The 72,089-nt window shown below is 44.1% G+C and overlaps 3 long non-coding RNA genes across 4 annotated transcripts in view; 1 reads left to right on the top strand and 2 right to left on the bottom strand.

The window, feature by feature from the left end:
- LOC130361272 (uncharacterized) overlaps positions 1–1,843 on the bottom strand; it is a 15,379-nt gene extending 13,536 nt beyond the window's left edge. The window contains exons 1-2 of one of the 2 annotated variants that reach the window (XR_008890933.1): positions 1,806–1,843; positions 183–428 (exon numbers count right to left, since the gene is read on the bottom strand). This is a non-coding gene — a long non-coding RNA (uncharacterized LOC130361272). Of the gene's footprint in view, positions 1–182; positions 429–1,791 lie in introns of both variants that reach the window. The other variant, XR_008890932.1, reaches the window with a different exon arrangement.
- Positions 1,844–11,644: 9,801 nt separating this feature from the next.
- LOC130361274 (uncharacterized) lies at positions 11,645–59,934 on the top strand. The gene is made up of 3 exons (XR_008890935.1): positions 11,645–12,047; positions 39,838–39,923; positions 59,311–59,934. It is a non-coding gene; the product is annotated as an uncharacterized LOC130361274 (long non-coding RNA).
- Positions 52,076–56,132, bottom strand: LOC130361273 (uncharacterized). The gene is made up of 3 exons (XR_008890934.1): positions 55,950–56,132; positions 54,725–54,832; positions 52,076–52,363 (listed from the first exon to the last, which is right to left on the bottom strand). It is a non-coding gene; the product is annotated as an uncharacterized LOC130361273 (long non-coding RNA).
- Positions 59,935–72,089: the final 12,155 nt, after the last annotated feature.

Genomic DNA, 72,089 nt, shown 5'->3' with positions numbered 1-72,089 from the left:
TCGTTTTTCATCCATAGCGTATATTCTGGGACCATTCAAGTAATCCATTCATCTACTGCTGTTCGAAACACAGGCGGCTATAAGGGGAAGCCGCCCAAAATGACTGTAACAGGGAGGATTCTAGGAACATGGAGATGCCCATTCACCTTCAATAGTCATCCAAACTACTGTGAGGAACATACCTGGCCAGGCTCCAGCGCTATGTACGATTCCGGTTCCTGCGCTGCGCCCTCTTCTGTTGTGTAGCATCCCTGGTTGTCAGGGAACAAGTACCATGCAGCATGGCAGCACCCATCCCTGTGATGGGCAGCAGAGACTGACCAATCAGATGGGGCACCGATGTCCCAGAGGCCTCCTGAACACTTCCATGGTGGGCATAGTCACTCAGTCAGACTGTACTAGCAGAGCGCCGATTTCACTGTTCAATGCTATAAAATAATATAGTATTAAATGGTGTATGCAATCCAATGATGTTTTATAATAGTCCCCTAAAGAGACTTAAAAAGTATGAAATAAATAATATATATATATATATATATATATATATATATACATATATATATATATATATATATATATATATATATATATATATATAGTGGTCCCTCAACATACGATGCTAATCCATTCCAAATGGACCATTGTTTGTTGAAACCATCGTATGTTGAGGGATCTGTGCAATGTAAAGTATAGGACAGTGGTCTACAACCTGTGGACCTCCATATTTTGCAAAACTACAACACCCAGCATGCCCGGACAGCCGTTGGCTGTCCGGGCATGCTGAGAGTTGTAGTTTTGCAACATCTGGAGGTCCGCAGGTTGAAGACCACCGGTATTGGAGGTTATACTCACCTGTCCCCACCGCTCTGGACCCGTCACTGCTCGTCACCGCTGCCCTGGATGTCACCTTTTATCACTGTCGCCACGTCCCCGGGGTGTCCCCGACACTTCGGCAAGGCCTCTGCTTCCCCGGCATCCTCGCTCTCTGTCGCCGCCATCACGTCGCTACGCACGCCGTTCCTATTGGATGATGGGACGGCGTGCGCAGAGACGTGATGACGACGATGGAGAGCGCCGACGATGCAGGGGATCCCGAAGAAGACGCTCCGGAGCCCCAAGGACAGGTAAGTGATCATCAGCGGACCACACGGGGCACCGTAAACGGCTATCCGGCGGCAGCTGAAGCAATCAGCGCTGCCGGATAGCCGTTTATGCGATGGCCGCGACATACAAAAGCATCGTATGTTGATGCTGCCTTCAACATGCGATGGCCACTGAGAGGCCACCGTATGTTGGAATGATTGTATGTCGGGGCCATCGTAGGTCGGGGGGTCACTGTATATATATATATATATATATATATATATATATATATTTTAATATCTAAAAGCCCCTCCCCTAATAATGTTATTTTTTTTTTAAATAGTAAAATAAAACAAAACCTATATAAATTCAGTATCATTGTAATTGTATTGACCCAAAGAAGAAAGACAAGTAATTTTTGTAGTAAAGTGCACTGTGCAAAAACAAAAGCCCCAAAAGTTGCAACATTTTATCCATTCCCCTCCACAAATATTTAGTTTCGAGTTTCGCTGTAGATTTTGTGGTAAAATGAGTCATTACAAAGCACAATAGGTCCCACATAAAACAAGCCCTTATATGGCCCTATAGAGGAAAAAAATGAAAACATAAAATATTGCTGTGTCATCAAGGGGTTAAAATGCAGGTATATCTTAAATTGGCTTTTCAGAGAACAGAAATATTAAAAATGTATTTTATATATACACTTACTGTCATAAACATACCTGTCCTTGCTCCCGTGCCGCTCCGGTTTCATGCAGAGCACCGCCGGGAGTGTCCTGTGGTCTCTATGACAACCAGCTCTGCTCAGTGCAGTGTTAAGTGGTTAAGTGTCATATTATTGACAGCTCTGCTAACCAGTTGGGAGATGGAGGTGCTGGGATAATCATCTCAGTGCTAGAGCTCACACCTTCTGAGGGAGGGTTATTTAGGCAAGCAGTTGTACTGCTGCCACGCCAGCGATTGGTCTTACTTAACCTTCACTAGCATTTTGCATACTACTCCACAAATCCTGACTGTTTGCCTATTCCCTGACCTTGCTTTTGCCTTCTGATTTTGACTTGTCGTATGTTCCCGGTTTGACCCTTGCCTGTTTATCATTTTGCCTTTGTCTTCTGACTTTGTACTGCATTACCCTCCTGCTTTTCCCTGACTCTGGTTGTTCTGTCTGATTTTATACTATGCTCTCCTCTAGGTTTTGAATTTCTGGCTTGTTTTATGTTTAACCCCTTGTCTGATGATTTTGTACTATGTCTATGTTATCACTGGCAAATATTAAAGAGAATACAGCTGGTCGGCACTGCATACATCCAATATGGAAACTGCAAACAGAGTCCTCCTTATAGAAGCTAGTGGTGCTCTATTCCTATGAAAATTAGGACACGTGGTAGACTTTGGATGAATAGAAAAAGGAATGGCACTCACCACACGCTTCAATTTCCTTCCTTTATTCCAAAAAAGTGCAGGTTATAAAAACCGCATTCTTCACCTGGCAAGGTGCAGATGCCAGCTTGTGTGCTCACAGGTTACAATTGTTTCGCTCAACTGAGCTTCAACAGGACCTGCTTGCCTGACTATCCTGGCATTCTGCACTAAGTCCCGTGTCGGGATCATCCATCCAGTTGTGGGCCATCGTATAGGGCGGATCGTCCAAGTAGGTAGGGACAGTGACTGGGGTGAGCATTAGTGTGCACTTTTCCCTCCTGTGGGATGTGACACTTACCTTACTATTTAACATTTTCACCAGTACTGTGTTCTGCTCAGTTTTGGTGCCTTGAACATGCTTCCCCTCCACAGGGAATACACATCACATAACCACCATGTAGATATGTCCTCTACAGTGAAATCAATGCAGTGGATGGCAATTAACCAACACAGTCAAGTGTACAGGAGAAACATGTCCCCACACTGAAAGTTACTTAAAGGGGTAGTACTCTGGTGGAAAACATATATATATATATATATATATATATATATATATATATATGTATATATATATATATATATATATATATATATATATATATATATTAGTTTTTAAATGAACTGGTGCCAGAAAGTTAAGCAGATTTGTAAATTACTTGTATTAAAAAATCTTGACCCTTCCAGTACTTTTAAGCAGCTGTATGCTGCAGAGGAAATTCTTTTCTTTTTGAATTTCTTTTTTGTCATGTTTACAGTGCTCTCTGCTGACACCTGATGCCCTTATCAGGAACTGTCCAGAGCAGGAGAAAATCCTCATAGCAAACCTATGCTGCTCTGGACAGTTCCTGATACGGGCATCAGGTGTCAGCAGAGAGCACTGTGGTCAAGACAAAAAAAGAAATTCAAAAAGAAAAGAATTTCCTCTGTAGCATACAGCTGCTTAAAAGTACTGGAAGCGTAAAGATTTTTTTTATAGAAATAATTTACTAATCTGTTTAACTTTCTGGCACCAGTTGATTTAAAAAAAAAATATGTTTTTCACCGGAGTTCCCCTTTAAATAGTGGTGCATAACCAAGCATACCACTAGTCCGGAAATTTAGAGAAAACTGTGAGCTAGATATTTTGACATTTTTTATCCAAGTGAGTATTAATACAGTATTAAAGTTATATTCACACTATCACCACAAGGGTCCATTTGACTTTTGTTTTATTTCCAATAATAGATAATGAGCCCATGAATTGGGAAATTGGAAAAAGTTCCATTGTGTAGAATGGATGACTTGTCCCCACGTCTTTGACATTTATAAGTAAAGAAATACCCACAAGTCCACTAGACCTCTCCAACTATAGTAGGGGCTGAGCTTATTTTTGTATTGCCTCGGAAAAGTCGAAGATTTCGATTTATTTCTAGCATTGTAAATTCATGTTCCACTTTTTAATTTGCCCGAAGTGACCTTATCCATGTGGCGGTGAAGAAAGAAAAAAAATCATCAAGGGGACACAAACTTTTTGATACATATGAAGCCATTTCAGCAGGATTCTATTCACTTAGAGGCAGCTCAGCGGAATCTATGAAATATGAATAAGAACCTCATGTTTTTATGTAGCTACGGCCATTTGTCATTATTTTTGAATATTTTTTTCAAAGACGGGTACAGAAAAAATAATGAAAGGTAAGACTATAAAAGATCATTTTTAGATAATTCACAGCTATTTCAGGTGTATGCTGCATGTGTCATTCCATGGAGAGGTCCATGACCTGCTCAGAGCTGGTTTCTGTTTTTTATAGTGGTGCAATATAATAGGATTGTTATCATTGTTTTATTATAGAAGGCTTCCTTCATTATACAGATCAAAATATTTTTTTCAATGCAGAGTCCATAAAAAGAAGCACAAGGAAGCACGTCTCTGAGTGCTGTTTTATTTAGGTATGAGATATCAATAGAAAAAAGTACTCCAGCACTCACCGCATGGGTACCGAATGTCCAACTCCTCTTAAAGGGGTACTCCGCCCCTAGACATCTTATCCCCTATCCAAAGGATAGGGGATAAGATGTCAGATCGCAGGGGTCCCGCTGCTGGGGACCTCAGGATCGCTGCTGCAGCACCCCGCTATCATTACTGCACAGGGCGAATTCGCTCTGCACTTAATGACGGGCAATACAGGGGCGGAGCATCGTTACATCACGGCTCCGCCCCTCATGTCGTCACGCCCCCTGCCATAGACTTGCATTAAGGGGATGGGCTGTCATGAGGGGCGGAGCCATGATGTCACGCTGCTCTGGCCCCTGTATCGCCCGTCATTACACACAGAGCAAACTCGCTCTGTGCAGTAATGATGGCGGGGGGCCGCAGCGGCGATCCCCGGGGTCTCCAGCAGCGGGACTGCGGCGATCTGACATCCTTTGGATAGGGGATAAGATGCGAGGGGCGGAGTACCCCTTTAACGGTTCTCCGTCAGCTTGGGAGACATGTGTGGCATGGGGCACTCAGAGGCGACTGCCGGCGGTTTCACGCACAATGATGATGCACTTCTTCCGGCCTCTTTGAGGCCGGAAGAAGCGCATCATCATTGTGTGCGAAACTGCCGGCAGTCGCCTCTGAACACCCCACGCCACACATGTCTGCCGAGCTGACGGCGAACCGTTAAGAGGAGTTGGACATTCGGTACCCATGCGGTGAGTGCAGGAGTACTTTTTTCTATTGATATTGCATGTGGATAAATCGTTTATCCCAGCACCGCTGAGGGACCCACTTCTTTACCTGCAGACCCACAGATGGTATCCTTAGTCCGTCGTAAATGGTAGCTGTACATACACTGTATTGGTGCCACTCTGAATCTCTTGTGAATTTATTAACGCTATTTTATTTAGTAAAATGGCCGACACCATTGTATTCAGCAGGGTTTGGTTGGGCGTCGCTGGCTACTGTCATGTGATGGATCCAAAAACCTGTTATTTTGGTTGTTCTGCTTATATAATGTTACAGAACTTTGACAGACTAACCTACAAAACTATGGGTGTTGTTGAAGGGCATAAGAACTAATGGTGCAACCTCATAGCAAAACTCCCAATGGGGCCCCACTTCATCATAACCCCCTTTGTTAACATGATAAGCTTATGAGTATTTTGTACAGATAGAATGCACATACCGATGTCACAGTACAGTTATAATACTCATGTTTTACAGTTCAAAGATAATCCAAAAAGTATTATCTTTGTAACATTATAGGGATAAAGCACACAGTAATGTCACAATAGTCATATGTTGTTAAAGCGTACCCGTCAGATCCAACAAAAACATTTTATTAAATATATCACTCAGTACCTAATCCTGACCATGTACATCAAATTTTTATGTGTCTAGGACCTTTATTTATTTTTTATTACACTTTTAATTTAGCTCACTAGTCTGAATTCATCTCAAAGGGAGGGGGCGTGGCCTCACTGTGCAGGTCTACGCCCCCTCCCTCAGTATGCTGTCTGCTCACATCTCCCCTAGCATTAGCAAAACTACAACCCCCAGCTTGTCCTCACTGACAGTAGCGGGACACAAGCTGACAGTGGAAGCATTTTTAACCAGGTGTGAGCCCTGTGTTCACAGCTGTCAATCAAGGAAGTGTGTCCATGACATAGGTGATGATGCATGGACACAGCAGGACTAGTATGTGTCCAAGAAGGCAGGGGGGGGGGCAGTTGTTTGACTGGCTTTTGCAGTATGAAATACTAAAAATGTTCTAATGAAAGCAATTGCGAAACCTGTTGGTTATACATGTTTTACAACATATCAATAGTTTTGGTATCTGACAGTGCCCATTTAAGTTTGTAAGGCTGCATTTCTGGGAGTGGCTTAGGCCTACATAATGCACCCAGGATCCTGCTTCTGGGCTTATGATTTTTGCATGCCTTTAATTCAGAAGAGTAGCAGGTCGTCCAGTGATAGGTAAGTGCTGGTCTCATGGCATATGTTTCTGCAGACACTGAGCTCTTTGTGGTTGCCCGGCGGTAGGTCAAAGTAGCTGAGGTGAGCAGCTAAGCTGTGTGCCGTGGTTACAGCTTGGCGGGATCAACTACCGGAGGAGAATTCTGGTCGGCAGTGGTGTGGTCTGCACTTAGACGTTGCTGGTTTCGGTGCAGGCTTCAGCTCCTTGGCTCTGTGGTCTCGATCAAGCAGGCGTGTGGCTGGTGACGTTCAGACAGTAAGAGCTACAGGCAGATTTCTGATAAGTACCTCTATAGTAGGTCAAGGTTGGTTACACAGGTAGGTATGTGATGGTTTTCTGCCATGAACACAAATATAGTGCACACAATGAAGTTACAACACTGGTGTAATGCACATAGTGATAAAAATAATCATTTTACAGTACAAGGATAATGCACAAAGTAATGTAACACTATTGGGTTGATGCATCACAGTAGTGCGGGGATCCGATCATTCAGAACGCCGCACGGAGGTCCCCTCTCCTTCCTCCGTCCGGCTCCCGGCGTCTCCTGCTCTGGTCTGTGATCGAGCAGACCAGAGCAGAAGATAACCGAAAACACTGATCTGTTCTATGTCCTATACATAGAACAGATCAGTATTAGCAATCATGGTATTGCTATGAATAGTCCCCTATGGGGACTATTCAAGTGTAAAAAAAAATGTAAAAAAATGTAAAAGTAAAAAAAAAAGTGAAAAGTCCCCTCCCCCAATAAAAAAGTAAAACGTCCGTTTTTTTCCAATTTTACCCCCAAAAAGCATAAAAAAAATTTTTATACTTATATTTGGTATCGCCGCGTGTGTAAATGTCCGAACTATTAAAATAAAATGTTAATGATCCCGTATGGTGAACGGCGTGAACGAAAAAAAAAAAAAGTCCAAAATTCCTACTTTTTTAATACATTTTATTAAAAAACAAATTATAAAAAATGTATTAAAAGTTTTTTATATGCAAATGTGGTATCAAAAAAAAGTACAGATCATGGCGCAAAAAATGAGCCCCCATACCGCCGCTTATACGGAAAAATAAAAAAGTTAGAGGTCATCAAAATAAAGGGATTATAAATGTACTAATTTGGTTAAAAAGTTTGTGATTTTTTTTAAGCGCAACAATAATATAAAAGTATGAAATAATGGGTATCATTTTAATCGTATTGACCCTCAGAATAAAGAACACACGTCATTTTTACCATAAATTGTACGGCGTGAAAAGGAAACCTTCCAAAATTAGCAAAATTGCGTTTTAATTTCCCCACAAAAATAGTGTTTTTTGGTTGCGCCATACATTTTATGATATAATGAATGATGTCATTACAAAGGACAACTGGTCGCGCAAAAAACAAGCCCTCATACTAGTCTGTGGATGAAAATATAAAAGAGTTATGATTTTTAGAAGGCGAGGAGGAAAAAATGAAAACGTAAAAATTAAATTGTCTGAGTCCTTAAGGCCAAAATGGGCTGAGTCCTTAAGGGGTTAAGAAGGGGGAGAGAAAGGGTTCTGATAAATGGAGAAAGTGGCATTTTCTCCGATAAGATATATTACCAAGCCCCTTACAGTCACTTGTTTGATTTATGCAGAGTCGAAAGAGTTTGATCATATTCACAACAATTTAGCTATCAATAATATACTATAAAATATGTTTTACAGTAAATACATCACTCTATGTTTTGACTACTCTTTTAGATTGTAAGCTCCTGTGACCAGACTCCTTATACAATGTGTTCTATGTTTCTTAGTGTGAATTATTTATGCACCCTCGCTTGTCAGCTTCTTATTACTGCACATTGGTGTCACGATGCCGGCTGGCAGGTAGTGGATCCTCTGTGTCAGAGAGGGATAGCGAGGACCGCGCTAGTGGACCGGTTCTAAGTCACTACTGGTTTTCACCAGAGCCCGCCGCAAAGCGGGATGGTCTTGCTGCGGCGGTAGTGACCAGGTCGTATCCACTAGCAACGGCTCACCTCTCTGACTGCTGATGACAGGCGCGGTACAAGGGAGTAGACAGAAGCAAGGTCGGACGTAGCAGAAGGTCGGGGGCAGGCGGCAAGGTTCGTAGTCAGGGTGGATAGCAGAAGTACTGGTACACAGGCTTTAGACACACAAAACGCTTTCACTAGGCACAAGGGCAACAAGATCCGGCAAGGGAGTGCAAGGGAGGAGACTAGATATAGCCAGGGAACAGGTGGGAGCCAATTAAGCTAATTGGGCCAGGCACCAATCATTGGTGCACTGGCCCTTTAAGTCTCAGGGAGCTGGCGCGCGCGCGCCCTAGAGAGCGGAGCCGCGCGCGCCAGCACACGACAGCAGGGGACGGGAACGGGTAAGTGACCTGGGATGCGATTCGCGAGCGGGCGCGTCCCGCTGTGCGAATCGCATCCCCAACGGCCATGACAGAGCAGCGCTCCCGGTCAGCGGGACTGACCGGGGAGCTGCAGGGAGAAAGACGCCGTGAGCGCTCCGGGGAGGAGCGGGGACCCGGAGCGCTAGGCGTAACAGTACCCCCCCCCTTAGGTCTCCCCTTTTTTTTGTCCGGTGACTGCCTCCCCTGGGATGAGGACACCGGGAAGGAATGGATGGTTTCCTCAATGGCAGGCAGTACAGCAGGAGTAGGAATGGGGAGGGAGGGCAGAGGGTGAAGCTTGGCACGGGGCAGGGAGACACAAGGACGGGAGCCAAGAAGGGACACAGAGGCTTGCCTGATGGGACTGGGAGGGGGGGAGAGGCATTTCCTGTGGCAGGCAGAGTCCTTAATGACCTTAGGGGGACCGGATACAGGAGGAACCACAGGGTCACGGCAGGGAGTACTGGGAGCCGGTTTAAGGCAGTCCTTGGAACAAGAGGGACCCCAACTCTTGATCTCCCCAGTGGACCAGTCCAGGGTTGGGGAATGGTGTTGAAGCCAGGGTAGTCCAAGGAGAATTTCGGAAGTGCAATTGGGAAGGACCAAAAATACAATTTTCTCGTGATGAGGTCCGATGCACATTAGGAGGGGCTCCGTGCGGTAACGCACGGTGCAATCCAACCTGGCTCCGTTGACCGCGGAAATATGGAGTGGCTTGACAAGACGGGTCACCGGAATGCGGAACTTATTCACCAAGGATTCCCGAACAAAATTCCCAGAGGCACCAGAGTCCAGGCAGGCCACGGCTGAGAGGGAAGAGCTGGCTGAAGTAGAAATCCGGACAGGCACCGTGAGACGTGGAGAAGCCGACTTAGCATCAAGAGACGCCACACCCACGAGAGCTGGGTGCGAGCGTGCGTTACCCAGACGTGGAGGACGGACAGGGCAATCCACCAAAAAGTGTTCGGTACTGGCACAGTACAGACAAAGATTCTCTTCCTTACGGCGATTCCTCTCTTCCAGGGTCAGGCGAGACCGATCCACTTGCATGGCTTCCTCGGTGGGAGGCCTAGGCGCAGATTGCAATGGAGACTGTGGGAGAGGAGTCCAGAGATCGAAGTCTTTTTCCTGGCGGAGCTCTTGATGCCTCTCAGAAAAACGCATGTCAATGCGAGTGGCTAGATGAATGAGTTCATGCAGGTTAGCGGGAGTTTCTCGTGCGGCCAGAACATCTTTAATGTTGCTGGATAGGCCTTTTTTAAAGGTCGCGCAGAGGGCCTCATTATTCCAGGATAGTTCAGAAGCAAGGGTACGGAATTGTATGGCGTACTCGCCAACGGAAGAATTACCCTGGACGAGGTTCAGCAGGGCAGTCTCAGCAGAAGAGGCTCGGGCAGGTTCCTCGAAGACACTTCGAATTTCCGAGAAGAAGGAGTGTACAGAGGCGGTGACGGGGTCATTGCGGTCCCAGAGCGGTGTGGCCCATGACAGGGCTTTTCCAGAGAGAAGGCTGACTACGAAAGCCACCTTAGACCTTTCAGTGGGAAACTGGTCCGACATCATCTCCAAGTGCAGGGAACATTGCGAAAGAAAGCCACGGCAAAACTTAGAGTCCCCATTAAATTTGTCCGGCAAGGACAGGCGGAGGCTAGGAGTGGCCACTCGCTGCGGAGGAGGTGCAGGAGCTGGCGGAGGAGATGATTGCTGATGAAGTTGCGACTGAAGTTGGTGCACAATGGTGGACACTTCCGACAGCTGGTGGGTTAGATGGGCGATCTGTCGGGCTTGCTGGGCGACCACCGTGGTGATATCAGAGGCAACTGGCAGGGGAACCTCAGCGGGATCCATGGCCGGATCTACTGTCACGATGCCGGCTGGCAGGTAGTGGATCCTCTGTGTCAGAGAGGGATAGCGAGGACCGCGCTAGTGGACCGGTTCTAAGTCACTACTGGTTTTCACCAGAGCCCGCCGCAAAGCGGGATGGTCTTGCTGCGGCGGTAGTGACCAGGTCGTATCCACTAGCAACGGCTCACCTCTCTGACTGCTGATGACAGGCGCGGTACAAGGGAGTAGACAGAAGCAAGGTCGGACGTAGCAGAAGGTCGGGGGCAGGCGGCAAGGTTCGTAGTCAGGGTGGATAGCAGAAGTACTGGTACACAGGCTTTAGACACACAAAACGCTTTCACTAGGCACAAGGGCAACAAGATCCGGCAAGGGAGTGCAAGGGAGGAGACTAGATATAGCCAGGGAACAGGTGGGAGCCAATTAAGCTAATTGGGCCAGGCACCAATCATTGGTGCACTGGCCCTTTAAGTCTCAGGGAGCTGGCGCGCGCGCGCCCTAGAGAGCGGAGCCGCGCGCGCCAGCACACGACAGCAGGGGACGGGAACGGGTAAGTGACCTGGGATGCGATTCGCGAGCGGGCGCGTCCCGCTGTGCGAATCGCATCCCCAACGGCCATGACAGAGCAGCGCTCCCGGTCAGCGGGACTGACCGGGGAGCTGCAGGGAGAAAGACGCCGTGAGCGCTCCGGGGAGGAGCGGGGACCCGGAGCGCTAGGCGTAACAATTGGTGCCATACAACAATAACACAATAGGAACATAGACATCTAAAGCAGTTTTAGCTCCTAAAATGTTCTGTCACTGTCTGGAATAGGTCACATAGATTAAGATTCACTAAGCATTGTATGTGGATTTTATATTATTATTATTATTATTTTTATTTTTTTTTATGGAAAAAACAAAGCCTAGGTGTTTTGTACTTTCTTGCATCATAGAAAAGATCCATTTTCTTTCCTGACAGTCATCCTGTGCTCGGGAACATGCCAGCTCAGACATCCTAAATCAAATCCTCATCAAATATTGATGAGTGCAAGAAAAGGTGGCACGCCCGTAATACAATCACAGAATAGGATAAGACGTTTGCTCGTTGAATTGAGGATAAAAGAAACTCTAAGAATTCGTGAAAAGCAGCTGTCGAAGAATAAAACCCGATCAAATGGAAATGAGAATCCGACACTTTTCCATCCTCCGTGTTTCCGCCTCGTTCTTTTGTCCGGGAGTTGAGCTCTAAAATCTGCATGGAGGCAGCGCTTGCAAATAAGAAATTCATCTCACAGTCAAGTCGAATCCCCATGAGGACTATTGCGCTGTGTACATTTATGAGACAGCCGGCATGGAGATGCAGAGAGCTGAGATGGTGTCGGGGATGAAGCAGACACGGTAACACCCTCTGATGATAATTCAGACCAGCACCAGGATATTGCCTGGAATTGAATACATGCCCAAACCTTTCCATTCGAGGGCATCTCGTTCCGTTACCGTCACTACCTGCTCACATCAATTTACCGCGTTGCCCGATTCGTTTTCTTTATACCTGGTACTATATTGAATTGCTTTCCTTCCAGAGTAGCATTGCAGCAGGAACACACATACATAATGCTCCAAGTGCCACGCTAAGCGCATTAAGCGATCACCAATCACATTGATTCCTCTATTAATGGATTTTACAGCGGGGAATACACAACGCTCTCAAAAATAGTCAAATTGCTTTGTGGTTAGAAGACCTGTATTTGTTGGTCCCACATTGACATAACGTTACCAGTTATGTACATGGGTAGTGGATGGAACGAATGTAATGGGCGGCCGGCTGTGGTTTACAAGGGCATTTAGTGAATTACTTGGTGATATATTTCCATAAATAGTTAAATTACATAGGAAAGGCCGGGTAAGGGTAATGCTGAATCACATTAGTATCATCCTATACTGTATTTAGTAATGCACGTAAATGTTGCAGACTAATATTTGGAATAGAAAACTGAATAGAAATGATTGGCACTCACCTATAAAAGCGCAAACTTTATTGATTCATTTAAAAATTCGCTGGCTCGTGGCTGGATAGGGAACAGAAAACCGCAACAGCCGAAGCTGCGCGCAGCTTCGGCTGTTGCGGTTTTCTGTTCCCTATCCAGCCGCGAGCCAGGGAGTTTTTTTTTTAATTAATCAATAAGGTTTGCGGGTTAAGGGTACATTCAGACGAGTTGATTTTCGCAGCGGATTTCGCTGCAGATCCGCCGCTGAAGGATCTCTATAGGCTGTCTTTACATGTGCCTGCACTGAGCGGCAATACGCCGCTACGGGCAGACACACTTCAATGTGCGAGTTGCCAGGCGCATGCGCAGTATACTCGCACATCGCGGCAGCTCTTGGCCTAGCTCATTGAGCAGGGAGAGCAGCCGCGATGTGTGCGAGTACACCGCGCATGCAGGGCGACTCGCACATCATTTCAGTGTGTCTGCGCGTAGCGACGTATTGCCGATCCGAGCAGGCACATGTAAAGCCAGCATATAGAGTTCCTTCAGCGTCAGATCCGCAGTGAAATCCGCTGCGAAAATCCATTCGTCTGAACGTACCCTTAGAGGTGAGTGCCATTAAAGGGTACCTCTCATCAAAAAAACTTTTGATATATTATAGATTAATGTATGCAGAATAACTTTACAATTGCATGTTATTAAAAAAAATATGCTTCTTTCTATTTAATTTTCCACTTTGAAGAAATGACCACTAGGGGTCTCCCTACCAGTCCTGGCAGCAAGCATTTCAGACTCATGCTGGAGTCCTAAACACTACGAGCTGCCAGTCTGCTTTGTTCACAAAGGAGAACACTCAGAGCTGCCAGCCTGCTTTGTTCACAGCCTGTTTGGCTGTGAACAAAGCAGACTGGCAGCTCTGAGTGTTTAGGACTCCAGCATGAGTCAGAAATGCTTGCTGACAGGACTGATCGGGAAAAATACCATAGAAAGAAGCACATTTTTCATTAACATGCTATTGGAAAGTTATTCAACATTCATTAATCTAAAATATAGCAAAAGTTTATTTGATGAGAGGTACCCATTTAAAGGGGTACTCCGGTGGAAAGCTTTTTTTTTTTTTTTTAATCAACTGGTGCCAGAAAGTTAAACAGATTTGTAAATTACTTCTATTAAAAAAATCTTAATCCTTCCAGTACTTTTTAGGGGCTGTGTACTACAGAGGAAATTCTTTTCTTTTTGGATTTCTCTTCTGTCAAGACCACAGTGCTCTCTGCTGACCTCTGCTGACCATTTTAGGAGCAGCATATGTTTGCTATGGGGATTTTCTCCTGCTTTGGACAGTTTTTAAAATGGACAGCAGAGAGCACTGTGGTCGTGACAGAAGAGAAATCCAAAAAGAAAAGCATTTCCTCTGTAGTATACAGCCGCTAATAAGTACTGGAAGCATTAAGATTTTTTAATAGAAGTAATTTACAAATCTGAAGAAAAGGAAGAAAAAGGGTGCAAGTGCAGCTCACAATTAATGTGTAGACACTACCTGAGGTCAACAGGGCATGCAACTATACCACAGCTGCAAAAAATAACGAAATATGTATAGAAAAATATTGCCCGGACCTTCCAAGGTAGTGTGATTTGATTAAATAGACAATAGATAACTGGGTCGTACTCCAATAATAATTCAATGGTTATTTATTTAAAATGTATAGTGCATTACTCCTCACAGGGCCCTTGTGAGAAAAAACACATATAATAGATGTACAAAATTAGATGTACAAGATTAAACGATCTTAAAATGTAAAAATATTATAAAAATATATCACTGGCATATAAAATAGCTCTATGTAGACGAATTCATATAACGTCTTTAGGGTATTGTGAAGATATAGTATAAATGTCCTTTTGTGTGGCAATTATAAATCAAAGTGGATACTCTGTTACCGGTCCTGGATGATGTGGCTCTGTCAGCTCCCGTGCCCAGATAACAGTCAGCGGTCTTAGATAGTACTGTGGCTTTAACTCTCAAGGTCCAGGTGTTATGCGGTAGTGGTCGTCCCAGGCTGGTGGCACTGGCAGGCGCCGATGGTGAATTCGCCGGGAGGCCGTGCGCTAGCAAGCGCCGATGGAAAATTTGTCAGGAGACCAAGCGCTGGCAGGCGCTGATGGTATCGATCTCCTCACCGCTGGACTTGGAAGCCAGAGACTACACGCTGGGTAGATGGAGCTTGCCTCGTGTAGATGGCGTGTGACGTCAGCTTGAGCCGGAGCTGACCAGGTAAAATCAGGACCGGACACTAGTCTAGATCGACTAATGCGTAGGAGATCCACAATGTGATGAATTTGCTCCGTGAGCTATAGCTTAAGTTCATGAAGAGCATAAATGCCAGTGAGCAAGATTAATGTACAGGACTAGACGCGTTTCAGGGTTCTCAAATACGACCCTTTCCTCAGTAGTCACTACTGAGGAAAGGGTCGTATTTGAGAACCCTGAAACGCGTCTAGTCCTGTACATTAATCTTGCTCACTGGCATTTATGCTCTTCATGAACTTAAGCTATAGCTCACGGAGCAAATTCATCACATTGTGGATCTCCTACGCATTAGTCGATCTAGACTAGTGTCCGGTCCTGATTTTACCTGGTCAGCTCCGGCTCAAGCTGACGTCACACGCCATCTACACGAGGCAAGCTCCATCTACCCAGCGTGTAGTCTCCGGCTTCCAAGTCCAGCGGTGAGGAGATCGATACCATCAGCGCCTGCCAGCGCTTGGTCTCCTGACAAATCTTCCATCGGCGCTTGCTAGCGCACGGCCTCCCGGCGAATTCACCATCAGCGCCTGCCAGTGCCACCAGCCTGGGACGACCACTACCGCATAACACCTGGACCTTGAGAGTTAAAGCCACAGTACTATCTAAGACCGCTGACTGTTATCTGGGCACGGGAGCTGACAGAGCCACATCATCCAGGACCGGTAACAGAGTATCCACTTTGATTTATAATTGCCACACAAAAGGACATTTATACTATATCTTCACAATACCCTAAAGACGTTATATGAATTCGTCTACATAGAGCTATTTTATATGCCAGTGATATATTTTTATAATATTTTTACATTTTAAGATCGTTTAATCTTGTACATCTAATTTTGTACATCTATTATATGTGTTTTTTCTCACAAGGGCCCTGTGAGGAGTAATGCACTATACATTTTAAATAAATAACCATTGAATTATTATTGGAGTACGACCCAGTTATCTATTGTCTATTTAATCAAATCACACTACCTTGGAAGGTCCGGGCAATAATTTACAAATCTGTTTAACTTTCTGGCGCCAGTTGATTTAAAAAAAAAATAATAATAAATAAAAGTTTTCCACCGGAGTACCCCTTTAATTTCTATTCAGTTTTCTATTTGTGAAATACTTTTTTCTTGTTTAATGTGCACCCCTATACTTCTGGCCCTACCCCCACAAACGTAGTAATTTTTACTATTTCCAATTTTGAGCATTTATATTGTGTACTGAATACGGGTGTTGCCACCCCGCTTTTTCCTCACATTTGTGTGATATTCTTGTATTGTGAAAACTCTATTACTATGTTTTAATAGCAGAACTGAATTTGTCATTAGACAAATTGTATTAGAATTGTAGACAAACCCTACGTATGATGACGTTAAATAACAAATATAGAATTACGATAGAATAGAATATTACACTGCTATATTAAAAATTATCATGTATAAGAAAAAGCTACTGTTGTTGATGTTTTGGCATAAAATTAGTGTTTTCTTTGTTTGAGACTCTTCCAAGATATTGTGTGATAATGTTAGCTGGGTTATAATGCATTGCTCTGTTTTATGAATAAGACCTAAAAAACATAAGGCCCCCTTCACATATGTGCGACGTCCGTCTGCATTTCCCAATGTAGAAAAAGCACTGGAAACTGATTGTAGGACTGGTCCTATTTATTTGTCTATTTATCCGGCGTCTTAAAGGAGATCTCCGTTGAAAAACAACTTGTCACCTGTCCACAATCGCTGGGGCCCATCATGATCACCGGGACGGAACCCCGGCACTCAGCGAGACGCACAGCTGGAATGTGCTCCATTCATTCCTATGGGTGCACTGAAAAGACCTGAGCACATCATCGGCGCTCCCGTGGAAATAAACGGAGCATGTGCCGTCTACTGGTAGAAGACACGCGCTCCTCACTGAGAGCGCCAGGGTGTCGTCCTGGCTCCCTGCGATCAGCTACTTATCCACTATTCTCTGGATAGGGGATAAGTTAATTTTCTCCAGAGTACTCCTTTAAGTCGAAATCCGGACAGTGGAACATGTCGTATGGGCGGTCAGACTGTGTCCCCCTGTTCGACATGCTCAATTAATGAACGCCATATCCTAAACAACTGGTGCAAACTGATGCACTTTTGTCATGAGTTGTGGCATCGGTTTCAGTGAGTTTAGGCTGAGCCGGACACTGGACATATGTCAACCCAGCCTTGAACAGTGGGTTTGCATAGATTTCTGGAAACATTTTTTAATTGTTCTCTGCATTCAAGCAAATTTTGCATAAACGAATATTAGAAGTGAATATAAAAAACATTTTCATGCTTGTGTAGCCATCGCCTACATGATTGGCGGAGAACTACTTTTTTTTCTTGAGGCATGATATTGGTGTAGAACACCATGAAATACACTTTAAAAGCTGGACACTATAGTGCTCCTGCACACTCAGCTGCCAAGCTTACTGTTACAAACGTATCCACCATCCCCCCACATCACTGAGGACCAGCTCTGTTCGGCGAAGAGCTAAGTGTCATATTACTGTGAATCTGGGCCTATCAGCAGCAATGCTGGCACTCACACCTTCTGAGGGTGGATATTCAACCTGGGCATCTGCTGCAGTCAGTGATTGTGGTTTATCTCTTCACCAGCGGTCATGTTCCTATTACCTTGTGCCTGTTATCTTGATATAACTTATCCTGACCTGAGCTCTGCCTGTTCCCTAGCTACTCTCTTGCCTGCTGATTTTGCACTACGCTTCGTTCCTGAATTGACTCATAATTGCTCTGACTCTCATTATGGTTTTGATTTTGTACTGTGCTCCCCTCTAGGCTTTACTCTCTGACTTGTCTGTGATTAACCCCTTGTCTGCACATTTGGTACCTTTTTGGTAATGACAGTGGTTTGGGGTGAGCTCAGATCTGTACTGCTCCTTACCTAAAGTGAAACTTACAGCATTGTATGCCTCGCTATAATAAATAAAATGAGTAGGTGATGATGCATATGCACTTTGGCTCACCTTGCTGGCTTTCATACACATACACTGGGCTCAATCTAGAGTGCCTGGCCCAGCAAATTGAGTAAGTAAATGGCAATACACACTGAATCGCACCTCACAAATTACAGGGATGCAGCAAGCTAGTGCTCTAAAGCACCACAATTTTGCGTCACTGCACACATGTTGATACCTTTTATATCAGATAATAAAAAAAACTCTTTTTACTCTTGCAAGGGTCCTTTCCTCCCCTCCACATCCTAATCGCTTCATTCAGTCTACTAAAATCCATCTTCAGAAATAAAATCAATTCACTGAGGGATAAGGTTACATGCAGGCTATAGAAGGGGTTAGCTGCTGTTGGGGAGTTGGGAAGCCACCATACACACATTGTGGTTTGCTGGTTTCAACAAAATTGTCAGGTTCAACCAACAATAATCTAATGTGTATGGCCTGAGGAAGGTGTTTTTGTAGACTTCCCCCATGTACTCTGGATTCCTTTCACACCCTAGATGCATACTGATGACTTTACTGACCAACCATGACATTAGCCTTACGGTCTATATTTACATGGCAGACTTTCCGCTTGTGGAATTCCGTCTCAAATTCAGAAGTGTGAATGGGAGTGCGGAATCCCATAGAAGTCTATTTGATTTATTTGAGGCATAATTCCGCAAGCAGAAATTCTGCCGTGTGAATAGACCCTTATGGTATGTTTGTGTTTCAGATAGAGGAGTTAAAGTGGTACTCCCCAGGAAAAAATTTTTTTTAAATCATCTGGTGCCAGAAAGATAAACAGATTTGTAAATATCTTCTATTTAAAAATGTGAATCCTTCCAGTACTTATCAGCTGCTATATCCTGCACAGGAAGTTATTTTCTTTTTGAATTTCATTTCTTTCTGACCACAGTGCTCTCTGCTGACACCTCTGTCCATGTCAGGATCTGTCCAGAGCAGGAGAGGTTTGCTATGGGGATTTGCTCCTACTCTGGACAGTTCCTGGTAAGACAGAAAGAAAGTTCAAAAAGAAAAGAACTTCCTCTGGAGCATACAGCAGCTGTTAAGTACTGGAAGGATTAAGATTTTTAAATAGAAGTAATTTACAAATCTGTTTAACTTTCTGGCACCAGTTGATTTTTTTTTTTTCCTCCAATTGAGTACCCCTTTTAAGTTATAAGACAGGTACTGAAGTAAACATTGGCAATCTCTATACTGCGCTACAGAATATGTTGTCAATATATAAGCATTTATCATTAGTATTTTTAAATATTACAATTTTTTTAAACAACACTATAAAACCAAATTTAGTTATATGCCTATAATAAATATAAAAAAACAAAAAAACTAATGAGACATATAATGTTCTTCAACTGAAATGTATCTGTATTAAATCCTATAATATTCTAGATTTCGGAATTCATAGATACATTAATAGCATAATCTCCTTCTTTACTATGTGTATGTACAATCCAAATAACTGTAGAGTTATAATATGTAAAGAAGGATCACACTGGTGCTGAGATATGAATTGTGCTGATATTGTGTTTATCGCTTCCCGTTCTGATGTTTCTTACGCCTTTTTGAGTTCTATCTCCGAGGCTTCCCACCTGGTGCTTCACCCCATACTGTTCTCCCTGCTTTTACCGCTGTAGCCTAAGATATATAAATGACATCTTCTGAATTACAAGTTATCAGCCACTTAACTTTCTGTTCATCCGGATTAGATGCTGAGGTAAATAGTTCTGAGGAATCCAATATAGGTTCTACATTTACTAAGACCTTTTTGCTGAAGCCAATCGTTACTAACAATTCAGAAGATTAGACGCTTCAGGGATGTTTTACCTGGGTCTTATTTGGTATAAACAAGGTGGCAAAAAAGCTGCAAATTTGGTCCAATTTTTTTTTACTTTGTATGAAAGTTCTCACCCGCCTACCCCAAGGACTATACTGACTCACGAGAGCTAAAGAAAAATTGGGTTAAAGGAGATAAATATTCAGAATATGATATAATATTTAAATGAATATATAATTAAACATTTTGTCTGGTGGGGGGCTTAGGGATCAGCCTTTATTGGACCTTTTTCTATAAAGATGCTCAGGCTGCCTACCCTAAAAAAAAAACTATACTTACCTCCCGGTTTCCACATCCCTCCATCATCGCTCGGGGTCACGGGGGTCTGTTAAGCAGACTGATCTAGCCGGGATGTACAATTTAAAGAGGTACTCCGGTGCTTAGACATCTTATCCCCTATCCAAAGGATAGGGGATAAGATGCCTGATCGCGGGAGTCCCGCCGCTGGCGACCCCCGTGATCTTGCACACGGCACCCCGTTTGTAATCAGTCCCCAGAGCGTGTTCACTCCGGATCTGGTTACCGGCGACCATGGGGCCGACGGCGTGTGATGTCACGCCTCCGCCCCCGTGTGACATCACGCCTCGCCCCTCAATGCAAGCCTATGAGAGGGGGTGTGACAGCTATCACGCCCCCTCCCTTAGGCTTGCATTAAAGGTCGGAGCGTGATGTCCCACGGGGGCGGAGGGGTGACGTCACACGCCGCCCCGCCCTGTAGTCGCCGGTAATCTGACCCGGAGCGAACACGCTCCGGGGACTGATTACAAACGGGGTGCCAAGTGCAAGATCCCGGGGGTCCCCAGCAGCGGGACTCCCGCGAACAGGCATCTTATCCCCTATCCTTTGGATAGGGGATAAGATGTCTAAGCACCAGAGTACCCCTTTATTTCCTTAGAAGCCATGATCGGCATAGATCGCGTCCAGGGACGGCTCTACCTATAGGTAAAATAGGCAGCCGCCTAGAGCGCACTCTGGCTGTGGCAGTAAAGTTAGCCAGCAACTGAAGAACCCCCCCATCCAGCGAAACTGCGACCACGCCGCCCCCTCCCACCCCAGTAGTAAGGAGATTACATGAGGAGGAGGTTTGTTACAGTGTTTCAATCCAGTAGTAAGGTGAGTACATGAGGAGGAGGTGTGTTACAGTGTGTCACCCCAGTAGTAAGACGATTGCATGAGTAGGGGGTTTGTTACAGTGTGTCACCCCAGTAGTAAGGTGATTACATGAGGAAGAGGTTTGTTACAGTGTGTCACCCTAGTAGTAAGGTGATTACATGAGGAGGGGGTTTGTTACAGTGTGTCACCCCAGTAGTAAGGTGATTACATGAGGAGGAGGTGTGTTACATTGTGTCACCCTAGTAGTAAGGTGATTACATGAGTAGGGGGTTTGTTACAGTGTGTCACCCCAGTAGTAAGAAGATTACATGAGGAAGAGGTTTGTTACAGTGTGTCACCCTAGTAGTAAGGTGATTACATGAGGAAGAGGTTTGTTACAGTGTGTCACCCTAGTAGTAAGGTGATTACATGAGGAGGAGGTGTGTTACATTGTGTCACCCCAGTAGTAAGGTGATTATATGAGGAGGAGGTTTGTTACAGTGTGTCACCCCAGTAGTAAGGGGATTACATGAGGAGGAGGTTTGTTACAGTGTGTCACCCCAGTAGTAAGAAGATTACATGAGTAGGGGGTTGTTACAGTGTATCACCCCAATAGTAAGGTGGGGCGTGTCAAAGGGCGGAGCCAATGGGTGAGGTCAAGGGGTGGCAAAAATAGCTTTCACCTAGGGTGGCAAAAATAGCTTTCACCAGGCCTGATCGTGTCATCTAAAGGGCTTATAACGTCACTAGAGGTAAGTCTCCGGCTACTGAAATTCAGAATTGTGAATGGGAGCACGGAATCCCATAGAAGTCTATGGGCTTTAATTTGAGGCAGAATTCCACAAGCCGAAATTCCACCATGTGAGTAGACCCGAAGACATAATAAGTGCAGGAGCTGAGAGCAGCGTCTACTTTGCATATATTTGTCTCCTCCAGGCATTGCATTACTCTAGAATAGACTCAGCAGAGAGATTGACTGGCGGTAACATCCATGCTTCATCCCCTTCCAATCAATGCATGATGACTTTAGTTGTGATCATCATCCCTCATTTACCCAGAGGAGCCGAGGTCGTGATTGGTGACATTTGGGTGTAGAGAAGAGACAGCTGTAATTATACCCAGAGGTCTCTATGACTCCATGACATCTATGACTCCATGACATCCACCACATTCCACCAAACAAGTCGGCTGGGAGAAGCTATCCATCTCGCCTCATTGACAAAATATCAATTCACGAATATTGCAAATATAGTGGTAAATATTCGCAATTACGAATATTCACATTTTTTTTCCCAGTACACATCACAGTGATCTCATCCCTCCCTGCTTCCAGCTTGTGGTGTCACCAAGGCTCCAATACTAGTTACTGTGTCAGACTGACAAGCGCCCGAAAATTCGTATATGGGAATATTCACTCATATTGATCCCTCCCTTCTTTTAGCTCTTTTATCACACGATATTGCGCATGCAAATTTTATGGTGAATGTGCATGAGAATATTATGACGCATGCGCCATAAATTTTGCGAATTTTGCAAATATATGACGAATATTCGTCCATTTATTCGCAAAATATTGCGAATTCAAATATGTCCTATGCCGCTTAACACTACGTACTGAATGAGGGACAGCTGAAGGATCAATATTGTTAAAGGGTACTCCAAAGGATAGGGGATAAGATGTCTGATCACAGGGGTCCCGATGCTGGGAACCCCAGTGATCTCGGCTGTGGCACCCGAGACATTCGGTGCACGGAGCGAACTTCGCTTCGTGTCAAATGACTGGCGATGCTGGGCGGAGGCTCGAAACATCACGGCCATGCCCCCTCAATGCAAGTCTATGGGAGGGGGTGTGACGGATGTCACGCCCCCTCCCATAGACTTTGATTGAGGGTGTGTGGCCATGAGTATTTAGACCGATTACTGGCCATATTAACTCTATTTAATCACTTCTTAAACTATTTCCTAATGCTGCCTACATTTCGAAGAACCCAATGGCTTTGCATAGAGAGATGCTGTGTCTCATCATTGCATTTCATCTAATTAGGCTGCTGGTGCTGGAGGTCACCCAGGTGAACTGATTAAACTTATAATTTAGTTGGGATCAGTTCACATTATGTGCAGTTTTGAAACATTTTCTTATTCAATATGCATTTTTTAAAGAAATATTGCCATGAGGCCAAAGGGATTTGACCTATAATCACGATTAGGTACGTTCACACGGGCGGATTACCTGCAGAATTTCCGCAGCGTATTTTCTGTTGGAAATCCGCAGCACATTTTGCTACCATTGACCATTGACCAATGGGTCAGTAGTAAATCCGCAATAGAGGCAGACTTGCAGGTTTTCCTTCGGTCCCATAGAAGTCAATGGTAGCAAAATCTGCGGCAAATTTTCCACAGCAAATACGCTGCAGAAATTCCGCAGGTAATCCGCCCATGTGAACGAGCCCTAATGCTGGAATTCCACTCGTTTTTTTTGGGGGGAAACAGCAAGAAAAACGCCAATTCTGCCGCATTGCATTTTTTTGGCCAAAAAAAGCTGCAGCCAGATATTAGCTGTAAATCAATGAGAAATCGCTAAATTCTTTTTCCACTTTCCATTTTTCAGTTTGGTTCACTCTTTTTTTCACTCTTTTTCAGCTCCTTGGCGGTTTTGCAAAATCGCAGCATGTTGAGCCTATGGCGTTTTTTCCCCCTGAAATTGTGGTGTTTTTCTCCCATAGAAATCTATGGGATTAAAAAATCGCCAAGAAAAACGCCAGGTGGATTTTAACTTTGGCATTTTTGCAGGCTGTTTTTATTCTCTTTTGGACTTTAGCGATCCAAAAAAGTTGTCAGGGGTAGCACTCCGGCCATTCATTCTGGCTGCGAGCGCTCCCCCCTGCCTAATTTCCCTGGCTCCGGGACTTGCAGTGCGGGTTGCACCTGCACACGTGTCCCAACCGTTACTAGGGGCAATGCTCCGGCCGTGCTATCCGGCCATGAGCGCACCCCTTCTGCCTGTACTGTTGGCTCCGGGACTCACTATGCGAGCCACGGGCATTCCCTTACCTTCCTCCGTCCCCACTCCTGTCTTGCCTCGTCAGCGCGTGCATCCCCTGTCATTAGGGCGCGCGCACCGGTGTTGTTAAATTTAAAGGGCCAGTACGCCCTTAATTGGTGTCTTGCTGGGCGGACCCTATATTAGTCCGGCACCTCCCCAGTGTGGTGCTGGATCTTCGTGCCTTGTTCCAAAGAGAAAGCGTTACTGTTTTGTGTTCCATATAGTGTTCCTGACCTCTCACTTGTGACCTGACCTTGCTCCTTTGCCGCCTCCTCCTGACCCTGTGCCTGTGACCTGACTATGCTTCTTTGCCACCTGCCTCCTGACTTATTGCCTGTGACCTGACTATGCTAGCTAGCTGCCTGCCTTCTGACCCATGCTTCGTCATCACCTGGGCAACCTGTGTGAACAGATCATGCCAGGGGTAGCGACCTGGGTGCCACCTGCCACAGCAAGTCCATCCCGCTTAGCAGGCTCTGGTAAAAACCAGCGTCACCTTAGACTCCGCTCCCTGGTACGGTTTAGTCATAGTCCACACAGGACAGTGGATCCACTACAACTACTCAGCCCTTACGTTAAGATCTTTACAAAAGTGATGGAGATACCTTTTTTAATAATATTTCGTAGGGTACCATTAAAAAAACAATTATTAAAAAGGATACAGTAGTGATGGAAAAAATTGTATTTAAAGTAATTTATATTGTATATAACAAAATTTTTATAAATTTTTAAACAGGGATGAATTTATGTGTGCGTGCAAGACACTATAAATGTAGCCGACAATAATAAAAATGTAGTGTGTGTGTGTGTTTTTCACTTTTTTTTCTTTTTTAAAAAAATTTTTAATACCTGTACAAATTGACAAATCGCTCGGGTCCCTTGCGATCCTTCTGTATAATGTATATATATGCAGCCGGTCGCTCTTCTATGGTCCCTGCACTGACGTATATATACACCTATTCATATTTACCTCAGAGAGCTGTGATTGGCCAGATGATTCCAGCCAATCATAACTCTCTGTGGGAAATATGAATAGGTGGATATATATGTCAGTGCAGGGGACCATAGAAGAGCGGCCGGCCACATCTATACATTATATAGGAGGATCACAGATGGTGTAAGGAGTGACATCCACTGTGATCTTTCCTTAACTGCATGTACTACTACAGCTCCCAACATGGAGCACACTCTGCTCCATGCTGAGAGCTGTAGTACCTGCATTAATAGACTTATCGCAACAGGTGTCAGAAGTGACACTCGCTGCGATCTGTCTATTAATGCTGGTGCTACAGCTCCCAGCATGGAGCAGAGTGTGCTCCATGTTGGGAGTAGTAGTACCTGCAGTTAAGAACACATCACAGCGGGTGTCACTCCTGACACCCGATGCGATCATCCTATCTATTGCAGAGATGTGGAGCGGCTCTATACAGCGCACGCATCTCTGCACTATACTCCGGACAGTGATATGAATAGAACATCACTCATTCATATTTCCCTCTGAGAGCTGTGATTGGCTGCAACCATCCGGCCAATCCCCACTCTGGGCGGAAAATATGAACGAGTGATGTTCTATTCACATCACTGGCCAGAGTACAGAGCAGAGATGTGAGCGCTGTATGGAGACACCCGGGGCGATATGTCTATTAGTACAGGTACTACTACTCCCAGCATGGAACAGTCTGTTCCATGCTGGGAGTAGTAGTACTACCTAAAAAATTTACAAAAATAGAGAAAAAAGTGAAAAACACACACACTTCACTTTAAAAAAAATTTGTTATTAAAAAAAATTGTTAAATATTTATTTTCACATCCCTACTGCATCCTTTTTTTTTTTGGTACCCAACACATTTTGAAAAAAAAATGCCAAAGGGGCCAATAATGCAATTTCCCCTCAAATGCAAAAATGCCAGAAAAAAACGTCAAATGCAAGAAATTGCACTGGCGTTTTTCCTGGTGTTTTTTCTGTGAAAAAAAATGCAAGAAAAAACAAGTGGAATCCTAGCCTTAAGGTGTTTTATGAAGAGCTGAAGTCTTTGGGCTGTGTTCACATGTTGAATTGTATTGCATTTTTCATACATTGGCTATGCTTTTGCAGCTATTTTCCAAAATACTGTTAAAATTATGCTTTTTTTTACTGTGATTTGCACAATTATAAATATCACAATTTTTGCCACAATTTTGTCAAAAAAGAGAAAAAAAATTGTGAACACATCCTCAGGGTATCTGTTTAACTACAATATATTGTGATCCTATAGAAATAGCAACAGCAGTATACAGGAGGGGAGGTGTATAACTACTATATATCCTAATTGCATATTTGGTGTCCCGGTACCGTATTGCATACCGTACCTAGAGTAGAGGTCCCCAAAGTCAGAGTAACTACGTTCAGGTAGGGTCTTTCAGGTGGGACAGCCCCTAGTCGCCTCTCCTCAATTCTAATTCTCTATGTTAATATATGTGTATATTTAATAATAATATATATCTCATATAATGTATAGTACTTACCTTGTTTAGCGTTGCAGGACCTTTGGTCATGTGACCATGTTAATATCCTCTATGGTATGTTGGAGGACCTTTGGAGGTCCTTGGGTCACGTGTTACCCACAATCCTTTATAATGGTGATTGACATCAGTATGGACCAATTAGCACTAGTCCAGTCCCTGCCCATGTAAGGGAGCTGTAGCCAATTATCGCTCTCTTGGGTTGCTGCTCTTGTGGATGCAGGACTAGCAGGACGGATCTGCGCAACTTGCAAAGACACGCTAGGCCTGAAAAACCTACCGGCCTCAGCTGAACTAAAACCGTGAGTTCTAAACTACGCCCGCTAAAGCTAGCGTGACTACTGGACCGAAACTAAATCCCCTAAATCCAGTGGAACAGCGCATAATACCTTAAAGACTCTAAATTGCTAAAGTCCCACCCAACCTTTGTCAATCTCCAAAGAAGCAGTTGTATGCATAGAGACTGTTCCATATATGAAGCTTGCAGAAAATCTTCAGTAAAAGTTATACCTGTTTCAGAAAACTCTCCGGTTGTGGACATTCTATTATTATCTACCTCCCTATCGCTCTTGGGAAGGGTGGTGGTAGGACAAGCATTACTGAGGAGCCATCAGTGCACGAATAGCAAGGGTTAATAAGCACCCTTTAATAACCGCACAGCTACACTCCCCATACCCTACACCCCCCAGGCTATCACACATAGATATAGCAGTAGCAGTATACAGATGGAACTGGGGAGGAGTGTATAACTACCATATATCCTGATTCCATTGAGGTAGCAGCAGTATACAGATAGAGCTGGGAGGGGAGTTTTATAACTACTATATATATCCTAATCGCATAGAAATAGCAGCAGCATTATACAGATACTGCTGGGAGGGCAAGTGTATAACTGCTATATATTCTGATCCCATAGAGATAGCAGCATTATAGAGATAGATCTGGAGGGGAAATGTATAACTACTATATATCCTGATCACATAGAGATAAGAGCAGTATACAGATAGAGCTGGGGGAGGTGAATAACTACTATATATCCTGATCTCAGAGATAACAGCAGCATTATACAGATAGAGCTGGCTGGGTAGGTGTCTAGGATCTACCAGGAGAGATCTGATAATGATGATGTAATTCTGGTGATTACATGACCAAGTTACACACAAGTAATGAATCACATGGATGCAGCGGTGCTGGAATGAAACAGATGGCACTGTAGATCTAGTGATGGTGAGTGTGCATGACATGGGCAGAAAAAAGAGGAAAAAAAAAAAACTACAGTGTTTCTTAAAGACCAAAAGGGGCTCAGTCCTTAAGGGGTTAAGCTGGCATTGAGCCGGAAACATGACAGCTGTCCGCTATGTAATCTCTTCCTTCGTATACAGCGTTACTAAGTCAGGAGTCGCTGATCTTGTAGCTATTTGGGCTTTTCTTTGATGGAATACATTTAAGAACAGCCATGGTTGGTCAATGAATCCGTTCAATCCTCTTTACAGCACAAAGCCAAGATACGGACATTGGCACAACTCTATTTCTACCTATACTGACGTCTTTTTAAAATGTTCCAAAAAAAAGCGCCAAGATAATCTGCCACGTTTCCCATAATTACTATCCGCACATGTAGCCACCTAGCATAAAATATCATTTGCACAAATAATATCCAGTCGCTGTATTATTTTACTGTCACGCTGAGGCATGTTGCCAATACCATGATGAATGTTGCTTTTCTTTATTATTTTGGTGGGCATTACTTAACACTTACGCTGCAGACCCCGGCGCTGCGTTCCATCATTTTTCATATTAGTCGAACAGGTTGCAGCAGCAAAGAGATGGATGACTGCTCTCCTACCCGACATAAAGATCTAAAAATCAGCCATGCTTAGCTCCTGCCACCTGACAGCTTGAGGAATAACCACTCTCACAGGCTGTAATGTCTGAGCTTGTAAAGAAATGTTCTGATATAAAAAAAAAATAGACCTCAAGGCATCTTAAGATTGGTTTTCTACCTTCTTTACATGTTCGATTTGGACCAACGGAGCCTCATAGGTCTCTTTGAAGGTCCACACTTATTTATAGAACGGCTGGCGCACAGATTTCGTAGAGACAATAACCGTCCCCTGGCAAAATATATCTCTATTTCTCTAAATGGGTCTATTGATGGAAACTGATGCAGAATTTCATCGTCCCCCCTATCTGAGAGTGACAGATGACTTATCTTCATTTCTGTGTAGTATAGTGAATTTAATTAGGGTTGGGACTAATGTCAGACATAAGAGATCATAGCCTGAGGCGCGGAGGAGCTTGGAGGAAAAGATCAGTCGATGCGGCAAAGAACCGATATCACTCCCGTTACAGAAAAGGTGCGATTTCCTTGCTTTCCCATAGCTTCTCTTTCATGACTAGTCTCTGAGCTCGAACACACATGGCAGTCGTCATAGGGAACTAATATTGCAATATTCAAAGTGACTGTCAACTTTCATTGGAGTTGTCAATATGTCTATGGGGAGGCTGGGGACCGAGACTCTATGGGGCGGCGGGGGACCGAGGCACATTTAATTCTGTGCTATTGTCTTGATTTCATCTTTCCTCTTGCAGAAATAACTTTTGGTCAGTGACCATCGACTGAGACTTGGTAGGTGAGTCCCACCAAGAGCTGAGTGCCCACTAGAAAACGTGGCCACCATTGTGTTTGTTGCCTCATTTAGATGGAAGCAGCGCCTGTGCCAATGGTGGATCAAGAGCTGCCGGCTGGGCCAACAGCAGGTCCGTCTTCAAAAGGATCCACTAGCCACATGCAGTAAGCTCCTCAACCAAAAGTTACAGATGTAGGCATCTTGAGTGTGTTAAAGGGGTAATCCACTGGCCAGCATTGAACTAAATGTTTCGAATGCTGTTTTCATGCTGCGGGGGTCAGCCACGCCCCCTCAATGAAAGTCTATGGGTGGGGGCGTGACGGCTGTCAATATGTCTGTGAGGAGGCTGGGGACCGAGACTCTATGAGACTTGGTAGGTGAGTCCCACCAAGAGCCGAGGGCCACTAGAAAACTAGTTTTCGCGCTGCGGGTGTCAGCCATGCCCCCTCAATGCAAGTCTATGGGGGGGTGCGGCGGATGTCTCGCCCCCTCCCATAGACTTGCATTGAGGGGGTGTGGCTGACCCCCACAGCGTGAAATCAGCGTTCGAAACATTTAGTTCCATGCTGGCCAGTGGAGTACCCCTTTAACCAGACATAGCAATATCTTGAGTCGGGATATCCTAATGCACCAGGGATAAAGATAAGACTGAACATAAGTTTCTGTGCGATTGTCTTGATTTCATCTTTGCTATTGCAGAAATAATTTTTGGTGAGTGGCATCTACTGAGACATGGTAGTGAAGTCCCATCAAGAGCTGAGAACCCACCAGAAAACTTGACCACCATTATGTGTGATCTCCACGGCGGGGTTCACACCACGTTTTTGCAATACAGTTCCCTTATACGTTTTCAATTTGAAAACCGTACGGAACCGTATTGACAACCATATGCACTGACTCTCCATTGAAAACCGTTTGCCAAAAGTTGCATCCAGTTGTGTCCGATTTGAATCTTAAACGGTTTTGTCAGTTTTTTTCCCGTACCCAAAATCGGAGCCTACCACGGTTTTTGGTACGGCTGATAAACCGTTTTGAACCGTATAAGTTTTTTTTTTTTTTTTAACATGGAAGTCAATGGGAACTGTACAGAACTGTACATATGTCCTGTTCCATCCGGTTTTCACCATACGGTTTTTGACTTGGAATTTCAATCAAACAATTGAAACTTTATTCATAATGGAGTGAAAAGTTAAAAACTTGTACTTTTTTTTCTTCAAAAACGGATGCAACCGAACATCATTTTTCAAACTGTATATGGATTAAATGTACACACGTTTTGATACAGTTTAGTCAGGTTTTGAGGAATCTGTTTTTTTTTTAAATCAAAAACCTGATATGGGAACTGTATTGCAAAAACGTGGTGTGAACCTAGCCTTATTTAGATGGAGGCAGCGCCTGTGCCAACAGTTACTTTCTCTTCAGAAATGTAACCATAGTCATCTTAAAGGGGTTATCCACCATAAGGTGATTTTAGTATGTACCTGGCAGACAGTAATGGACATGCTTAAGAAGGATCTGGGCTTGTCTTGGGGCTAAATGGCTATGTTGTGAGATTACCATAACACTGTGGCTAGCTTTTTGTGAACTGGTATTTCCTGTTAGAGTTTTCTTCTTTGCCTACAAATCCCAGAATTCCATAGTCAAATAAAATAAATCCTGGATTACTCCTTTAAGTGTGTGAAGCTGATATGGCTATGTCTTGTGTTTGAGGAGAGCCTTGTCTACTAGGTCAATCAGATCCAAGTGCCCTTATTTAGGACAGACAGTGAACCTTTCACCTCTTCAAACCCAAGGACTGTCTAAGACAGGAACCCCTTTCCAGCTAGAGACTGTTGTTAAATTATTAAGAGACTTTCCTTTGTTTGTTCCATAGATTTTTTACACAGTTTTACTGAATTTTGGCTGTTTCTGCTGCGATTTTCCAAAGCCGCTGTAAAAATGACACAGCAATTTGGGGGGAAAAGTAGCATATTTTTGGCCATGATTGCAGCAAAAACACTGGAAATACAGCGAGAAACACAAAGGGCTAGATTTATCCAAACCTGTCCAGAGGGAAAGTTGCTGAGTTGCCCATAGCATAGTTGCCTATGAAAAATGAAAGAAGCGATCTGATTGGTTGCTATGGGCAATTTAGCAATTTTTCCTATGGACAGGTTTTGATAAATCTCCCCCAAAGTTTGGACACAGCCTCAGGAAAGTTATAACTACTTAATATCCTGATCCTATAGAGATAGTAGCAGCAGTATACAGATAGAGCTGGAGGGGAGGTGTCTAACTACTGTATCTCATGATTCCATAGAGAGCAGCAGCAGTATACAGATAGAGTTGTGAGGGGAGTTTTATAACTACTATATAAATATATCCTGATCCCATAGAGATAGCAGCAGCAGTATACAGAGAGAGCTGGAGGGAAGATGTATACCTACTATATATCCTGATCCCAAAGAGATAGCAGCAGCAGTATACAAACAAAGCTGGAGGAGAGGTGTATAACTACTATATATCCTGATCCCATAGAGATAGCAGCAGCAGTGTACAGATAGAGCTGGAGGGCCGCCACGCCCCCTCTGATAGACTTGCATTGAGGGGGCATGTCCTGATGTTATGAGGGGGTGTGGCTGACCCCCGCAGCGCGCACACAGCATTTGGAACTAAATGTTCCCAATGCTGGCCAGTGATGATGTCATGATGTCATTTTGCAGTTCACAGGGAGTTACTGATCCAGGACTGACATCTTCTCACAAAAATTGTAACTTTGTGAGTCAGATTGGTGATCACATGATTCAGTTACAGTAAGGAAATATAGATGCAGCTTTGCTGGAATCAATCAAATGGTACTGTGTGATGGTTAGTGTGTATGATATGGGGAAAAAACTATTTGTAGTGCTTCTAAATGAAGACAATCGGATCGCAACGTGCATTTAACATAGGTTTTATTAGGTACTGTTAGTAGCAGTATCTCCACTTATTACCTGTGGATATTTTCATGAGTGATGTTCAGTGTTTGTCAATGAGCGATTGGTGTTCCGACCCTAAAACAGAAATTTTAGTAAACAATCAGTCTGAAGTGATACTAATGAATGCGCTGTTTCCCCTCCGCTTGTTGGAGATGATTTTGTCATTCTTTCCGTTGCACTTGCGTATGCTCTTCATGTACAGTCTCTAACCTTGAGGGTTTCGTAACAGGTGAAAAATGTTGCATAAAATCATGGGCTTTTTCACACTCGAATAAATGTCCCTGAAACCTCAGCACAACATATTAAATTTAGAAACGGCTACAGGACATAAATCCGATGTTATTTTTCTATTTGTGGTCCTATCTTCCAGATTGATGAATAATTTATGATGTGATATATTTTCCCCATTTTCGAGGAATAAAACATTTTCGCCTGTATAGGGAAATAATAATGACCATTTCACCAAAATTGTTTTTAGCGTATGCTCATAATAACTAATGTAAAAAAAAAATGTAATGTAAAAAATAAATAAAAATAAGTCTCTGTTTTCAACTATAGTTATAGCCTTTGGTTTTCCAAGCATGCTGGGAGTTGTAGATGTCAGGGACCGACCAGGGGGACAGGGAGAGTGAGCCCTAAACTGACCCTAAAACATCTCTCCCTGCCTACTTGCCCATCCATCCTAAACAATGGATCGACAACTGGGAGACGGCCCCTTCCTGCGCTAAAGTGCAGTGGCGTAAAAACAAATAAACATAGTCAGTCACAGGCCAGAACAGAATACAAATACTTACAAGGCATTAACTCACAAACAGAGCAGAATATAGCGAATCAACAAACAGTTCATTAAACCAGATATAAGATAAACGGCAGACATGATAAAAATAAACAAGACTAGGCATGATAGGAGTATACAGCAGAATCCAGGAGATGAAGGGGATAGCAGAACAACTGAGAGCCAAGACACTAAACTCAACAGGCAAGTTACTAAGAACTATCACAAGCAGGTACAAGTATAAAGGACAAAGATCAGATCAACCAAACAGGATATAAATACAGGAAACTGTTCACACTGGGACACAATAATAAAGCCAAATAGGCTACGGCCAGTAGCAGACACACTCCACCGTGTGGACAAAATGCTGACCCAGTATGAAACGGAAATATAACACATGAAACACTTGACTAGAACCGGATGAGTCTGAATAGACTCTTGAGCAGGAATATAACACACAGGGCACAGGGTAGAAACAAGACTCGGACATAATGTGAACACCGACAAAGCTGAACAGACAAACCTAATACTACAACCGACTAATGTAACACAGACTAAAATACAAGGAGCATGCTATACAACCATGGCTAAAAACCCAGATAAAATGGCAAGATAAATACAAGGTGCATGCTCAAGCAGACTTGGAAGTGTATTGCACAAACAAACATGGTAGTATTGCACTCAATAACCAGCAACTGGAATACAGACTGAGCTGGAGTTATATAGCCACACCCGCCAAGCACATGTGTGAAAGTTTAACTCTTCAACGCCTGGAAGAAAAGCACAGAAAACAAATAATGCATGAAAAACAAAGTCTGAAAAGGGCCTAAAACCGTAAAATGCAAAATCAAATAAATGGACATTACAGTAGATTTGTGAAAGAGGAGGGACCCTGGTTGGAATACACTGTCCTAGGGTTTACAAGTGCAGCTTATGCTAGAGGAGCTATGTTAAAATTCCACCAGATTGTACCGTGTTGACTGTTACCGCTTGTTACAGTGACCATAGTTCTTATAGTCTCTATGCTCTCTATATTTGTGATGTGTCTATTAATCTATTAATTCTGTAGACTCCATGTTGATGGAATAAATTTAAGTTAATTCTCCTACAATGAGTACGGGTGCTTCTGCTTAAAGCTGAAATCTGCAACAATAAGCACCTTTGCCAAACTCCGCATACAACTAAATAAATATCAACCTTAAAACACCATAATGAACACATTATGAAGATGTGATATTTACTGAAGGAATAAACAGCTGACATGTAAATACCTTTCCTTTGCAATATAAATATAAACCACAAAGTAAGTGACAATAAAAAAAAAATGATATTGAGCGGTTGACCATAACCCCTTAACCCAATGTTTTTTCTATTAAATGTATACTTTATTGATTCAATACAAGAAATGAGCATGGTCATGTTATGATCACCAGGAGAATATATATAAGATCAATCAGTAAAATGAAGTTCAGAATAAATACAATTTCTCAAGGTTGTAGGTCCTCGGTGCACGACCTCTGACTTCTCATTTAAAATAAATGAATGATAATAAATATGCAGTATATTGTATATACAATGGCAGCACAATATAAGCAGTGCACAAGGCAATATTTCATTTAACAAACCAGGATTTCTCAAATGCTTTCAGTGGGACTGGGCAATTTTATTGGAACCAGGTGACTATGTATACAACCACCATTCAGGAGGGAAGGATTGGACATATTGGCGTTAGGCAATGGTTTACTCTCTCCCAATTCAGAATATATGCCGAGCCTCCATGTGTATGTGGGGGATTCCAGAGGTATATCTGTTGGCCAAATTAGCATCAGGGCTGTCTATAATTAGGACTGGACCCTGGGCAGACCGTGTAAGTGATTACAGTGGTTCACAGGTGGCATTTTCTCTGACCAGGGTCGTTCACTTTTCCTTTTCTTTTCCATCCAACCCAGGCCATCTTGAAGCCCTCTCCTGATATGGACTTGTCTCCACAAAATCTAACATTTTTGGCTCCTTTCTCCAGCACAAATACTCAACTTTATACAAATAGTGCCTACTTTGTGCCCCCATATAATATTAGGCCCATCTGTGCCCCATACAGCAGTTGGGCCTCCTCTGTGTCCCCCTATAGTAATTAGGCCCCTATACTGCTGCCATACAGAATTAACCTTCATTCTGCCCTCATATAGTATTAGGACCCCATACTGCCTTCATATAGTATCATGGCTCAATACTGTATTAGGCACATTTTTGTGTCCCCATATACTTTTAAGCTCCTCATACTGTATTAGGGTCCTTCTGTGACCCCATATTATTAGACCCCCCCCCCAAGCCTTTATTAGGCCTCTGCTGTGTAGTATTAAGCCCCAATGGCTCTATGAAATAAAAATAAAAAATCACTCACCTCTAGCACCCATGCAACTCCCGGCACTCTGCTCCCCAATCTACCTGCATCGGAAGCCCTGGCTAAAGTGTCAGGATGGAGCCCCAGGAACGGCTTATGATCAAATGTGTGTCTTGCACACACACAATTGAAAACCACCATTGTCTGGGGACCTATGTCCCAAATCCCCTGATGAGTCCCCCTTTTCATTGCGGAGATAGTGAAAATGTGTTTGTTAAGCCCATGGGAGCAGTTGCTTAGGCCCCCAGGAATGATTGGGCCCAGGGAAGCTGCCCCATTTGCCCTGCATTAAAGACGGCCCCGATGAGCATTCAGCTGCCAGACATCTTGTGTATGTGTACGGCTAGCTTGAGGCACCACCTTGAATGAGGGGGCTGAGAACACTTCCTTTAATATAAGGCAATGCTCTTTGGTTTATCAGAGGCTCTTAGAGCAATAAGCTTGGCATAAGTCACCACTTTTAATTTGGCTCCCAATTCGGATTTGGAACCACCTTGATTGTCCTGCAGGGACTCCTGCCAAAAACCTCATGTGGCTGGGTCGAGTTCAGAGCGGAAGCTGTGACGCATGCAGTTTATAGCATCTAACCCATCCAAAATATTTTGTAAAATTCAGACTTAGGGCGCGTTCACATTTGTTTCCCACCGGAGTTCCCCTTTAAGAGCTGATGCCCAGCCTGAAACACGTCAGCGTTTTTTCCCTTTTTGACAGTGACATGTTGCTTTTGTTTTGCTTTTAACCTGGATTTACATTAAAGTTTGAAGTTTTAATCTCATCTCTTGCTGAGAGCTGGATTTTCACCTATCTTCTGTTGATACAAGTTGTAATACCACACACAACCAGAAGACAGATGTGGAGCTGTTTTTGAAAGAAATTAGCAGTTTTTTTTCTATTCCTGGATAACCCCTTTAATCCAATTGGTAAAGAATGGATTCACTGACCACTTCTCCCCCTTCTTCAGATCTGTACATTGCTGCACTGACACCTGGCACAGTCCAATCCACAGGACCCTGGAGTTGGCTATAGGATTTGCATTTTTTTCTTACCATCTGTGGTCTGAATACATTTTTGAGTCTAAATTGTTTTTGCACTTTGTCGGAATTTAAATTCTTTTTTCGGACTGGTCTAGAATCTGTTATAGAATTTCAATTTATTTTGGGAATTTCTTAAATGTGTATTAATCTCTTTGACTTGATCTTCTATAAGTCTACATAGCATTAATAGTGTTGAGCAGCATAGGCCATATTCAAATTTGCGATATTTTGCGAATATATGGCCGGATATTCGTCATATATTCGCTAAATTTGCATATTCATAATATTCGCGTTATATTTTCGCATATGCGAAAATTTGCATGTGCGAAAATTTGCATATGCAAAATTTTGCATAAGCGCAAATTCGCATATGCAAATTTTCCCATATGCGAAAATTCGTACGCCAGTCTCACACAGTAGTATTAGAGCCTTCTTTAGAGCACACAAGCTGGAAGCAGAGAGGGGTGATCACTGTGATGTGTACTGTGAAAAATAAATAAATAAATAAAACATTCAGAATTACGAATATATAGTGCTATATTCGCGAATATTCGCAAATATGCGATATTCGCGAATAAAATTTGCATTGCTAATATTCGCGAACAACACTACATAGCAAAGCTTACAAATGTGCTGCAGAGAACTGGAAATATCACACATTTATATTGTTGCTTGTGTCCCAAAGGCCAGTATAAAAACAGCAACAATAAAAAAAGGCAAAAAAAAGTAAATTTTCTGATGTTTTAAGGAAATAATGGAATGATGCACAACCCTAAAAACAAGGTGGGATATTTTAGCTGTACCCTAGCCTTAAGATGTAATTTGAAGTAATCCATATGACATTTCATGGAATGAAGAAATAAATATATTGAAGGTAGGGTACACAAACTTGGAATAACAACACTATGCACTTAAAGCAAGGTAATTCTTCAGTAATGGTCATTCTAAGATTACTATAATGGGGTAAATGGAAGATTATGTGGAGTATACTGAGCAGCTGTGAAGGCTTTTAAACCATGTGAGGTCTTGTATAGTTATTAAGCAACCTCCAGGATATATACTTACCGGGATCCTACAAAATAAAAAAATGTTAGGTATTTAGCTACCAAATACATTACTACTAGTGACAAATAAGCAGCGTAAATGAGTGTCCTCAGCTTGGATATTAATGGCACTAATGCCTGACAGATGCTGGTCCCACCTCTGGAGACCTACACTGCTCACAATAATACAGGGAACACTAAGATAACACATCCTAGATCTGAATGAATGAACTAATCGTAGGAAATACTTTCGTCTTTACATAGTTGAATGTGTTGACAACAAAATCACCAAAATTTTTTCAATGGAAATTAAACCCATGGAGGTCTGGATATGGAGTCACACTCAAAATCACAGTGTAAAACCAAACTGCAGGCTGATCCAACTTTATGTAATGTCCTTAAAACAAGTCACAATGAGGCTCAGTAGTGTGTGTGGCCTCCACGTGCCCGTATGACCTCCATACAATGCCTGGGCATGATCCTGATGAGGTGGAGGATGATCTCCTGAGGGATGTCCTCCCAGACCTGGACTAAAGCATCCACCAACTCCCGGACAGTCTGTGGTGCAACGTGGCATTGGTGGATGGAGCGATACATGATGTCCCAGATGTGCTCAATCGGATTCAGGTCTGGGGAACGGGCGGCCAGTCCATAGCATCAATGCCTTCCTCTTGCAGGAACTGCTGACACACTCCAGCCACATGAGGTCTAGCATTGTCTTGTGTGATAGCCTGGGGGGAGTAGGGTATGGGGAGTGTAGCTGTGCGGTTACTAAAGGGTGCTTGTTAACCCTTGCTATACGTGATGCCAGGGTGGGGGCTCCTCTGTAATGCTTGACCTACCGCCACCCTTCCCAAGAGCAATAGGGAGTTATTAAATAATTGAATGTCCACAACCGGAGATTTGCAGAAACTTGTCGGAACTTTACTGAAGATTTTATGCAAGCTTTACAACCGGAACAGTCTCAATACATGCAAAGTCTCTTAGAGATTGACAGTGGTCGGGACCTTAAGCGATTTAGAGTCTGTAGACTGATATGCGCTGTTCCACTGGATTTAGGGGTTTTAGTTGCAGTCCAGTAGTCACGCTAGCTTTAGCGGGGATTAGTTTAGAACTCACAGTTTAGTTTTGTGCTGAGGCCGGCAGGCTTCTGGCCTAGATTGTCATTGAAAGTTGCGCAGATCCGTCCTGCTAGTCCGGCATCCACGAGAGCAGGAACTCAAGAGAGCGATGATTGGCTACAGCTCCCTTATATGGGCAGGGGCTGGACTAGAGCTGATTGGTCCATTACTTCTGTCAATCATCTTTACATAGAGTTATTGGTAACCATGTGACCCAAGGACCTCCAAAGGTCCTCCAACATACCATAGAGGAATTAACATAGTCACATGACCGAAGGTCCTGCGACGCTAACAAGGTAAGTACACTAATATGCCTTATATTAGATATTTACATTATTAAATATACACTTATAAACATTATAGAATTAGAATAGAAGGAGGCGACTAGGGGCTGTCCCACCTGGGGGACTCTACCTGAACGTAGGAACTCTGACTTTGGAGACCACAACACAAGGTACGGTATGCAATACGGTACCGGGACACCCCACTTGCATTAGGAGGAACCCAGGGCCCACCATACATGAGGATATGGTCTCACAAGGGGTCTGAGGATCTCATCTTGGTACCTAATGGCAGTCAGGCTACCTCTAGCAAGCACATGGAGGACTGTGCGGCCCCCCAAAGAAATGCCACCCCACACCATTATTGACCCACCGCCAAACCGGTCATGCTGGAGGATGTTGCAGGCAGCAGAACGTTCTCCACGGCGTCTCCAGACTCTGTCACGTCTGTCACATGTGCTCAGTGTGAACCTGCTCTCATCTGTGAAGAGCACAGGGCGCCAGTGGCGAATTTGCCAATGTACACCCCTCTGTCACCCATGTACACTCCTCTACACCCCTCTGTCACCCATGTACACCCCTCTGTCACTCATGTACACCCCTTTATCCCCCTCTGCCACCCATGTACACCCCTCTATCACCCATGTACACCCCTCTGTCACCCATGTACACTCCTCTACACCCCTCTGTCACCCATGTTCACCCCTTTACACCCCTCTTCCACCCATATAATCTCCTCTAAATCCCTCTGCCACTCCTCTACACCCCTTTGTGACCCATGTACACTCCTATACACCCATCTGTCATCCATGTACACTCCTCTACACCCATCTGTCACCCATGTACACTCCTCTACACCCCTCTGTCACCCATGTACATTCCTCTGTCACCCATGTACACTCCTCTACACCCCTCTGTCACCCATGTACATCCCTCTGTCACCCATGTACACTCCTCTACACCCCTCTGCCACCACTGTAAACCCCTCTATCACCCCCTACACCCCTCTGTCACCCCCATATACTCCTCTACACACCTTTCTAACATGTACACCCCTTTGTCACCCATGTACAGCCCTCTGTCTCCCCCGTATACTCCTATACACACCTGTCTCCCATGTACACCCCCTCTGTTACCCCTTTACACCTATACACCCTTGTATTCCTCTTCACTTCAATAGATTTGTTTTGCAGGTTTAACGGTGAAGAGTTGTGGCTGGAATAAATGGTCAGGACGGTCCAGACCAGACGAACGACGCTGATCAGAGAAGACGTCACATGTGAGTTGCTGTATAAAGCAGCACTTTAAACTACATACCCACTGATAAATAGATATTGGAATTTGTGTGCATTGTTTTTTTTTTTTTTTTTAATAATAATAATTTATTTATTTTTTGCTCATCAACTTCGGTCAGGGTGCCCGGGCAATTTTTTTTTTTTCGGAGGGGTGCCCTGAGCCGAAAAAGGTCGGGAAACACTAGTATACAGGATTTGGTCAGTAACAGTATGATGGGACTATGCATGGTGATAATATTCCTCCTTTAATAGCGCCATTATTGTTATTATCAGTTTAAGTATAGAGGACTTGGTCAGTTACAGTGTGATGGTAATATTTCCTTTCCTCCCATACTATTGTTACTTGGTAAATGAATTACTTATATAGACATATTCAGTATTACAATGCATGGAAAATTGACACATATATAAATTGCTCCAGCATAGTGAAATACAGTAGCAATTTATTTCTTCGAAATATATATCAAGGAAATGAATAAATAAAAAAAATTATAATAATAATAAAAAATAAATAAATATATATATATATATATATATATATATATATATATATATATTAGTGTACTGTAAAGAGATAAATCTAGGCTGTGGGGCTGGTCTGCAATTATTTCCAGGGCTGGTTTTCATTCCCAGTCCGGCCCTGGATTTATGAGCCAAATACTAAAGCTAGACTTAGTCATTAAAGAAACATTAAGAATCTGCATGACCTAGTGAGTAACATATAGAAGCATTTAAAAGAGTTTTCTAGGAATAGAAAAGCAGAGCTAGTTTTTTTCTGAAAGCAACACAACACCTGTCCTCGCGTTACAACTTTGCTCCATTCACTTCAATGGAACTGAGCTGCTATACCACACACAACCTGAGGACAGGGGTGGTGCTGTTTTTTTGAAAAATCTGCTGTTTTTCCAATCCTGGATAACCCTATTAACTTCCATAGAAGTTAAAGGGAGTTACCAATATGGCAACGCACAGCAAGCCAGTGGAATCACTATAGGGGTCTCGGTGGTAGCAACTGCGACCAGGCCCCATAGTCTCAGTCTTGTTACATTGCTAGGATTCTTTTGTAGGGGGAAGAATATCCCGAGCATAAAAAAAAAAGCATGGGAGGTGGAGTGGTCATGCTACGGCAACATACAGTATAGATTGCACTGTGGGAAAGTGCATGGAAAGTCCTGGGGAAGGGTTAATACAAAGCTGCCCTGCCTCCCACTTGGCTCCTGTATAGAGGGGAAGGGGCTACATGACCTTCAGTATTTCTGGAGTGTTCTGATCTTGCTTACAGCTCATACAGATAGTCCTCTGGCTCCCTGACCCTAACTGCATTTCAGTAAGGCGGCTTTCACACTATAAAGTTCTTCCGTTATGAAAACCCTTAAAAAACGGCCGTTACAAAATCCCATTAAAGTCTATGGGATTTTTACATTATCCGTTTTAACCCCTCATAGCCCGCTATTAATAACGGACGTTATTTGTGACGGGAGAAAAAATGGTACATACACTATTTTTCTCCCGTCACAAAATAATGTTCGTTATTAATAACGGGCTATGAGGGGTTAAAACGGATAATGTAAAAATCCCATAGACTTTAATGGGATGTTGCAACGGCCGTTTAACGGCTGTTTTAAAAGGGGTACTCTGCTCCTCAGCATTTGGAACAAACTGTTTTGAACACTGGAGCTGGGAGCTCGAGACGTCATAGCCCCGCCCCCTCATGACGTCACGCCCCGCCACCTCAATGCAAGTCTATGGGAGGGGGCATGACGGCTGCTTGTTCTTTCTTTGCGTGGAACAATTTCAGCGGCGGAATTGTCCGTCGCTGAAATTCCTCTGTGTGGAGGGGTCTCGTGGAAGACCCATTCACACTTATGTTAATGTTCACTTTGTGTAATTCCGCTCACGGAATTCCGTGGGAATTACACAGTGTGGACATACCCTTAGGCTATGTTCACACGGCAGAATTTCCGTGCATAATTCCGCTGAAGAATTTCGCATTGGAGATTTCGCAGCAGCAGATTTAAATGGGATTCTGCTGTACTGTTCACATAACTGAATATCCACGGAAACATCTAGCGTGGAAATTCTAATTTTTGTGTCTGCAGAAAGAATTGACATGTCTATTCTTTCTGCAGACTCTTCAGGGAGATGGCACATGACCCGAGCGGCGCATTTCAGAGCGGTCCGCACGGAGATTCTTAATACTTCCAGTACTTATCAGCTGGTGAATACTACAGAGGAAGTTCTTTTCTTTTTGAATTTATTTTCTGTCTGACCACAGTGCTCTCTGCTGACACCTCTGTCCATGTCAGGAACTGTCCAGAGCAGGAGAGGTTTGCTATGGGGATTTGCTGTGGACAGACAGAAAATAAATTCAAAAAGAAAAGAACTTCCTCTGGAGCATAAAGCAGCTCATAAGTACTGGAAGGATTACAATTATAAATAGAAGTCATTTACAAATCTGTTTAACTTTCTGGCACCAGTTGATTTAAAAAAAATAGTTTTCCACCGGAGTACCCCTCTTAAGGGAATAGGAGACCTTGAAACAGCTGTGCAGAATTGGTCTCAGTAAGTCAAGGCAAACTGTATAAGGGAATAAGGGATTAAGCAACAAATGTGGAGCTGGAAATCAGCACTGGACCATGGCACAGCAGGAAGGCTGGAGTAAGTCTGTAGTTTCTTTGACTGGTAGCAGTGAACTAGTGAGATGACCTGGCCTCCACAGTCACCGGACCTGAACCCAATCGAGATGGTTTGGGGTGGGCTGGACCGCAGAGTGAATGCAAAAACGGCCAACAAGTGCTAAGCATCTCTGGGAACTCCTTCAAGACTGTAGGAAGACCATTTCAGGTGACTACCTCTGGAAGCTCATCAAGAGAATGCCAAAAGGCAATAGCAAAAGGTGGCTAGAACCTAGAATATGACATATTTTCACACTTTTTTGTTATGTCTATAATTCCACATGTTAATTCATAGTTTTGATGCCTTCAGTGTGAATCTACAATTTTCATAGTCATGAAATTAAAGAAAACTCTGAATGAGGAGGTGTGTCCAAACTTTTGGTCTGTACTGTATATGTATACCCTCCATGTAGCGCTATGCACCTTATAGGTTTTCTCCTCCCGACATGTTATTATCTAATGTATCAAACGTGATGCAGTAACATACTATTTACTATTTACCATTTACTAATTATGTTCATTCATATCTTTCCACAGGACCGCTGTCAGTGGCGGAATGCGGTCACGTGGCTCCATCCCGAACAGCGTGCAGCCACTCAGGAGTCCCCTTGCGAAGTGTGCGCACCCTGCCGCTGTCACTGGCTGGCCCGGTCACGTGGCCTCCTACTGCCCTGACGACGCGTCCTTGGCAACCTGCCTCTTCACCTCTACTGTTTACAAATGATCGGAGCACCACATGGCTCCGTACAATACTGTGTGTTTATTTACATTGCTTTCTCATGCATTACTGCCGGTGCATGCGAGTGGGGCTTGTCATGACCTCTGGTTACTCGCTGTATTTTATCGATATGTGTAAATTATTTAATACTTTTTCCATGTTGGTTGTCACCTACTATGAGTATTTATAATCATATATGTCTGTGCACATTATTTTTATTATTCTTATTATAAAATTATTTTTTTATTGTAACTCCGCCCACTGTACTTGGCACCCATTTTTTGTGTCTATAAATAGCTTCTCTTGTGATGTTATGCATGCCAATCTGATGAAGGTGGACTTTCCTTCTGAAACGTGTCATTGGTATTATGTACTTTAACCCTTTAACCCTTTAAGGACCCAGCCATTTTACACCTCAGGAACCGGCCATTTTTTGCAATTCTGACCACTGTCACTTTAAACATTAATAACTCTGGAATGCTTTTAGTTATCATTCTGATTCCGAGATTGTTTTTTCGTGACATATTCTACTTTAACATAGTGGTAAAATTTTGTGGTATCTTGCATCCTTTCTTGGTGAAAAATCCCAGCATTTTATGAAAAATTTGAAAATTTTGCATTTTTTTAACTTTGAAGCTCTCTGCTTGTAAGGAAAATGGATATTCCAAATAATTTTTTTTTTTATTCACATATACAATATGTCTATTTTATGTTTGCATCATAAAATTTACGTGTTTTTACTTTTGGAAGTCACCAGAGGGCTTCAAAGTTCAGCAGCAATTTTCCAATTTTTCACAAAATTTCCAAACTCACAATTTTTCATGGACCAGTTCAGGTTTGAAGTGGATTTGAAGGGTCTTCATATTAGAAATACCCCACAAATGACCCCATTATAAAAACTGCACCCCCCAGAGTATTCAAAATGACATTCAGTCCGCGTTTTAACCCTTTAGGTGTTTCACAGGAATAACAGCAAAGTGAAGGAGAAAATTCACAATCTCCATTTTTTACACTCGCATGTTCTTGTAGACAAAATTTTTGAATTTTTACAAGGGGAAAAAGGAGAAAATGTATACTTATATTTGTAGCCCAATTTCTCTCGAGTAAGCACATACCTCATATGTCTATGTAAAGTGTTCGGTGGGCGCAGTAGAGGGCTCAGAAGCGAAGGAGCGACAAGGGGATTTTGGAGAGTACGTTTTTTTGAAATGGTTTTTGGGAGGCATGTTGCATTTAGGAAGCCCCTATGGTGCCAGAACAGCAAAAATCCCCCACATGGCATACCATTTTGGAAACTAGACCCCTTGAGGTACGTAACAAGGAATAAAGTGAGCCTTAATACCCCACAGGGGTTTCACGACTTTTGCATATGTAAAAAAATAAAAATAAAATTTCACTAAAATGTGTGTTTCCCCCCAAATTTCACATTTTTGCAAGGGTTAATAGCAGAAAATACCCCCCAAACATTGTAACCCCATCTCTTCTGAGTATGAAGGTACCCCATAAGTTGACCTGAGGTGTACTATGGGTGAACTACAATGCTCAGAAGAGAAGGAGTCATATTTGGCTTTTTGAGAGCAAATTTTGCTCGGGGGCATGTCGCATTTAGGAAGCCCCTAGGGTGCCAGGACAGCAAAAAAAAAACACATGGCATACCATTTTGGAAACTAGACCCCTTGTGGAACGTAACAAGAAATAAAGTGAGCCTTAATACCCCACAGGGGTTTCACGACTTTTGCATACGTAAAAAATAAATAAAAAAAAATCACTAAAATGTGTGTTTCCCCCCAAATTTCACATTTTTGCAAGGGTTAATAGCAGAAAATACCCCCCAAAATTTGTAACCACATCTCTTCTGATTATGGAGGTACCCCGTAAGTTGACCTGAAGTGCACTACGGGCGAACTACAATGCTCAGAAGAGAAGGAGTCATATTTGGCTTTTTGAGAGCAAATTTTGCTCGGGGGGCATGTCGCATTTAGGAAGCCCATATGGTGCCAGGACAGCAAAATAACCCCCACATGGCATACCATTTTGGAAACTAGACCCCTTGAGGAACGTAACAAGGCATAAAATGAGCATTTACCCCCCACTGGTGTCTGTCATATCTGTGGAACAGTGGGCTGTACAACATTTTTAATTTGCACAGCCCACTGTTCCAAAGATCTGTCAGACACCTGTGGGGTGTAAATTCTCACTGCACCCCTCATTACATTCCGTGAGGGGTGCAGTTTCCGAAATGGGGTCACATGTGGGGTTTTGTTTTTTTTGCGTTTGTCAAAACCGCTGTAACAATCAGCCACCCCTGTGCAAATCACCTCAAATGTACATGGCGCACTCTCCCTTCTGGGCCTTGTTGTGCGCCCCAGAACACTTTACGCCTACATATGGGGTATCTCCGTACTCGGGAGAAATTGTGTTACAAATTTTGTGGCGCTTTTTTCCCTTTTACCTCTTGTCAAAATGAAAAGTATAGGGCAACACCAGCATGTTAGTGTAAAAAGTTTATTTTTTTACACTAACATGCTGGTGTAGACCCCAACTTCACCTTTTCATAAGGGGTGAAAGGAGAAAAAGACCCCCAAGATTTGTTAGTCAATTTCTCCCGAGTACGGCGATACCCCATATGTGACCCTAAACTGTTGCCTTGAAATACGACAGGGCTCCAAAGTGAGAGTGCCATGCGCATTTGAGGCCTGAATTAGGGATTTGCATAGGGGTGGACATAGGGGTATTCTACGCCAGCGATTCCCAAACAGGGTGCCTCCAGCTGTTGCAAAACTCCCAGCATGCCTGGACAGTCAACGGCTGTCTGGCAATACTGGGAGTTGTTGTTTTGCAACAGCTGGAGGCTCCATTTTGGAAACCGTGGCGTACCAGGCGTTTTTCATTTTTATTTGGGAGGGGCGGGGGGCTGTGTAGGGGTATGTGTATATGTAGTGTTTTTTACTTTTTATTTTATTTTGTGTTAGTGTAGTGGTGTGTAGTGTTTTTAGGGTACAGTCACACGGGCGGGGTATTACAGCGAGTTTGAGCTGCCGCGCAAAATTTGCTGCATCGCAAACTTGCAGCCTGATACTCACTGTAAGCCCCCTGCCCATGTGAGTGTACCCTGTACATTCACAGGGGGGGGGGGGGGGGGGGGTTCCAGCTGTTGCAAAACTACTACTCCCAGCATGCCTGAGAATGTTTGGGAGTTGTGGTTTTGCAACAGCTGGAGGCACACGGGTTGGGAAACACTGAATTAGGAAACAATGTTTCCCAACCAGTGTGCCTCCAGCTGTTGCAAAACCACAACTCCCAAACATTCTCAGGCATGCTGGGAGTAGTAGTTCGGCAACATCTTTAGAGCCAGATGTTGCCGAACTACAACTCCCAGCATGCTTGGAGTTGTAGTTTTGCAACATCTGGAGGACTACAGTTTGCAGACCACTGATACAGTGGTTCCCAATCTGTGCCCTTCCAGATGTTGCAAAACTACAACTCTCAGTATGCCAAAACTGTCCAGGCATGCTGGGAGTTGTAGTTCTGCAACATCTGAAGGGCCAGATGTTACAGAACTACAACTCCCAGCATGCCTGGACAGTAAGGGCATGCTGAGGATGTGTAGTTTTGCAACATCTGGAAGGGCACAGTGGTCTCCAAACTGTGGACCTCCAGATGTTGCAAAACTGCAACTCCCAGCATGCCCAGACGCCAAGGGCTGTCTGGGCATGCTGGGAGTTGTAGTTTACAGGGTCCTATTACAGCAATGCATGTCGCTTTACGGCGACGTGCATTGCTGTAAAGGGCCCGACCGCGGCTGAAGATCTACTCACCTGTCGCCGCTGCCGCCGTCTTCATCGTCTGGATCCGAGTCTTCAGGGACGAGGTAAGTACCGGGGCCGGTCCCCAGCACTCCCCCGTCCCCCGCCGCGTCCTCCGGTCTTCCTCCCGTCCTCTCCGGACTTTCAGGGGCCGGGCAGGACGGGAGGAAGTAACCGCCCCCCCTCCTGCGATTGGTCGGTTAACTAACCGACAGATCGCAGGGGGATCGGAGGAGGTGGCAGGCTTGCCACCTTGCTCCTATACGTTAGCATGGTCCTGGCTGTCTGTGACAGCCGGGATCATGCGAAATTACCGGGCGGTCGGGTCCCAGAGACCCGATCAGCCCGGTATCGCCGAAGATCGCAAGGGCCTACATGGCCCCCCTCGGCGTTTGCCCTGGATGCCTGCTGAAGGATTTCAGCAGGCATCCAGTTCCGATCTCTGCCCGGCGAGCGGCAGAGACCGGAAAACGCCATGACGTATGCATACGTCATGGGTCCTTAAGACCCAGGGTGTGAAGACGTATGCATACGTCATGGGTCCTGAACAGGTTAAGGACCAGGCACGTATGAGTACGTCCCTGCGCCCTGGGTCTTAAGGACCAGGCACATACTTAAGGACCGGACGCTTGCTGAAATCGTTCAGCAGGCGTCCGAGGCAAACACTGAGAGGGGTCCCGGGACCCCCACATGTCGCGCGGGCGATCTGCGGTGATTCCAGTCATTCGGGTCAGTGGTGACCCGATGACCCGGAACTAGATGGTGATCGGCGGTGTACGATACACCGCCAATCACCTGCCGTTGCTGGGGAGAGGTGACAATACTGTCACCTCCCCAGCAACGCTACCATTGGCTGGCGATCGTCCAGCCAATAGCAGTGCGGCAGAGGAGGGGTTAACGGTCCCTTCCCGCTGCTGCACCCGCTCTCTGTGTTCAGTCAGCGCGTGCAGCAGTGAGGAAAAGACCGTGGATCCCCCCTCAGAGCTCCGGAGCCCCCTCACCAGCCTTAAAATAGGGACAGTGGATTGCAGGGACAGGTAGGAGTTAATAAAGTTAAAAAAGTAAAAAATAAAAGTCCCCCCGTAACCCCCCAATAGGTCCCCAAGGGTCCTAATAGAGTCTGATCCCTGACCCTGGGTCCTATTAGGCGTTCAGGGAGCTGCGTGCGCCATCAGGTTTTTTTTGGGCCGCAGCTTTTTTTTTTTTTTGCTATTACTGTTGTACACTTTTTACAAGCACCAAGCACCACACACTACATACTTCCCCCCCCCCCCCCCGCACACCCCCCCTCCCCCCGCCACTGCCCCCCCCCCCCCCCCGTAGAAAAAAGGCGATGGTCCGCCGGGCATTTTCGGTAGCGGAGGCTTACGCTTTTTTAGCCTCCGACTCCGAATCTGCCAGTGAGAGCGAGGAAGATCCTACATTTTTGTGTTCTTCCTCGTCCTCCTCATCATCTAGTAGTGCTGATGAGTCCCCTGTACAGCGGCGGAGGCGCCGCCAGGCGAGGCCATGCACCCCCCATGAGAGTGACCCAGTGGCCGACACTAGTACAAGTGGCAATGCCGCTCGTAATAGGAGTCCGGCCCCCCAGACAAGTGCACCGGAGCCCCCTTCCGATGACCCTGTCTGGAGCCCCCCAGAGGGTTATCAGCCAGGGGTTCCGGAGTTTGTTGGCGACTCAGGAATCCGGATTGACCATGCTGGCTTCACTGATCTGGACTTTTTAAAGTTTTTTTTCAGTGACAGCCTGGTCAATCTAATGGTGGAGCACCCAGCAGTTCATTGCCCATCACCCTGATTTGCTTTTGGCCAGGCCCAATGAATGGCGTGCCATTGATGGAGTGGAAATTAGGACATTTTGGGGCCTCACGCTGCATATGGGCCTGGACAAAAAACCAAGTGCTCGTCATTACTGGAGCGGGGACGTCCTCTATCAGACCCCGCTTTACAGTATGGAGATGACACGGAAGCAGTTCGAGGCCATTCGGAAATGCCTGCATTATGCAGATAATGCGGCTTGTCCGCCCCGAGGTGATCCCACTCATGACCGGCTTTACAAAGTGAGGCCGGTCATCGATCACTTTGGGGCCAAATTTTGGGAGGCCTACGTACCGCTCAGGGACCTCTCTGTAGATGAGTCTCTCATCAGTTTTAAGGGGAGACTCATCTTCCGCCAGTATATTCCCTCGAAGCGGGGGCGGTATGGCGAGAAGCTCTATAAACTTTGGGAGAGTACCTCCGGGTACACTTGCAAGTTTATAGTGTATGAGGGACGAGATTCCCGTATTGAACCCCCAGAATGTCCTCCCACTCTGGGTGTTAGCGGGAAACTCGTTTGGGACCTTGTGCACCCATTGCTGGATAAGGGTTTCCACGTATACGTGGATAACTTTTATACCAGCATCCCTCTGTTCAAATCCCTTTCCGCCAGATCCACGTCCGCTTGTGGGACTGTGCGGAAGAACCAGAGAGGCCTCCCTCTAAATTTGTTCCAGACGCCTATCCCCAAGGGTGAGTACTGTGCCCTCATCCATGATAACCTGTTGTTGGTGAAGTATAAAGATAAGAGGGATGTCCTTATGCTCACCACTATTCATGGGAATAGCAGCACCCCTGTCCCTGTGCAAGGTACCGTGGGACCGGTCCTCAAGCCCGATTTTATTCTGGACTACAATCGGTATATGGGGGGAGGTTGATCTCTCAGATCAAGTCTTTAAGCCATATAACGCCATGCAGAAAACACGGGCATGGTACAAAAAAGTTGCGGTCTACTTGGTACAGGTTGCCATGTACAACTCTTTTGTACTATCCCAGTACGCTGGCAACACAGGGACATTCTTCCAGTACCAAGAAGATGTCCTAAGGTTCCTGATAGTTGGCGACCGGGAAAGAGAAGGCCGGACTTCCCAAGGGTCTGGAGTTATAGGCGCCAGGATCGTCCCAGGCCAACACTTTCCAGATGTGATCCTCCACATTGGAAAGAAGGGACGAACCCAGAAAAGATGCAGTGTGTGTAACAGGAGGGGGATTCGGAAGGACACCACCTATCAGTGCGACACTTGCCCAGATAATCCGGGCCTCTGCATAGGCTGCTTCAGGGAGTATCACACTTTCATGGAGCACTAAAGTTTCCCTTTTCAGTTTAATTTTCCATAATTTGACCAATGTACCAAGTCCAGAGTACATTCCAAATTGTTAACCTCCTAAAACCACTAAATTGCCCCAAAAAAACTGAAAAAAATAAATAAAAAATACCTGATAAGACCTCTGGGGGTGTTTTTTCAAAAATGGGTCATAGGTCACTGAGTCACTATCATCGGGGACCTTTTTATGTTGCCTCAAATGTGCAGCGCTCTCTCTCCACCTGAGCGGGTGCACATTTGAGGCAACAGGTTAGGGACGGCCACACACATCACATTCCCAGAATGATGACTCAGAGCATAGGGTTTTGGGTCATCATTCTGGTAATATATCCTTTTTTATTATAATTTATAATTTTCTGGCCCACTGTACCCCACCTGTATACCCCAGTTACGGCCCGTTGTCCCCCATAGTGTTCCCCTATTTTAGGGCTCAGTGCTCCCCCCATTAACGCTCCTTGAGGGGGGGTCCCACATCCTCTGCTATGAAAAGCTCAAGGCCCCTGACTGACCTCATGCCTATACCAAGACCTGGTGTGCACCAGAGGAACCAAAATAATCCAAAAATCAGGTATGTCCTTACTCCAAAGAAATGTATTTACAAATTGTGGGGTGTCTTTTCTGCTATTAACCCTTGTTAAAAATGTAAACTTTTGGGGAAAACCCACACTTTAGTGAATTTTTTTTTTTTACATATGCAAAAGTCGTGAAACCCCTGTGGGGTATTAAGGCTTACTTTACCCCTTGTCACGTTTCTCAAGGGGTCTAGTTTCCAAAATGGTATGCCATGTGTTTCTTTTTTTTTGCTCTCCTGGCACCATAGGGGCTTCCTAAATGCAACATGTCCCCCCATTTCAGCAAAATTTGCAAATGTGACTTATTCTCTTCTGGGCATTGTAGCGCTCTCATAGTGCATTTGACGTCCACTTATGGGGTACTTTCATACTCAGAAGAGATGGGGTTACAAATTTTGGGGGGTATTTCCTGCTATTAACCCTTGCAAAAATGTGAAAATTGGGGGGAAACACACGTTTCTCAAGGGGTCTAGTTTCCAAAATGGTATGCCATGTGTTTTTTTTTTTTTTTTTTTTTTGCTGTTCTGGCACCATAGGGGCTTCCTAAATGCAAAATGCCCCCCAAAAACCATTTCAGAAAAACGTACTCTCCAAAATCCCCTTGTAGCTCCTTCGCTTCTGAGCCCTCTACTGTGCCCGCCGAACAATTTACATAGACATATGAGGTATGTGCTTACTCGAGAGAAATTGGGCTACAAATACAAGTATAAATTTTCTCCTTTTACCCCTTGTAAAAATTCAAAAATTGGGTCTACAAGAACATGCGAGTGTAAAAAATGAAGATTGTGAATTTTCTCCTTCACTTTGCTGCTATTCCTGTGAAACACCTAAAGGGTTAAAACGCTGACTGAATGTAATTTTGAACACTTTGGGGGGGGGGGGGTGCAGTTTTTATAATGGGGTCTTTTATGGGGTATTTCTAATATGAAGACCCTTCAAATCCACTTCAAACCTGAACTGGTCGCTGAAAAATAGTGAGTTTGAAAATTTGCTGCTGAACTTTGAAGCCCTCTGGTGTCTTACAAAAGTAAAAACTCATCAATTTTATGATGCAAACATAAAGAAGACATATTGTATATGTAAATCAAAAAAACATTTTTTTTTTTTGGAATATCCATTTTCCTTACGGGCAGAGAGTTTCAAAGTTAAAGAAAATGCAAAATTTTCAATTTTTTCATCAAATTTGGGGATTTTTCACCAAGAAAGGATGCAAGTTACCACACAAATTTACCACTTTGTTAAAGTAGAATATGTCACGAAAAAACAATCTTGGAATCAGAATGATAACTAAAAGCATTCCAGAGTTATTAATGTTTAAAGTGACAGTGGTTAGATGTTCAAAAAACGCTCTGGTCCTAAGGTGTAAAATGGCCTGGTCCTTAAGGGGTTAATAAACATAGTGCTATATAGCACTTTAACCATACTTCAGCATCCTGCTTGATACTTCTGGAGTCAGGAACAGCACCCGCAGGAAAGGTTCTTTTTCTTCATTATTCTTCAAATACAGAAGCTAGACACATAAAAAAAAAAACATGGACAGAGGTGTCAGCAGGGAGCACTGTGGTCAGACAGAAAATAACTACACAACTTCCTCTGGAGCATACCACAGCTGATAAGTACTGGAAGGATTAAGATTTTTAAATAGAAATCATTTAAAAATATGTTTAACTTTTTGACACCAGTTGATTAAAAATAAATAAATAAATAAATATATTCCAGCAATAAAGCCAACAGCACTCACGGGTTCAGGTGAAAAAACACAACGGTGTTTATTTAAACCATGTTCAGATGCAACGTTTCAGTGATATCCACCACCTTTTTCAAGCATGGTATACAAATGTGCAAGACAAACCTTTATATGGTATCATATTAAGCTAATCACCACCTCCAATCAACATGATTGAACATAATTCATACATTAAAAAAACATAATCAATACAAAATTCATAGTGTACAAAAAGTGCAATTGATAAAAGTGTAATCAGAAACAACAATGGTCGCCGTACACACACTAGACCATCGCTGCTATTAAAAATATTATAGTGCAAATAATTAAGACGCAGCTGCAACTACGTCTTACAGTGATTAAAAACAATATTGCCATGGGGACAGACCACTCACCTCTCGCGTGTGGGCACCGCCATTACGGCGTCTCGTATTGTTGTCACATGGTTCCCGGTCATGTGACGCCCCCAAGTTCCGCCCCGTCGTCACGTGACCGGAGCGCATACTCACGCATGCGCGCCCGAAAACGGCATCAGACGACCTGGCGAAGACGTGGGAGCGCCACAAGCATCGAACCATACATGACAGTGGGAGTCCAAATTTAGAATAAAATGCATAGTAGAAACAAAATCCATAGAAAGTGATATACAAAATAAAAATAATGTAGAGGGGCAAATATTTTTATCATCATAGACCAGGAAGAGAACATAATCATTCTCACCCAGTCTATGGGCTATGTTAAGACCTACTAGTAATAAAGAAATTAATAGTAAAAAAAAAAAATGTATTATGAAAAAACGTACCATAAACGCACCGTGTGAATAGGGGGAAAGATGCGCCTCCGAATATATATATATATATATATATATATATATATATTCCACTGGAGTACCCCTTTATGTAAATGTGTGTGCTTATTATATGCAATAACTGTAATTTAATTTACACATTACTTCTCCAAAGTTTCCAATTTTATAACCAAAAAGCACGAGCCAGGATACAGCAGCCACTCCCCTGATCCTGCTCTTAACCCCATAGATTTTTTTTTATGTGTCTAGCTTCTGTATTTGGCTCACAAATCCCTCTGTTCTGCTGCTCACTCACTGAGCCCCTCCTCACTCACCATGCAATCACTTTCTCTGCTGTGCTATGCTGGGTCTCTGCAGCTGAAAGGGTATGTTCACACTACGGAATTCCCATGGAATTCCACGAATGGAATTCCGTGCTGTGAACAAAAACATCAGTGTGAATGGTTTTCCGCGAGACCCGTTCACACTGTGGAATTTCAGAGGCGCACAATTCCGCCACTGAAATTGTTCCGCGCAAAGAACATGTTCATTCTTTGCGCGGAAGTCCACGAACACTGCATATCTGTCAATGGTGATGGCGCAGTGCCACGCGGTCCTACCGCTGAAGTATTGCGGCGGCGGCGGCCACCAGAATGGAATCTCGCTAACGGAGATTCCATTCATAATCCCTAGTGTGAACATACCCTAACTGTATCTGATCCCTCAGTGATGCTGAAAACTTATCTTGCATGATGTGTCTACATTTTATCATCGAGAAGACGAGAAGAAGGGGAAGAGAACCATAAGAGATATATTACAAAGTTTTTTCTTTTATCTTACATTTTTAGAGACACCTTTATTATTGGAGGTACACTTTAATTAAATGTGGGCACTTATTATAGGTAATAACTGTAATTTAATTTACAAATTACTTTTACAAAGTTTCCAATTTCATGACCATGGATTCCGGAATTGTATTGACAGCTATGAATGAATAAAGAAACTAAGAGAATGCAATGTTTTTGCTCTACCCAGCATTACTGCAGAGGAATTATTGCTGATTTATAGAGTTATAAACACTCTTATTTTAAAATTAGATTCACTTTTCTTAAACTCAGCAGCCACTTCTCACACATGCTGATAATCTGATTTCTGTAAGAGTGTTAATCGTCACTTTATAATGAACTCATTTCTACGCTCACGCTGAATAAATGGATGTTAATGTGTGATTTTTTTTTTCTGCTTACTGCAATTTTCCCCACTTAAATCTAGAAGATATTCTCTGTTGAATTTCCAGGAACAATTCAGTTTTGATTTCAATTATTGCAACAATAAAAATTTAATTACATGTTCTGCACCTTGGGAGGGAAATCTTTTTTGATTGCGTAAGTATGTCACATTGGTAGATGCGCTTTTGATTATGGACATCTGAGAGAGGACCATAAAGGGTTAACAGGTGTTCCAGCCTTAGGGGAAAAAAAAAAAATTGAAAAGTAAGTTGATGCACAAAAAACGCAAAACAAACAATAATAAAATAAAAAATATAATTTAGGAAAGCAAACTGAGGGCACAGGGTTAAAGAGGTACTCCCCTGACCTGCAAGCCTGTACAACAGGTTAGTGCAGAGGATACTGATGACAAATTTCATTTAAAATTCTTTTTTTTAAATCAAGTGGTGCCAGAAAGCTGCTGTATACTCCACAGGAAGTTCTTTTCTTTTTAAATGTATTTTCTGTCTGACCACAGTGCTCTCTGCTGACACCTCTGTCTATGTCAGGAACTGTCCGGAGCAAGATAGGTGTGCTATGGGGATTTGCTCCTACTCTGGACAGTTGCCAAAATGGACAGAGGTGTCAGCAGAGAGCACTGTGGTCAGACAGAAAGGAAAGAAAAAAAAAGAACTTCCTGTGGAGCATACTGCAGCTGATAAGTACTGGAAGGGTTAAAGGGGTATTCCAGGAAAAAAAAAAACTTTATATATATATATATATATATATATATATATATATATATATATATATCTCAACTGGCTCCAGAAAGTTAAACAGATTTGTAAATTACTTCTATTAAAAAATCTTAATCCTTTCAGTACTTATGAGCTTCTGAAGTTAAGGCTGTTCTTTTCTGTCTAAGTGCTCTCTGATGACACGTGTCTCGGGAACCGCCCAGTTTAGAAGAGGTTTGCTATGGGGATTTGCTTCTAAACTGGGCGGTTCCCGGGACACGTTGTCATCAGAGAGCACTTAGACAGAAAAGAACAACCTTAACTTCAGAAGCTCATAAGTACTGAAAGGATTAAGATTTTTTATAGAAGTAATTTACAAATCTGTTTAACTCTTTGGAGCCAGTTGATATATATAAAAAAAAGTTTTTTTTCCTGGATTACCCCTTTAAGATTTTAAAATAGAAGTAATTTACAAATCTAAAGATATGATAAAAAATATATAGTAGACAGCAGCGCTAGCAGGGACTTGCTAATACGTCTGTGACTAGTGGGTATTGCCGGTGCAGTGATTAGGTACAATACTATATTGTAATGGGATGTTTTCCACAAGTACAACACATACAGGCAGCTGAAAGAACCTTTAGTGTATGTGTGCTTGACATATATTCTCCCAGTCCTCCGATGTCTAGATCTATGGTGGTAGTTCCAGCAGGGATTCAGCTATGTTGCTTGGTGATTTGTATTCTGTGCTGGTGCTCCAAGCGTGTGTGGAAGTCTTTATGCAGCCGCAGGGAAATCTGCCCCGGCCGTTGGCGTCTCCACCTGCGTGCTACAAAGTGAAAGAAGTAAAAGTCCGTACCTACAAGTGATGTCACTAAGGTAAAACAGATGGGCCAAAAAAGATAGCTCCAACAGCGTTTCGGAGAATGACGTTCTCCTTCCTCAGGGATACCTTGAGTTGTAGTTTTGCAACATCTGGAGGTCCGCAGGGTGAAGACCACTGGTAGAGGAAGTTGTACTCACCTGTCCCCGCCGCTCCGGACCGTCACCGCTCGTCACCGCTGCCCTTGATGTCGCCGACGCTCCGGCAAGGCCTCTGCTTCCCCGGCATCCTCACTCCCGTCGCCGCCATCACGTCGCTACGCACACCGCTCCTATTAGATGACGGGACGGTGTGCGCAGCGACGTTATGACGACGATGGAGAGCGCCAACGATGCAGGGGATCCCGAAGAGGATGCGCTGGAGCCCCAAGGACAGGTAAGTGATCGTCAGCGGACCACACGGGGCATTGTAATCGGCTATCCGGTGGCAGCTGAAGCAATCAGTGCTGTCGGATAGCCGTTTATGCGATGGCCCCAACATACAAAAGCATTGTATGTTGATGCTGCCTTCAACATGCAATGGCCTCTGAGAGGCCATCGTATGTTGAAATGATCGTATGTCGGGGCCATCGTAGGTCGGAGGGGGGGTCACTGTACTCACTTCAGAGTGTAATTACCTATAAAACATGATAAAAAGGAATATCACAGTAGAATCGCCCAGTGGCGTTTAATCACCCCTTATCCCTCCCCTGTATCATTTCATCCCCCTTTATTCCCTGTGCCACCTTATTCCCCCGTGCCTTGTGCCAAATTATCCCCCCTCTTAGCCTCTGTGTCACATAATTTCCTCTTGATCCCTCTGTGCCATTTCATTCCCCCTTTATTACTCTCTGTGTAAATTCATCATCCCCCCTTTATGAAGTGGCACAGGAGATAACGGGGGAATAAAATGGCAGAGGGGGGGGGGGAGAAATAACACAGAGGGTGGTAAAGAGGGGGGATGAATTTGCACAGAGGGCAATAAAGGGGGATTAAATAGGTCAAGAGGAAATGATGTGGCACAGGGGGTAATAAAGGGAGGGATAAAGTGGCACGGGGGGGATCAGGGAAGGAGAGGGGTGAATGATGTCGCTGGCGGACGTACAGAAGTAGGAGACCACTGTTTAAACATTGGTCTTCTGCTTCTGTGCTGGGGCTTCTTAAGTGGGGTGCAGGGGGGCCTGGGCCCCTAACTGGGGTATTGGCTGTATCCCCTGATAGTGGACCTGTGTACAAGGTAGGGCCGGCACACAAGCCTGGTTGTTACCTATTGGGAGTGTTTTGTCCCCTAATGGGAGTATTATGTTCCCTATTGTCCCCTATTGGGAATGTTTTGTCTCCTATTTGGTGTGTTTGCGTGCACTATTGGGAATGTCCCCTATTAGGAAGGTGCAAATCATTAAGTCTTATGGGACTCTGCCGGGGAATTAAAAACTGTCCGCTATTGGGAGGTGTCCGCTAAGGTAAATTTCACTGTATTACATAAAATAAAGTATACTCACCTACCCCCCATCCCCCGCCGCTCATAGCTCCCTGTTCCGGACACTCACTGCTGATTCCTGGCTTCTATGATGCATCAAACCTGTAGGACCTGCCCACTTAGCCAGTCACTGGCCACTGCTGTAAACCCTGCCAAAGAGCATGCATAGTATAGAATAGGGAGCTACTTCATTTTAAAAAAATTAATTTTTAACTTGTAAATGAAATTAAATAAATAATAAAAAAAAAAAATACAGCCACAAAGAGAGAGTAGAGTTGCCGCGATGTCTGAGTACACTGCACATGTGCGCGGTGACTTGCTTGTCCCTGTGTGGCTGCTCGTAGTGCTGGGGAGTTGGGGTGGGAGAAACAGCTGGAGGCACACTATAGGTTCAGGTCACCAGCAGATCTGATGTGAATCCCTTACGTGTGACCCTACACTTAAGGGGTTAAAGAATGTGGCAAAGGTAGATGCCCTAATATCAGTAGCTGCTTAGGATTTATGAAATAAAATGTTATCTGGAAATGATCGTGTTAGAAATGGAGCACGGTAAGAAATCATTCAGGCTTTGAATGCAATAATTAAATGTATATTTTCCATGGAAACAGAAGAGAATCACATCAAGGTTACACCTTGGTTTTGTATAGTAAATGATGAATTGATACAATTACTGGAAGTTAGGTAGGTAGGTACCAGAGGGAAGATGCACAGCTCCTGAAGTATTGTGCCATACACACTCTCTTTTTAACTTTATATATTACTATGGCCCAGTGTTGTTAAAGGAAATTTGTCATCAGTGTCACCTGCACCAACCTGTCGATACAGACAGGTAGTGCAGGCGACACTGATTACAACGATACTTACCTGGTCCCATTCCGTGCTGTGGTTCTTCGGCTATCCTTTTCGGTATCTTCAGCTCCGGGCCTGACTTGGAGCATGGGCGGAGCTTAGTGACATCACCACTGTTCTCTGCTGGGTCCCGCTGTTGGCAAACAGCAGCGGTGTTGGGCCCGGAGCTGAAGATACTGAATAGGATAACCGAAGAACCACAGCACGGAACGGGACCAGGTAAGTATCATTGTCATCAGTGTCACCTGCACTACCTGTCTGTACCGACAGGTTAGTGCAGTTGACACTGATGACAGATTTGTTAGGCTGCATTCACACTGAGTAAAGCACGAGTATTTCCAGCTGAAAAATGACGTTCGTAAAAAAAAAGTTATTTTTTTGTTTTGTGCGGAATGCGTGTGGAATTTGCGCGGAGCCGACTGTGCATCATAGCGGGCGCCTACACAGCGTGAATCTGTGGGCAATACCAGACATCACCAATCGCAGTGATGCCTGGTATTAACCGCCTCCTCCCATCCTCTCAGCTGATCGTGACACTGCATTGTTACCGCGCTGATCACAAACAGCTAAACTCAGCTCACATACATCCTGGCAGCTCAGTGTAGCTGATCAGGACCACTGTGGTTAAACCGCAGTGTCACGATCAGCTGAGAGGATGTGAGGAGGGCCCCTACCTTCCACCTCCCTGTCCATTTGTCGCTACATTGCTCCATGCGTGATATCATGGCTGGAGCAGTGAAGCGCCAATACAGATGAATGGTCATTTTTTTATTTAAAATTTTTTACTGTTTATTTTTTCTGATTTGCAGTACCAATGGAAATTACCAGGCCCCTGAAGCAGGTGAACAAGAGCAAGCGAGTGAGGAACACAGAGAGGAGGCAAGCGGGTCAATAAGAGCGTCCACTCCAGCTCCACATGCTGAGATGGAAACAGAGGCTTCTGCAAGTTCTTCATCTACTGAAAGCTCTTGAGCTGATGCAACTCCAGGTCCGTCAGCAACAACCTATCAGCATACAGAGACCCCCTCCTCTCAACCAGCGCAACGTCGCTCCCATCGGACCCTCCGGATAAGAGATAAACAACTATAAGATGGAAGTGAGGCATTATCGCTTATCCAGAGGGTTGACAGGAACGATGAAACAGATTATTTTGGCTACACCCTAGCCTCAAGGTGTAGAGACATACCGAACCCAACTCACCAAGACTTCATGGCTTATTGCCTAGTAGCAGCTAGTGTTTTCGGGTCAGGCCGCACTCTTCCTCCGGTGGAGGACTTAATAAAAAATCTTAAAATATGTGCAGGAGAGCGTGCACCGTCCCCTAGTGGAATTAATGTAGGCACACAAACCCAACCAGACCATTTTCCACTTGAAGAATGAACATGTTCTTTCTTCAAGCAGAAAGGAATTCCGCGAGCGCAATTTCCGCAGTATGAACAGGACAGCGGAAAATACATAGAGTCAATGGCCAGAGGAGATATGCATTATTATGTAGCGGAGAATTCAAGAGGAATTACTCGAGTAAATTCCTCTTGAATTATACCGTGTGAACGCACCCTGAGGGTGCGTTCAAACATTGGAATTCTCTCGGATGAATTCTACGAGCGGAGCTTCCGCCTGGCGCTAGGGCCGCGGGGCACTGAGCCGTCACCATTGACGGCTATGCAGTGCTTGCGGAATCCGCGCAAAGAACGAACATGTTCTTTCTTTGCGCGGAACACTTTCAGCGGCGGAGATGTCCGCCGCTGAAATTCCGCAGTGTGAACGGGTCTCGCAGAAACCCGTTCACACTAATGTTAAAGTTCACACTGCGGAATTCCGCCCGGAAATTCCGCGGCAATTCCGTAGTGTGAACGGGGCCTTAAGGGGAACCAATCAGCACATTTTAGCATATATAATTCTTGGCAATGCATTATATATGCTAAAATTATTAACCTCACCATCCCCAGAGGACGTTTTTGCCCCCAGGAGTGGTGAAGATATTAAGTTATAAAGGTCCCCACGCCGCCCGGCAAGTAGTCTCCTGGCCGGGGACTTGCACTTACCAGCTCCGTTGGCTGCAGCCGTGGCTAGTATCATCGCACTGATCCGTCATTCAAGCCGTCGGAGTGGGACCACAGTGCTCTCTGCTGAAACCTCTGTCCATGTCAGGAACTGTCCGGAGCAGGATAGGTTTGCTATGGGGATTTGCTCCTGCTCCAGACAGTTCCTGAGACAGACAGAGGTGTCAGCAGAGAGCACTGTGGTCAGACTGGAAAGAACTACACAACTTCATCTGGAGCATACAGCATCTGATAAGTACTGGAAGGATTAAGATTTTTAAATAGAAGTAATTTACAAATCTGTTTCACTTTCTGGCACCAGTTGATTTTTAGAAAAAAAAAATTTTTAACCGGAGTACCAAACCCTTTGAACCCAAGTTCAGTCATATCTTAAAGGGGAACTCCAGTGGAAAACAATTATTTTTAAATCAAGTGGTGCAAGAAAGTGAAACCGATTTGTAAATTACTTCTATTTCAAAATCTTAATCCTTCCAATACTTATCATCTGCTATATGTTCCACAGAAAGTACTTTTCTTTTTTAATTTATTTTCTGTCTGACCACAGTGCTCTCCATTTCTAGAACTGTCCAGATCAGGAGCAAATCCCCATAGCAAACCTATTCTGCTCTAGACAGTTCAGCAGAGAGCACTGTGGTCAGACAGAAAAGAAATTCAAAAAGAAAAGAACTTCATGTGGAACGTACAGAAGCTGATAAGTACTGGAAGGATTAAGCTTTTTAAATAAAAGTAATTTAAAAATCTTGAAAGAACTCTGTCCGGCACCAAGGTATGAGGTAAAAAAGGCTTGTCTTTATTTATGCCACAGCAGGATACATACAGATAAAGATGTCTGACGCGTTTCGCCCTTTGCAGGGCTTAATCGTAGACTAGTCTACGATTAAGCCCTGCAAAGGGCGAAACGCGTCAGACATTTTTATCTGTATGTATCCTGCTGTGGCATAAATAAAGACAAGCCTTTTTTTACCTCATACCTTGGTGCCGGACGGAGTTCTTTCAAGTATAAGGAGTTGCCGGAGGCGGTGCCGGCAGTCCGCAGCACAGGTGCGGGAGGTGTCCGGAGCTGGTGAGAGCGGTATCCATATTCCTTTAATTTAAAAATCTGTTTAACTTTCTGGCACCAGTTGATTTAAAAAAAAAAATGTCTTCCACTGGAGTACCCCTTTAACTAAAATATCACATTTTAGGATGCCAATCCTGTTGCTACATGCCAAAATAAGAATTCTTTTTCACAGCATGTAAAAAGCCTCTGCTTCTTAGGTTTTGCACCTGAAAAGCTGTCGGTATTCCCTAAAAAAGATAATTTCTGGACCACTTGGAAAAAGCCATTGCTCCTTTTGACACCTCTGTGTAATGTGTTTTTATTCCACCTGTTAGTTACCACCGGGCTTAACTCTGCCTTATAGTGGAAAAAAACAATTCAAATCAACTTGGTTCCAGAAAGTTCCACAGATTTATAAATTACTTCTTAATCCTTCCAGTACTTATTAGCTGCTCTATGCTTCACAGGAAGTTCTTTTCTTTTTGAATTTCTTTTCAGTCTAACCACAGTGCTCTCTGCTGCCACCTCTGTTCGTATCAGGAACTGTCCAGAGCAGGAGAGGTTTGCTATGGGGATTTGCTCCTGCTCTGGACACTTCCTGACATGGACAGAAGTGTCAGCAGAGAGCACTGTGGTCAGACAAAAATGAACTACACGACTTCCTCTGTAACATGCAGCAGCTGATAAGTACTGGAAGGATTAAAATTTTTTAATAGAAGTCATTTACAAATCTGTTTAACTTTCTGGAGCCAGTTGATTTAAAAAAAAAAAATGTTTTCCACCAAAGTACCCCTTTAAAAACAGCTCAGAATTAGAGATGAGCGAACTTACAGTAAATTCGATTCGTCACGAACTTCTCGGCTCGGCAGTTGATGTCTTTTCCTGCATAAATTAGTTCAGCTTTCCGGTGCTCCGGTGGGCTGGAAAAGGTGGATACCGTCCTAGGAGACTCTTTACTAGGACTGTATCCACCTTTTCCAGCCCACCGGAGCACCTGAAGGCTGAACTAATTTACGCAGGAAAAGTGATCAACTGCCGAGCCGAGAAGTTCGTGACGAATCGAATTTACTGTAAGTTCGCTCATCTCTACTCAGAATGAGTGGAGTAACAGGTATGTACAAATATAGTGGTGTTAGCATTTTGGTGGGCACAGATCTGGTGTACTGTCTAGGGCACTGGTCTCCAACCTGCGGACCTCCAGATGTTGCAAAACTACAACTCCCAGCATGCCCGGACAGCCAAAGGCTGTCCGGGCATGCTGGGAGTTGTAGTTTTGCAACATCTGGAGGTCCGCCGGTTTGAGACCACTGGTCTAGGGGATTGTGGGTGGTATATAAGTACAGCATATGGGCGCGTGCCGACCCCACCACTCCATGCATGGTGGGAGTTTGAGCCCCATTCCGGAGATTTCAGGGGTCTCAGCAATTGGACGATCGGACACATTCCCCATCCCGTGGGAGTACTAGAGTATCCCTTTAATGAAGTATGTGAATTATGAGTACCGTACAAAAAAAATGGATGATGTACATCACTATCACAAGTCTTATCACTAAGGCTATGGGATATGTCCATTCAGCTGATCCTCTACTGATCCTTCTATGCCAGTGGTCTTTAAACTGTGGACCTCCAGATGTTGCAAAACCAAAACTCCTAGCATGCCCAGACATCAAACGGCTGTCTGGGCACTGGGAGTTGTAGTTTTGCAATATTTTTGGTTGGTGGCTTTAGTTTTTACCAGCATACGGAAAAAAAAGTAAGTCTATAGCCTTGATTTACTATTGTAAACCCGACATGTCCTGTCAGGTTGTGCGCCAGATTCTGGAAAAGTAAAACGAAAATGGAAAAATCCCCACCCCCGATAAAAATGTCCTTTTTTCCCATTTTACCCCCATAAAGTGTAAAACAAAATTATCAATACACATATTTGGTATTGCTGCGTGCATATTAAAATATAATGTTATTGATCCAATATGGTGAACGGCGTGAATGTAAAAAAATAAATAAAAAATAAAAAAAGAGCAAAATTGCTGCTTTTTTTGTCACATTTTATTAAAAAAAATTAATAAAAAAATTATTAAAAGTTATATATATGCAAATGTGGTATCAATAAAAAGTACAGATCATAGCGCAAAAAAAATTAACCCTCATACCGCCGCTTATACAGAAAAATGAAAAAGTTACAGGTTGTCAAAATAGAAGGATTTTAAACGTACTAATTTGGTTAAAAGGTTTGCGGCTTTTTTTAAGCGCAACAATAATAGAAAAGTATATAATCATGGGTATCATTCTAATTGTATTGACCCACAAAATAAAGAACATATGTTATTTTTACCGTAAATTGTACGGCGTGAAAACAAAACCTTCCAAAATTTGCTAAATTGCGGTTTTCATTTTAATTTCCCTAAATAGTATTTTTGGTTGGCGCCATACATTTTATGGTAAAATGAGTGATGTCATTACAAAGGACAACTGGTCGTGGAAAAAACAAACCCTCATAATGGTCTGTGCACGAAAATATAAAAGAATTACGAGGAGGAAAAAACAAAAATGCAAAAATAAAATTGGCCTGGTCCTTAAAGGGGTACTCCACCCCTGGCATCTTATCCCCTATCCAAAGGATAGGGGATAAGATGTTAGATCGCCGCGGTCCTGCTGCTGGGGACCCCGGGGATCGCCGCTGCAGCACCCCGCTATCATTACGGTGCAGAGCGAGTTCGCTCTGTGCGTAATGACGGGCGATACAGGGGCCGGAGCAGCGTGACGTCATGGCTCCGCCCCTCATGACATCACGGCCTGTCCCCTTAATGCAAGTCTATGGCAGGGGGCGTGACAACCGCCACGCCCCCTCCCATAGACTTGTATTGACGGGGACGGGCCGTGACGTCACGAGGGGCGAAGCCGTGACGTAACGATGCTCTGGCCCCTGTATTGCCCTTCATTACGTGCAGAGCGCTCTCGCTCTGCGCAGTAATAATAGCGGGGTGCTGCAGCAGCGATCCCCGGGGTCCCCAGCAGCAGGACCGCGGCGATCTGACATCTTATCCCCTATCCTTTGGATAGGGGATAAGATGTCTAGGGGCGGAGAACCCCTTTAAGGTCAAAATGGACTTGGTCTTTAAAGAATTAAAGGGGTACTCTGCCGAAAAACATCTTATCCCCTATCCAAAGGGGATAAGATGTCTGATCACGGGGGTCCCGCTGCTGGGGACCCCTGAGATTTCAGGCGCGGCACCCCAGTCATCTGCGCACAATGCAAACTCCGCTCCGTGCCAGATGACTGGTGTCTACAGCCGCCACGCCCCCTCCATTCATGTCTATGGGTGGTGATGTGATGGCTACGTACTAGACGTTAGCGTGGAGCGCGAATATTCGAAATGCTAATTTTTACCGTGAATATTGGCACTTCGTGATTTTGTGAATATTTAGTATATTGTGATATATATTAACTTTTATTTAATGCAAATTTATGCGAATATTTTTTGCAAATATAAGCACTTCAAGACTGGACACTGATCCATCCCTTTTTTTCAGGCGAAAGATATAATTGCGCATGCGCACTATGCGAATTTAATTACGAATTTTCGCATGAAAAAAAAAAGAGAACGAACATAGCGAATATGCGAATTTCGAGAACATAGGATGAATATTCGTCCATATATTTGCAAAATATCGGGAATTCGAATATGGCCCCTGCTCCCATCAACATGAATGGAGGGGGCGTGGCTTGACGTCACAAATACAGAAGCTTCAAGCTTCCGTGTACCGGATGCTGCCGCTGCCAGCCCGGAGATCGTGGGGGTCCCCAGCAGCGGCTTATTATCCATGAAAAACCGAACATGAATTAAAGGGGTGCTCTACCTAAAGGAAAAGCCCCTTTGGTAAGCATCTTATCCCCTCTCCAAAGGATTGGGGAAAAGATGTCTGATCACGGACGTCCCGTCCGTGATCAGACATCTTTTCCCCAATCCTTTGGAGAGGGGATAAGATGTTTACCCCAGGTGCTTTTCCTTTAAGTAGAGCACCCCTTTAATTCATATTAGGTTTTTCATGGATAATAAGCCGCTTTCACCTTCTAGTGCTAGAAGACTCTGAATGTTGTTGCAGAAGACATGGATTTGGGTAAACAGGTGCTTTTCCTTGTCATATTTGATGGATGAGCCAATAATGAACTCCTGACACTGTAGCTGACTTGACTTTACATCTGCTCAGTTACCTACAGCTAATTTGTAATTGTCAGAGCAAAATTGTTTGTCTTACCGCTAAGTGTTCTACTTTAGAAGCAAGACATTGTGGGAGGGGGGGGGGGGGATAACTCAACTGGAAGGGCTGTAAAGTGTTCATCAGGGTATTTGCTGGTCCTACCTTACTGATTTGTAGTGCAAAATTGGTGCATTGAATACTTTTCCCTGCGCCGAAATATCTCTTTCCAGCAGTGCTTATTTGTGTGTCAAAAATGCACTGGATTTTCTTTAAAAAATAAAAATAAAAAAATCACCATTTAGATAATTTTTATTGGGTATTTAGGTTTTCCCTGGAAAATACTGGGTTTCTGTTTTTTTGCATCAAAGGTTGTCAGAAAACCGAACACAAGTGCCATGTGCAAAATCTAGCAAAAAGTAGCATGTTCTCTTGTGTGTTTTTGGGGTTTAGCTAAGCTCTAGGCAAGGACTGTACATCAACTACAGTGGTCCCTCAACATATGATGGTAATTCGTTCCGGGAGGACCATCATATCTTGAAACCATCATATGTTGAGTACGTATGTCTATGGAAAACTGGTAATTGGTTCCTGAGTCCATGAAATTTCAACCAGGGGCCAGGCCTGAGGTGGGGGCTTTGGGCCAGGCCCGAGGTGGGGGCTTTGGGCCAGGCCTGGTGAGGCTTTGGGCCAGGCCTGGTGTGGCTATGGGCCAGGCCTGGTGGGGCTTTGGGCCAGGCTTGGTGGGGCTTTGGGCCAGGCCTGGTGGGGCTTTGGGCCAGGCCTGGTGGGGCTTTGGGCAGGGCCTGGTGGGGCTTTGGGCCGGGCCTGGTGGGGCTATGGGCCAGGCCTGGTGGGGCTTTGGGCCGGGCCTGGTGGGGCTTTGGGCCAGGCCTGGTTAAGGGGGGTTAACGCTACCGCCGCCATGGGGTGAGGGGTCAACGTGACCCTTCTCCCCATGGCAGCGCCGTTTTTATCGCTGCCGCTGCATGAGTTGTTAACACTGCCGCTGCCATGGGGTGAAGAGTTAAGTTAACCCCTCACCCCATGGCAGTGGTAGCATTAACCCCTCAACCCGCAGCAGTTTTATTGCTGCCATGGGGTGAAGAGTTAAGTTAACCCCTCACCCCATGGCAACGGCGGCGTTAACCCCTCACCCCGCAGCAGCGCTAACACTGCTGCTGCCATGGGGTGAGGGGTTAACGCCGCCGCTGCCATGGGGTGAGGGGTTAACGCCGCCGCTGCCATGCAAATGAGCACTCACCAGCTCCACGTCTTCCTCTCCCGGCGGCGCTCCTCGACTGAGGCGCAGGCCGGCAACGTCACTGTCATGTGACAATACATTGTCACATGACAGTGAGGATCCGCGCGCCGCAAGGAGGCTGCACCGGCACCACAGGGGTTAGCTGCACCGGCATGCATCGGTATGTACTGTATACCTGCTTAATAGCCCAGCAGTAGTCCGGTAGCAGCTGCGGCAGCCAGCGCTACCGGAGGACCGCAAATTTTAATGATGGCCCCGACAAGAAGTATCGTATATCGATACTGCTTTCAACCTACGATGGCCTCTGAGAGGCCATCGTATATTGAAAATAATGTATGTCGAGGCCATCGCATCTCGAGGGATTACTGTATTATGTTACTGTCGCGCAGGGCAGGGATAAGTGCAGCCCTGTACTCACCCACAGCTACTTTCCCTGCTTACTGCTCCTCTTTAGGCGACGGATCCTCAACTAAGCGGCAGTCCCTGTCCTGAGTAAGTGCAGTGGTGTAGAAAGGTCCAAACCAATAAAAAGCCTTGTACAGAGATCAGGGAAGCAGGTCAGGATACAATGGGTTAACAGGCAAAATACAAGAAACAAAAAAAAAAAAAAGGGGATAAACACAAGAACAGAGAGTAGTCAAACAAGCCAGGTCCAAACTGAGATAGTAGCAAAGGTACTAAACACATGTTTAAACAAGCAAGGAGTATACAACAAGAGCTAAGGCAGAAGAACTGAACACAAGCAAGGACTGAAGAGACTAGCTAGGTATTTATATGCACTTGAGAAGGGCATGGGCGCTGAGACCAGAAGAGATTGGCTCAATGTCCAAGACCTAAGATAGGCTGGGCATCGTCACAGCAACACATGATGCTTCAGCCAAACACCAGAGAACTTGCTGCAGCACCTCCTGTCACTGCTGTCCCCCTCCCTCTAGCTTCACCTACCGTCCCCCTCCCTCCTGTTGCACCTACTGTCACTGCTGTCAACCTCCCTCCAGCTGCACTTCCTGTCACCTTCCCATCACCCCCCTCCTGCTACACCTCCTGTCATCCTCCCACCTACTTCACCTCCTGTCACCCTCCCTTTTGCTGCACCTTCTGTCACCCTCCCTCCTAGTGCACCTCCTATCACCTTCCCATCACCCTCCCTCCTGCTGCACCTCCAGTCAACCTCCCACCTCCTTCACCTCCTGTCACTCTCCCTTCTGCTGCACCTCCTGTCACCCTCCCTTCTGCTTTGCCTTCTGTCACCCTCCCTTTAGTAGCACCTCCAGTCACCCTCCTTTCTGTTGCACTTCCTGTCACCCTCCTTCCTGCTGCACCTCCTGTCACTCTCCCTCCTGCTTCACCTTCTGTCAGCCTCTGTTCTTTTGCACTTCCTGTCACCCTCCTTCCTGCTGCACCTCCTGTCACTCTCCCTCCTGCTTCACCTTCTGTCAGCCTCCGTTCTGTTGCACTTCCTGTCACCCTCCTTCCTCCTGCACCTCCTGTCACTCTCCCTCCTGCTTCACCTTCTGTCAGCCTCTGTTCTGTTGCACTTCCTGTCACCCTCCTTCCTGCTGCACCTCCTGTCACTCTCCCTCCTGCTTCACCTTCTGTCAGCCTCTGTTCTGTTGCACCTACTGTCACTAGTGTCACTTTCTCTCCAAAAGTGTAAAAAAAAAGTAAAACAATGTTTAAAAATATAACGCCACCCCCCAATAAATATTTAACCCCTTAAGGACACAGGATATTTTATTTTTGCAAATTCATTTTTTCCTCCTTGCATTCTAAAAATCATAACTCTTCTATATTTCATTCCGGAGACCCATATGAGGCCTTATTTTTTGCGTGACCAATTGTACTTTGTAATGACATCTTTTATTTTACCACAAAATGTATGGCAAAACAAAAAAAATTTATTTGTGTGAGGAAATTGAAAAGAAAACCAAAATTTTTAAAATTTGGGAAGATTTAGTTTTTACGCTGTACACTTTACAGTAAAACTGACATGTTTTCTTTATTTTGTCGGTAGATATGATTTAAATGATACCCATGATTTTATACTTTTCTATTATTGTGCGGCTTTTAACAAATCACAAACTTTTTTTTAAAAAACTAAGAATGTTTAAAATTGCCATATTTTGACCACCTATAACTTTCTATTTTTTCTGTATACAGTGCTTATTCTTTGTGCTGTGATCTATTTTTATCGGTACCACTCTTGCGTATGTGTGACTTTTAATTAGTTTTTTATAAATTTTTTTGGGAATATGATGTTATAAAAAAGCAGCAATTTTGGACCTTTTTTTTTTTTTACGTCGTTCACCGTACATGCATAGCACTGATCACTGTTATCAGCGATCTACTTCTCTGGTCTGCTGGAAACCAGACCAGCGAAGAAGACACCGAGAGAGCGGATGTCTGCCATTACTGGCGGGTCCCTGGCTACTGATACCGTTCCGGTGCTCGCATCATGTGTAGGACATAAATGTACGCCCTGGTGCCTTAAAGCATACCCATCAGATCCAACAAAGAAACATTTTTTTTAATATATCACTCAGTACCTGATCCTTACCATGTACATCTAATTTTTATGTGTCTAGCACCTTTATTTATTTTTTTATTACACTTTTAATTTAGCTCATTAGTCTGAATTCCTCTCAAAGGGAGGGGGCGTGGCCTCACTGTGCATGTCTCCGCCCCCTCCCTCACTATGCTGTCTGCTCACATCTCCCCTAGCATTAGCAAAACTACAACTCCCAGCTTGTCCTCACTGACAGTAGCGGGACACAAGCTGACAGTGGGAGGATTTTTCCTCCAGCTCTGAGCCCTGCACTCACAGCTGTCAATCAAGGAAGTGTGTCCATGACATAGGTGATGATCGGACACAGCAGGACTAGTATGTGTCCAAGCAGGCAGGGGGGGCAGTTGTTTGACTGGCTTTTTCAGTATGAAATACTGAAAATGTTCTAACGAAAGCAATTGCAAAACCTATTGGTTATACATGCTTTACAACATATCAAACGTTTTTGTATCTGACAGTGCCCATTTAAGTACTAGGTTGTATATTTTTGTCCTATGTCATTAAGGGGTTAATTTACAATATTTTCTCATTTCCCCCCAAAAAAGTAAAAATAAATAAATATAGTATTATATGATCCCATTCCTGATCATGCAAGGTAAATGGCTAAATGCAAAATAATTCCAAACGACAAAATTGCTCATTTTTTATAGAATAATAAATATATAATTATATAATATATATGTATATAGAAAAGTAGGAAAGCAGCACAGCCAGGCAAGGTAGAGGTGGTGGGGGATATTTATCAAAGCTGTCTATGTCCCGCATCAATATAGACCAAACTACAGAGGGTTAGGCTGGTCTATTATGCGCCTAATTTATCAAAAGTCGCAAGGCTCTTGATAAATTCTGTGCACTGACTTCGGGATCTATGGTTTAGACTGTATTTAAACCTGCTCCATCCAGTATGGTCTGACATTTCAGCGTACTTTCAGCCGATGCGACTTGTGGCTGAAAAGTCGCTTTTGATAAATTTAGCACCAATGCATTTTTCGGTCTAAAATAAACTAGAATGCATCATGTTCTAAAAATCCTCTAAAGCAAAAGTCGTGGAAAAGTCACACATATTTAGACTGCAAATTTCTGTGCGACAAATTTAGATGGGAAAAACCTGTCAATCCTTTGATAAATATACCCCGGTGCTCGCAGGTTCTGTGGATTTTGGTTAAAAATCCTCCATACAAAAACAAATAAGGGGAGATTTATCAAAGCTGTCTATGTCCCGCATCAATATAGACCAAACTACAGAGGGATAGGCTGGTCTATTGTTTGCCTAATTTATCAAAAGTAGCAAGGCTCTTGATAAATTCTGTGCACAGTCTTCGGGCTCTATGCTTTAGACTGTATTTAAGCCTGCTCCAGCATGGTCTGACATTTCGGCGTACTTTCAGCCCATCTGACTTGTCGCTGAAAAGTCGCTTTTAAAAATTCAGTACCAATGCATTTTTCAATCTAAAATAGACTAGAATGCATCATGCTCTAAAAATCCTCTAAAGCAAAAGTCGCAAAAAAGTCGCACATATTTAGACTGCGACTTTCTGTGCGACAAATTTAGACAGGAAAAACCAGGCAAAATCCTTTCATAAATCTCCTCCATATAGTGCCACAGCACACAAAGGTAAAGTGCAAAAAGCTGCATGTATTTATTCCATTTATTCTAAAAGTACAGCTGCGTTTCAGCAGCCTCAGCAGCATGCTTAAAAATGGAGGCGTAAGGCTGCTGAAACGTAGCTGTACTTTGCACTTTCTGATGGAATGAACACATGTAGCTTTTTACACTTTATCTTTGTGTGCTGTGGGACTCTATTTGTGTGTGTGTATATCTATATATATATATATATATATATATATATATATATATACATATATATATATATGTGGTAGCCCTTGAGGGGTGTATGGTAGTGGGGGTGTTGTTTCGGTACATGAGGGGTTAAGGTTAACCCTATTGTTTGTGACGCCAGGCTGAGGGCTATTATGCTGAGGTAATTCTCCGGCCTATCGCCGCCCTTCTCAGTAACGACAGGTGCATGCATATAATGACTGAAGGTCCACAAGGTAGCTGAATTTGAACTTGGATAACTTTACTTGCGGTATATCCAATGAACAGTAACAGTCTCAGGAATACAGTCTCTATACAGTTTAATGACTGACAGTTGTTGCGGACCTTGACTTCTGATATAGTCTGAGAATTTAGGGTAATTTGCGAAGATCCGTCCGGATTTAGGGGATAGATAAGGTCCGGTGATCTTGCAGAGTGCTTAGGGATTGATACACTCACGATTCTGAATAAATCAGCCGTTGCCGCAAATTTGGGCCTAACTCACTGTGGAAGACAGCTGCGCAGATCCTGCTCGTTTGACAGCCCGGGAACAAGAGAGAGAGTAATGGTCGCCGCTCCCTTATATGGGCAGGGGCAGGGCCGCTTTTACTGGTCCAAGCAACTGTCACTCACCGTCACA

This window comes from Hyla sarda, chromosome 3, assembly GCF_029499605.1.
Source record: "Hyla sarda isolate aHylSar1 chromosome 3, aHylSar1.hap1, whole genome shotgun sequence".
Lineage (NCBI taxonomy): Eukaryota > Metazoa > Chordata > Amphibia > Anura > Hylidae > Hyla > Hyla sarda.
This window is presented reverse-complemented; position numbering and strand designations above follow the sequence as displayed.